Source organism: Crocodylus siamensis, chromosome 5 (assembly GCF_052110815.1).
Source record: "Crocodylus siamensis isolate JL-2025a chromosome 5, ASM5211081v1, whole genome shotgun sequence".
Taxonomy (NCBI): domain Eukaryota; kingdom Metazoa; phylum Chordata; order Crocodylia; family Crocodylidae; genus Crocodylus; species Crocodylus siamensis.
Window position 1 is genome coordinate 5,686,645 of NC_143399.1, and position 72,089 is coordinate 5,758,733.

Sequence of the window (72,089 nt, forward strand, 5' to 3'; positions counted from 1 at the left end):
ACCAAAACAGCCCAGTGGCTAATAAAGTTGCAGTGCTCAGTCAGTCTGCAGCTAAATTGAGATACTCAGAGTGCCCAGCTGGCCTGTAACAACCCTCTCTCTTTTTGCTCACACCTACCCGCTTCAGCATGGTATTATCTGCTATGCTGTCGGACACCTTCCAAGGTGATGACCTTGGTATGGGGATCAGGTACCTTTTTGATGGATACCTCTTCAACTGTCGATGGTTGACAAGTTTGTCTATCTGGATGCTGGCCACATTGATGACCAAGTCCATGCGAGACTAGCAAAAGCTAGCGTGGCCTTTGGCAGCCGCCAAAAGTCAGTCTGGGACTGACCCTCCTTTACGCCTGTGACACCTGGACCATTTACCAGCGTCATGCCAAGAAGCTAAACCACTTTCACCTGTGTTGCCTGTGAAAGATAGTAAAGATCGAGTGGCAGGACAAGATTTGGGACGCCAAGGTGCTTGGAAGATCAACTCTTCCTGGTATTCACATCCTGCAGAAACTGGCACAGCTAAGATGGGCTGACGACCGCTCTAAAATGCCTATCACTCACCTGCCAAAAGAGTCTTCTACGGAGAGCTGTCAAATGGAGTATACTTTCACGGTGCACCAAAGAAGCGGCATAAGGACACCCTAAAGATGTCCCTAAGGAGTTTCAGTATCAACCCAGAGTTGTGGGAGCAAATCACTTACAAATGTCCATCCTGGAGGTCCCAAATCCAGAATGGGGTATCGGCCTTTGAACAGCAATGCAGGGCAGAAGCAATGAAGAAAGGCACAGCCAGGAAAATGAAAACCTCCCATATCCAGTCCTCAACGCTTTCCAGCCCCTGCTGCAGCAGATTGTTCAAAGCAAAGACTTATAAATCACCTACGTGCTCATGTGTCCGAGCCTCCACCGTCCTTCGTTCTCTTCCCTTTATTTCTCCTTTCCCTTCTTTCTCCTTTTCTCTTTTCTCCTTCCCTTTTTCTTTCCCCCTTTTTTTGTCTCTTCTTCCCTCCCATCCACCTCACTGGATGCAGTCGTCTTTGCCTGTGAGAGATGAACAACACCCACCCTCTCTGCAGGTGACTGCCCTGTTACAGAAGGGGCCGTAAAATATATATTAAGTACATTATACCTACTTATGTGGTCCCTTTACACAAGGGAGGAATTTCATCCCTCCTCTTTATCTATAGATTTCAAATGCTGCCAAGTCTTTTGGGGACATCAGGCTCCATGCCGAAGGATTTTAGCAGTCCTTGTTTGCTTTCCATTTCAAGCCTAAAAGGCAGAACCACAGTACATTTCACTCGTATTTCTCAGTGAGCCTGTGGACATGTATATATACTATTTTAATTTAGCTAACCAAGCCCCATTTCTGTTGAAAGATTTCAGTCGTGCCGCATTGCGAATGGAAACATGCCTTGCTTATGTGTTGTAGGATGAATAGTCTCTTAAGTGACCCTTCAATGGTTCCCATGACAGTATGTTAAACAATCAGAGGGACAATAAACCATTGGTTTAGATGAGGAAACCTATCACAGATCAATAGAATTTAATGAAAAAAGTCACTAATTTTTACTCGAGGGTAAGCCCTGATGATGTGACTGGAAACTGCAGAGTGACTGGCTTTGACTTTCAGATCCCATTCATCATGCTGACAAGGATCTTACCCCATTTCTTCCCTCTCCCCCAGCAGTTAGGTTTGGCTAGCGGGCACCTTTCTAACTTGTACTTGTATTTGTCTTACTGAAAAGCCAGGCTTGTGTCTGTTGACAAAGTCTAACAGATAAAATGCAGACACTAGTCCCCACCTAAGAATAAACACCCTGGATTGACACTGGGCTCACCCTAACAGATGGGTCCGCTTTCATGATGGTGGATGCTTTGTTTCATAATGGGGATTACCCATTGCAAGAGTATGAAAAGCTCTTCAAAAGAGGCGCTGGGTGTCTCTTGCTGACGATCTGAACCATATAGAGTGTAAGCATCGCTTTATTTGCATAGCTCCTCTCTGGAGGTGTAAAAGTGGCCTGTATTCAACCCTGTTTCCCAGCTCGGCTTGCCAGCTTCCTGCAGGGTTTCTAAAATTTCTTTCCATTGTCTACACAGGCTCTGAGGATTTGCAGGGGTTACCTGCTAAGTCAAGTCACCTGGGGATATTTGCACTACCCAAATCATCCCAGCAAAATGTAAATCCCCTGCTCTTGCCTGGGCAGCAAAGTTCTTTTGCGGCTTCTTTTGAAGAACAAAATATCAACAAAAGGGCAAGGTAGGAAAGGCATTTGCCATCATACAGTGCCAGGCCTCACTTCAAAAAAAAAAAAAAAAAAAAAAAAAAAGCACCTTTGTGGGTCTTCTATTAGGACCACAGGGGACGGTTTTTCGAATCGCAAGGCCATCATTCAGTGAGTTTCCAGCTCAAATATACCTTGTGTTCACCAACAAGTTGACCAGCCCTACAGCAAAAACCTTAGGGAAAGTGTAACCTTCATAACCTTTCCTAGACTGAACAAGATTTAGCCCCAGAAACCTCTATTGTCCCTTATAATCCCCAGAAAGACATGGGGATGCTGCATTTTTGATGGGCTAGCCCATCTGTTAATGGCAGCAGAGCTTCAGTGGAGTCAGGCTATGAGAGCCCCACTCTGTTCCCAACCTGTCCTCAGGCTGAGCTCTGCATTGCCTTCCCTCGTGGACCTGCCAGGCCAGGAAAGGGAAAGTTATGCACCCATCTGGCTTCCCCCCGACTCAACACCCTTCTGTCCTCTTCCCACCCCCAGCCCATCCTCATTCTCTTGCCCCCATGGGCTTAAGGCTCCTTGTGCCATCAGGGGGCAATTCTCCCTGCTAGGCCATTTTAGAATCATAGAGGGCAAGCCCTGTATTACTCCATCCCTCACTAAGTCCTTTTTCAGATATGTGGGGAGCCGGAGGAAAAGCAAGGGCAATGTTGGACCCCTGCTAAACCAGATGGGGCAACTGACAACTGACGCCCAGGAAAAAGCCAACCTATTAAATAGGTACTTTGCGTCAGTCTTTCATCAGTCACATGGGATGCCCATGCCTGCTATGGGACAGGGAAATCTGGGTGATGGGGATCCCCTACCCTCCATCAATGCTGACCTCGTGAAGGAACACCTTGAGAAGCTGGAGACCTTCAAGTCAGCTGGCCCTGACAACCTGCACCCCAGGGTACTCAAGGAGCTGGCGAGCGTCATAGCCCAGCCCCTGGCACGGATCTTTGAAAACTCCTGGCGCTCTGGTGTAGTGCCCGAAGACTGGAAGAAGGCCAATGTGGTGCCGATCTTCAAGAAAGGGAGGAGAGTGGATCCGGCTAACTACAGGCCCATTAGCCTGACTTCTATCCTGGGGAAGTTCTTAGAAAAGTTTATTAAGGAGGCCATCCTTGAGGGACTGGCCCAGGCTAACATCCTAAGGGACAGCCAGCACGGGTTTGTTGCGGGTAGGTCTTGTTTGACCAATCTCATTTCCTTCTATGACCAGGTGACCTATCACCTGGACAAGGGAGAAGAGATTGATGTCATATATCTTGACTTCAAAAAAGCTTTTGATCTGGTATCCCATGACCACCTCTTGGCCAAACTGCCCAGTTGTGGTCTTGGCTCCACCACGATCCGCTGACTGGGAAATTGGCTTCGTGGTCGGACCCAGAGGGTTGTGATTGATGGCAGTCACTCATCGTGGTGCCCTGTGACCAGTGGGGTCCCTCAAGGCTCTGTCCTGGGACCCATCCTGTTCAACATCTTCATTAACGATGTGGACATTGGAGTCAGGAGTGGACTGGCCAAGTTCGCCGATGACACCAAACTTTGGGGCAAAGCATCCACGCCAGAAGATAGGCGGGTGATCCAGGCTGACCTGGACAAGCTCAGCAAATGGGCAGACGAGAACCTCATGGTGTTTAACACCGATAAATGCAAGGTTCTCCACCTTGGGAGGAAAAACCTGCAGCACCCTTATAGGCTCGGCAGTGCTACGTTGGATAGCACTACAGAAGAAAAAGACTTGGGGGTCATCATTGACCACAAGATGAACATGAGCCTCCAATGAGATGCTGCGGCTAGTAAAGTGACCAAAATGCTGGCGTGCATCCATAGATGCTTCTCGAGCAAATCCCGGGACATCATTTTCCCCTTGTACTCAGCCTTGGTGAGGCCGCAGCTGGAGTACTGCCTCCAGTTTTGGGCTCCACAATTCAAAAAGGATGTGAAGAAGCTTGAGAGAGTCCAGAGGAGAGCCACGCGCGTGATCAGAGGTCAGGAAAACAGATCTTACTTATGAGAGCCATGGGACTCTTTAGCCTGGAAAAGCGCAGGCTCAGGGGTGATCTGATGGCCACCTATAAATTTATCAGGGGTGACCACCAGGATCTGGGGGAACGTTTGTTCACCAGAGCGCCCCAAGGGATGACGAGGTCGAATGGTCACAAACTCCTGCAAGACCGTTTCAGGCTGGACATAAGGAAGAATTTCTTTACTGTCCGAGCCCCCAAGGTCTGGAACAGTCCAGCGGAGGTGGTTCAAGCACCTACATTGAACACCTTCAAGAGTAAATTGGATGCTTATCTTGCTGGGATCCTATGACCCTAGCTGACTTCCTGCCCTTTGGGCAGGGGGCTGGACTCGATGATCTCCCAAGGTCCCTTCCAGCCCTAATGTCTATGGAATCTATGAAATCTATGAAAGTCCAAACACACCACTACCACCACCAAAAGAAGGGCAAGAGACCCTGTGCTCCATGTCGTCATGGTCTCTAGGGTTGTTTGGAGAAATGTGAGTGGAAGAGCCCATGGTGCTCTCCCGAAGGAAAGAGATCTACATCAAGGGAGAGAAGAAAATAGATGGGGGAAAAGGCTTACCAATACGTGGGTTGGCTGCGTCTGTATCTCTGAAGTAATGGGCTCGCCTCTTTTCCCTGCATTGTCTCTTGGAAGTGGAAATATGCTGTGCTTCATTTCCCTGACAATTGCACATCTCTTCCCATAGACCTGAGTTTACTTCTGTAAGGTCAAGGAAGGATCTCAGCTGATTAATCTCCATAGAAACAATGAACACAAGCATCAGCAATCAATGATTTTACTCCAATACTTGATGAGATTGCAAATGCTGGGGCCATAAAGGGACCAGAGCTCCCAGGTGGAAGGGCAAAGATTGTCCTTATTGACATTTGATGTAGAAGGTGTTGAGACACAAATAGAAAACATTTTTCATCAGATTTTATTCTACCTCTTAGGTTTCAAAGTATCTGAATGAGTCCCTGAAAAGCCATTGAGGCACTCCTTCTGTCACATACCTTCAACTTCTTCTACTGACTTTGTCTTAAGGACAAGAAGGGACCCACCACCCTTTCATGTCAATGTTTTCAGGGAAATAAGCAGGTTTCACAACTACCAGGTGGAAGAGCAGTTGCAACTGTGTAGTTTTGCTAAGAGGTTAGATGACAGATTTATATGGGATGGTTTGGATATGGATGAGAAGCTGAGAAAAGACACAAATGGGACCATTAGGCTATAGAGGAGGATGAACTGCAAAGGATGTTGGGGATGGGAGGCAGTAAAAAATGGCACCAGCAATCCCTCTGTTTAGCAAAACCACATCTTGCTTGGCTGCAGCCCTCCATCAAGTTCAGTGCCATGGAGAAAAGAAATAGGATTGCAGCTGGCAGAGAACTATATCTCTTTTACCTTGGACCAAATCTCCTCAGGCTCAAGCATTCTGTAATAGTTAGGAGGCATGTCTGAATTTGGGGTAGGCCAGCCAGGATTTGATGAGCTGAACAGTATAATGCAGGATCCCTCTGTCAAGAGGTGAGCACCTCCTGGGTAAATCATCAGACTTCTGGTTGTAATGCTCTGCTAACACACTTAACTGGTTCTTTTTCACTTGGCAGCTCAGGGACCTTTGAGGTTGCCGGGCTTTAGTTTTAAGACGTATATTTTAACTGCTCACTAATATAGACTAAAAGTTTTGCTGGAAAGAAAAACACTGGAATCTATTATTTACCTTGTTAATTGAGTCAGACGGCCAAGCCAAATGCAGGCACTGAGAGTACAAATCTAAATCATTTTTATGAGCAAAGATAGTCAGTTGGGGGATTTTCCCTTTATAACACCACAGTCGAATATGGTATCACGCTTCCTAAATTGACATAATCTCAAGATTATAGTTCTCTGTGGAGACACTTGAGTTGGTTTGTAATTACTCCAGCTTTCCACACCTCAGGTGATGATAGAGAGAAATGAATAGGAAAGACAAATTCATAGGCTGTAAGGGCCTGGAAGGGACCATGCCGATCATTGGGTCGAGCCCCCACCCCCCACCCCCCGCTCTAGACAGGAAGACAACTGTGGTTAGGTGACCCCAGCAAGGTGACTGTCCAGTCTCCACTCTTGCTTATTGAACTATGGGAAAAAGATTTCCAGAAGCAAAGTGAGGTGCTCAGACAGTCAGGGATGGGGTGGGTGAGAGAGGGAGAGAGATCAGCACATATAACACCAGGTAGCTGTAAAAAAAAATGAGCTAAGATTGAAGCTTAAACAATATTAACAGTGTGTCAAGGTACTGACAGGTGTGTGAAGCTCGTGTGTCTTGTGCCTTGTGGCAACTACCTGTGTGTCCCTTCTTACCCCACGGTCATCATGTCTCCATGTGTATTTACATGCTCCTAAACTTTATGTGCCTTTGCACATTAAGGTGGTTTAGGCACATGTCTACACATGGACATGCTAATGAACACTAAGGCACATTAAATTTAGGCAAAAATAGCTAAGTCGCATTAGTGCATGTGCAGACTCTCTAATGCGCGTATCCATTTGACACATACTGCGTTAATGCGAATTAGTACATCTAAACGGGTGCTATTGCAACTTAGCTATTTACACCTAAAGTTGATACCTGCTTTATGCTGGTATGAAATTTAGGCTCACATAGCCTTAAATTGCCATTTAAAAAGTGCATTAAGGGCGTGCACGTGTAGACATGCGCCCTTAGTGAGCTTTAAAAATGGCAGTTTTAGGCTAAGCCACTTTAAAAAAATGCATGTGTAAACATGACCAGTAAGTAGAAACTAAACTGTAGCAGATAACACGGAGTGCTTGGCTACTGTAGTTTAGCTGCCACTTACCACGGGTTAAGTGTGTGCATGGGCAGTTGACCTCGCACAGAGCAGCCAAGATGCAGTAAAACCCTATCCTCTTTTACACTGAGGTAAATTTTTCATATGTCCATACCCTAATATGGGAGAACAAGCATTCAGAGAGGGAGCTGTTGTGTTTCAGGCCAAGAGAAGAAGGCAGATAAGTGTAATGCTATTTGTAGTTAGGTCAAATGGGCGAGGAGCTCACCTAAGGACATGGCTATAACAACAGAGGTAGGGCAACAGGCAAGGTGCAGAATACCATCTATTTGGATGCCCTGTTCAGTATCTTTTGTTTTCCCTTCATATCACAATGTATTCATGAGCTCTCTGCTATGCAGCAGCAGTATTATGACACTACAGTTGCACCTTCCTTGAAGTTCAGAATAATAAAAATGCCAGGGACTAATCTAGCAGCTTATTCGGTGTGTAATACAGCTGAACAAATTGTAACATTGAAGGATAAATATTGATTTGTGTTACCTCCAATTTAAAAAAAAAAAATTGCCCTTTATAAATGAAAGAACAAAATCTCTCGTTGCTAGGGAGTTACAGGGAGAACAGTCTTAATGAAGGAAAGCTTCTTGCTGACTGACTGGCTGTTCCCACAGCTCATCTCCTGCAAATTACATCATTAGAGAGTATTGTACTGAAGAGGAAAAAAGAAGAATAGAAGGCAGCTTTCCAATGTGCCTTTTTTATTTTTGTGGCTTGGAAACCTTTTTTGGATTTCAAACTAGGTTTTTTTAAAAAAAAAAAAAACCTGACAGGGCAGAATAGAAATCAAAGCATTGCTTCTTGCAGGGTTTCCGGTTAAAATGGTCAAACAGCTATTAGCGCCCCATGCAAACTCTGCACTAGAGGCAGAGGATAGCATGAGATAAGCAGCCTTAGCCCCCATCACCTCCAACGTGAAACCACATAGGAAGTTAGCTTATGGATGCAGCCTTGATGGTTCCGAAATGCTCAGGCTTTGTTGTCTCATTCTCATGCTGGAGGTGGATGTGAGAAGCTGTAGGGGAGGTTGTAAGCCGCAGCGCCACTGTTTTTAGCTTTACTTTCACATGAACGAAAATAGACAGCAGAACAGGACTAAACAAACAGCCTGTTTCCAATTAGCAGGAGGCTCCTGTTTGTTGTTTTACCGCAATCATTCCTGTTTAGTTAGCAGTCTGCATGGTCATCATGCAACTGCATTATCTCAGAGCTGGAAAAGATGGAAGAGCAGAAGGCTGGGGAAGAGCTAACAGGCCAATTTTGCTCTCAATAGCTTCATTTGCCGCATGCGCTCTTCTGAGCCTCCTCCTCAAGAGTCTATGGCAACACGGCATGACAGATTTACTAACTTATCACCTTTTCTAAGTGAGAATGTGTGTGGATTTAGATTAAATCTCAATGGAGTGTGTCTACACGTGCACTTTAATGCACATTAAAATAGGCTAATGCACAACAAAGCGTCACTAAAGGAATTTGTACATGTGCTTGTGTCACAGCGCCGGGTGCTTTTAAAAGTGCCCGGCGCTGTGCACATACAGTTGTTTAAGTGATGAAATGCGCATCAGCACTGATAAAATGGCAGCAGTGCACCTTGAAGGTGGTTTAGTTCAAAAGCGACTGCTGCCATTTTCTGTGCGCTGCCGCACATTTCGCCAGCTATACAGCTGCATGCAATGCAGCGTGGTGAGCATCAGCTCACATGCGGAGCAGATTTGATTAGACGAGTCTGCTCCAACCCAATGGATCTCCTGCATGTCACAGTATCAAAAAGGCATGTGTATAAATGTCTAAAACAATGCACATTTTCCTAGTACCTCAAAATGGACAGTACTTTTACATGTGCTCTGGAGGTGAGGAGGGGTGGCTCCCTAATTAGAGTGGCTCCAAGAGCCTCTCTAATTAAAACACCATGGTGCCTTGTGTATCAGCATCCCTGTGTCTCAAAATGGTGGCGGGGGCAATTGAACTAAAGCTCATTTGACGAGCTTTACTCCAAGTGCCCCCGCTGCCATTTTGAAGCACAGGGACACTGATGCACAAGTCATGGGAGGCTGATGTAGTGTGGTAATTACCTCGCTTTAGCAGACTGAATTCATAAAGTCTGCTTCGATGCTCTGTGATTACAGTGCATCAGAGCAGCCTCCGCGCTCGTGTACAGGCACTGGGAGGTACTAGCTTTAATGCACTTAATTAAAGCACATTAATGCACGTGTAAATGTCCCTAGTTAAAAAGAACGGCCAATACTAAGAACAGCATGACAATGAAGGAAGCTTTCCTGGGAAGTTGTACAATCCCTTTCACTGGAAGTTTTCACGAAGAAGTTGGATGAGCATTTGTCGGGGACGGTATAGGAACAGTGTATCCTGCACTCACTGGACTAGATCACCAGGGGGCGGAACCTGATGATCTGTACGGTCCCTTCCAACCCCTAATATCTATGAAACTATGAAACCCTTGAGCTCTTTTCTAACCCTAGCATCCTACCTCTAGCTACTTACGTTAAAGTATTCCCTTTAGGAAAATAATGTGATTAGAGAAAGACATGTATTGAAGAAGCTAAGCCATTTCATGTAAATATTTTCTAAATACAACCTTCCCATTGTCTTCATTTTGGAATCTAGTATATTCTTTAGAAAAAAGGAAGATGGGAAGAAAAGGAAACAGTGTTTCTAAAATGACTTAAATGTTTTATTTAACTGAAACAACTTTTTTTAGTTTTTCATTTTGATGAAAGGACCAAAAACACCCCTCAAACAAACAAAAACAATCAGTCTATTTGGGTCGACTACAAATATTTTTTTCTTTTATTTTGGCCAGAAACTCAACTGAATTTTTTTCCCCACAGTTTAGTTGCAATGACCTGTGATTCTGCTTCTACTGGATAGAAACTCGGACCTACCCGAATGCACATGAATGGCATATTACCTTCTGATGCTTTTACTTTGCATAGGTTATAATCTATTAATACAAAAGATGATCCAAGACCTTCTTTATCCCTGGTGGTGAGTTGTGCATTTTGGCAGTAGAGGGTTTTATTCCCTGATCTCTGAATACAAGTTGTGCAGCCATGGGGGGTGGAATACCTGGGGAAAATATGTGTGGCTGGAGAACTGCAGTAGGAGTTAGGGAGACTGGAGGCTGTTCCCAACTGCCTTTGATTTGCTTTGTGACCTTGGGTGAGTCACTTCACATCTCTGTGCCTCGGTTTCCTCCTCTGGAATACCAGAAAGAATAGTACTTTCCTGATGGGCTTCCAGCACTGTATACCAGCCAAGTATTATTAAACAAGCAGCTTTTGGTTTTGCTCAGGTTTAAGGAAAGCTAGTAAGTTGGCCAGTTCGTGAAGCTACTCCATCACTCACCGCTGTTGCAGAACACGCTGCTCAGAGTGCTACCAGAGTTGGCTTTTTCTTCCTGGTTCACACCTTTTTAATGATCCACTGCTCCTTTTATTATAAATGCTTGAATGGGATCACTCAAAGAAGAAAAGCTACAAGGAAATTGCTGGCTTGTTCAAATTACATCACTATAGTAAAATGCCATCATTGAAAAGTTTACCCCTCACCTTTCTTTTGTATGGTCCGCGCTATTACAAATCTTTCGCAGGCAGTAGTCATAGTGCAGCAAGTGTCAAATGTGCTAGTAGCACTGAGGACATCTCCTACTTTTCCATAGTGTATCAAATTAACTCTTCTTGTCCTGAAACTTGGGCTTCACTCATCTGTGCTGAAGACCCAAGGTTCATCAGAAAAGTAGGGTTACATCTCCCCCTGAGCAATAAATGCCCATGGGAATATTCTTAGTTTTCAGTGCAAAGACAACACTATGAAACATTAGATCCAAACAATCTGCTTGAATCTGGGGATCGTGTGTGGTGGGTTGCTTTCCATCTTTCTAGATCTTTTCTAGAGCAGGAAGAGTGACAGTGAAAGGCAAATTCAGAGATGATAACGATAAGGTGAGTGGCATCTCTGTGAGCTTGGTGTTTATTGTGACGACACGTGGCTTCCGATTTGACATGTTATCTCACTTGCAACGTTCACTTGGTACACCCCCTGTCCTCCTATACCAACTTAGATTAATGGTAATGCTGACTCCATATAATTTATCTGTTCATTAGAGTATACCTGAGTTCAGCCCAGTCTACCCTGTCTGGTCTTCAGTTTCTCCACCCCTGATTAATGCTCTAACATCCCTGAGCATTTTTTTTCCTTAGTAAAAAGAATTCTGGATATTTCAAACAACTTTTCCAGTGAATCAGCTCTTATTCCAAAGGGTGACATTTGATTATCCCATCTCATCCTGGATATACCACTAGCATTCGGGAAACTGAGTCTTCGACCAGATGGCCGTCTGCGACTGTGAGGTCCATGGACTGACTATATGCATGATCCATTTTCTCCTCTGAACCATGCCCTCATTTGCTGGTCCAGACTTGTTTGATTTCTTCCAGATTTCCTCCCCACAAGCTCTGTGTGTTATATTTGCCTGTGTCATCTCTACCACTCAGCTGGGAAGTGCTTAGGGGGGTGTAATGACCATAATGAACACAATTAAGGAAGAAGCAGCAGCAGACAGAGCCATAAACATGATTTTTTTTTTTTGTTTAAATCTATGCCACAGCCAAAGAGTGCAGCAGAAACTGCTGCATGATCTCATCCATCCATGTCCATAACAGGGTAGCAATAGTTACCCTTCGGGTGTAGTAGCTGTTCACAACCCTGGCTCTGGATCTGAAAACGGGGTCACTTGCAATGCCAAGCAACTCCTCCTGCGATGGCTTCTCCAACAATGAGGCTTTGAAACATTTCCTCCCTGAGGGGCAGGAAATGTCCGTTTTAGAGCAGCGAACAAATCCTCTGTTAGTGGAACATTTAAATGATAAGCTTATCACACATGGGCTGTTTCATGGTCTGTTATCTTGTCTCTCAGCCTTGGTTCTCCAGTCTTCATGATCAATGTTTCTTTCTGCCCTTTATTTCTAGACCATCCTTGGGAGGGGAACAGGAGAGGGATGTTGGAAGGCAAGGAGGAGAACAGCTCAGCTCAGGAAAAATAGTGTGTTCCTCCTATTTTGTGTGTGCTAGCATACGGTCATTGATGCACAGTACCAGTCTAGTGAAGACAAGTTTGTCATTTTAACCTAGGTTTAGAAAATTAAAACAAAAAATGTGGGGAGAGCAGAGTTAACTTGACCTACTAGTACTTGTTAAAACTCTCTCTTCATTAGGACTGTACCTCAGGTTCATTAAAATGCATTAAAAAAGACAAGAATGCATTAGAAAAGTCACCTTTTTACTAAAGCTAAGGGCTTGAATGAAATGAATTCTTCTGGATTCTCCTTTTGCTCATATTCTGGGGAAGGTCAACACCTTTCCTTGTGAGCTGAGGTCATTGCGACCCCACAGGCCAAGGCTCTGAGAAAAATGACAAACAGCAAAAAGCATGTTTACAACTTTATTAGGGAGTATTAGAATAAGTACAGTTAAGTGCAAGGATTTAGAGGATATGCAGTCCTGTGCACAGTGGCTCACATGGTGCGGAGACAGTGGAAGCTGGCATGTCTACACGTGCACTTTGATGTGCATTAGCCTATTTTAATGTGCATTAAGGGCATTTGTACACATGCTTGTGCCGCAGTCTGAGGAAGTAGATGGTCATGTAGCCTACATTTGCCCGGGTTAGTGGGGGTGGGGAGAAAACATGATAGCACATTGCGATAGAAAGGATGCAGAGCCCCACGCGTGGTATCAAAATCAGTACAAAATTACAAGTCGGTAAGACCCACTCGTATACAGGTTTTAGGATGCAGTGTACAATTGCTGGGATGGGACAGTAGTCCTTATCATCCACACATAGATGTCAAAGAGGTTCGGGCCACTCACAGAGAACTCCAGGGTAAAAGGTATTGTTCACATCTGTACAACCACTAAGGAAAAAACTACCTGATTCCCATGAGCATCTTTGGCCATGGTGGGTCTTGTGTGACTTTCCTTGCACACAGAAGATGACAAAAAAAACCCCAAACCACAAAGGGGATTGGCAGGCAATAGAGGAAAACAGAGTTTTTTATTTAAACTCTCCCCATATCGTTGTCTTTGTCCAGTTTAACCTTTTGCTGTTATGAAATTAGAGTAATTGAAGCAGATAAGAAGCAAATTCAATTAAGGTGGGATTTAAAAAAAAAGAGAGAGAGAAGTCCAGGAAGCTCTCTGCAATCTTGTTATTCCCTTTGAAGCTCTGACTCATCTTCTTCCTCCTATTAAAACATAATGCACATGTGGTGAGCTTGCTAGGATTAGCCACGCAGTGGGGAACCTCACCTAAGCCTATTTGATCTCCATTTCTTTTCTCCAAGTCACAGACCCCTGCCTCAGCATTCAGACGAGAGTGCATGTTGAGGGTGGGGGCAGGGGACTGGGAATTGCAGTGTAGGATTTAGGTCAGCATCTGTCTCTGGACTTCACAAGACAGGGCTTTTCGCTAAGACTAGCACAGAAAAACACACCTGGATGTGTTAGTCACCGCGAAGTGTCACCTCAGGGAGACAGAGCCCTGCTCAGTGTGATCAAAGGAGGACCAAAGGCTCACATATCAGAGCAGATAAACTGGTCCTAAGTAAGGAATAGGGCAAGGGAGAGGGAACCCTTCAGTCCTATCACTGGGGTCCTTAGCTCATGCTTGCAGGCCACACTAGTTTTAATGTATGTAGTGTTAATTGGGGCCATCTCTGAGTTTTCCTGTAGGTAACTGAATCTTCTCAAGCGAACTTGGGGCAAGAGAGGGGAGGATCCGGTTGTGACTTTGTTGGTAGTCATTAATGCTTCCAGGGAGCTTTGGATTTTCCTTTCAGTCACTTAATTTCATCAGGACTGCAGCTAAGTCTTCCCTCTGCTGTCTGTGGTATGATCTTAGAATAGTTTAGCACAAGTAAACTGCCTACAATAAGCAGGGCAGTTATTTCCTCCTCTATATCAAACCCTTTGTAGCTGGATTATCAGAATACTGCAAGGAGGGGGTTTTCCTTATCATGCATCCCCTATCATGCATGCAAGAATGACCTTGACCTTATGGCTAATTGGGACATGCTATGCTGTAAGCAGGGGAGCCCTTTCCAGAAGGTGACTCATATCCCTGGCACCCCATTCGGCCGTAGCATATAGCAGCCACATGTACGGAAATCAGTGGGACTCTCGTCTGTTTTTGGTAGGGTTGAATTTAGCTTCAGATCTATTCCTGGAGGTTTTATGAGCTAGCTGTATGTTTTCTTCTCGTGTTCATGAGACCTCTAGTTCTTGTGCACGTACCAAATGATTTGACTGAGGTATACACAGCAGGTCACAGCTAGACTTCTGTGCCATTGTCATTATTTGCTCTGCAAAAGGTGTTGATGTTGACATTGAGACGAGGGTGCAGGTTGGTTTGCAGAGAGCATCAGCCCCTGAGTGTTCATGTGAATACAGCTGGTTTCACACCTCCACCTCCATTTAGCTCTACTGGGCCAATCCTGGCCACCTGCACAAGCCTTCTTCTAAACACAAAGTTAATCCATCTGAGCACTGGAATTAACAATTACAATCCTCCCGTCACTAGTCACTGCTTGCATTTGACTAACCATCTGCAACAGGAGAGGCAGGTATTTGCAACTGTTCCAAAAACCAATTTTTTTTTTTTTTTCCAGTTCAGGGAAGGCTTCCTTTGCTTCAGCTTCTCTGGATTTTTTGTTAATGTATTGATCTTTTTTTTTTCCCTCTGCTCAAAACTGTTGCAGTGCCTGGGAGAGAGATCTCTGTTTTTAGTTACAGCAACAACGACAAACTAAGTCACCAGGAAAAAGCATGGGTGTCTCTTGAATAACAGCCTTCGTTGACTTCTGCTGCTCAGGATAGCTGTCTGCAATGGCAGTTGTAAAGGTCTGGTTCACCAAAGCCATCAGGAATGATTCTCCTACCTGCATAGGATTCAACTGGGTTGGCAAAGGCATACTCAAGGAGATGTGCAATGTTCATAAGCACATGCTTCCCTTACAGAACAAAGCCAAAAACCAACAGTTGATAGGTATGCAAAATGAACTGAAACTTAATGGAAGGACTGCCTTCTAAGTCTATCTGGGAGTCATGTTCTCACAGTGCACTTCTAATACATTAGGGGAGGTGGTCATGTATAGGTCACTTCCCTTGCCCGCCTGAAGACCTTTATCCTGAGTTACATCAGCGTTTGCCATTAACTCCAGAAATCCAATACTCAGGTGTAGGTGGTGAGCATCACACGAATGTGCACCAACTAAACAAAAACTAGGTTCCAGATGCCTCTCTTCTCCTCCCCTTTGCCAAAGTTTGGGGGATTTCAGCTGCGGACACAACTTTTTTGGAGGTTCAGGTCCCGAAATAATAGGCTGATCTGGAAAATTGGATCCAAGCACACTTCTGGTTAGTAGACTATTGTGCTCATTATTTGGCTTCTGCAGGGTAGTTGTCATAAGTCATTTATGTCCTGTAGGCTGCTGGTGACCTGGTCTATTAATGGCTACTGAACAGAATGGTTGGAGATATCATCTTTGGCATCTCTAAACCAATAATGGTGGATACCAGGGATGGTACAGATCATTCTAGATATATCCTGTTCAATGCTCTCTTTCTATAGCATCCACTTTTGCCACTGTCACGAACAGGATACGGGGATAGATGGACCATTGGTCTGATCTAGTATGGCACTTCTGTTTTTATGTACTCATGTTATGATCTGCCATCTGATATTGTGTCATAGCCTCACTGCATAGGACATGTCCTATGCCATGAGTTGACGGGTGCCTATAGCACTCAGGATCCCCATGCAGTCTCCCATCTAAAAACTAGACAGGCCTGCGATGATTTAGTGTCTGAGATCAAAGAAGATTGGGCATATTCAGCCTGCTGTGTCTGTTAGCTACTGTGTCTGTTCTTTAATTTGAAAGCCTTTTTGAACAGGAAACTCAACAAATGACAACTAAACTTTCAAGACAATTAAGAATGAAGAATGAATTATGTTAACATCTGTAAAACTTTCAGCATCCACGAATAGTTTCAAAATAGCTGGTGGATGTCCAAATGCCCAGAAGGAACTTGGCAATTGAAGTCCTAAAGGACTGAACTCTGCACATAAGTACATAGATTCACAGACTGATTTAAAGCTATTCTGACAGCTCTAGTTCATTTGATCTGAGCTATGACAAACCCAGAAGACAGACAGATCTGGGTAACCAGGGATGTAGTATCACTAATTCCTAGTAACCAGATGCCACAACAAGGCAAGGCACCATTATCCCAGGCATGGTGAGACTGTACAGCAAGAAACAGTCCTGGTGTCAATGAGCTTATCCTGTAGTAGAGAGGCACAGGGGAGGTTGAGAAATATTATAGCCATTTAAAAAATGGGGAACTGAAGAAAAAAAGGGGATTTAAAGTCATGTCTGCACAGTGGTAGCATATTCCAGTGGCAGTGTCCTTGAGCAGGTCATGACTGCCCACTCCCACAGACATGCTCCAAACCCAGAAGCCACTTGAGGGTCATCCTTGCACCCACTTTCCATGACGCTGGAAACTGAGGTCCCCAAGCAGCCTTTGCAGGGCATTTTGAGCCCACTCAATAGCACCCTGTTCAGGACAGTAGCATCCTGTTCAAGATGTAGACACAATGTAGACAAGCCCAGGGTCATGCGAGAAGTCTACAAAAAACTTGGAGATTGAACTGAAATGCTGTGGGTACTCCCCTTAAGGATGCAAATGCTTTAATCACAAGCCCCTCTTTCCTCTCTCCTTCTGAAATGTTGTTCATATGTTCGTGGATCCTGTTCCATGGACACGTGTTTGCACAATACTCCATTGGATCATTCTAAAATTAGGCTGAATGGTGACTTGGAGATGGCGGGGGTGAAGGAAGGGAGTTTATTTTTCTTTCTGCTACTTCATCTCACTTCAATAGGAGCAGTTGAAAATGTCAAGGATAAATGAAAACAACTGTTGGGCCTGGGTCCAAGTGGTTAACAAAGAACCCCAAACTAGTTTATATCTTTCTTTTAAGTTCTACAAATAAAAGGTGCTGGCAAAAAAGAATAGCATTTTTCTTGGTAGAAATCATTTGTTGAACTCACTAGTTTATGAAAAAGATATTTTTTTCCCCCTCCCCAAAAATATTTTGTGATATTAGGTTTTCGCTGCAAGGCTCTCAGATTCTTTCAGATGGAGCATCAATTTGAGAGCCTGTCCATTTATGGTCACTGAAGAGCTCTGTGCTGGTTTTTGCAAAATCAGCAATTTGACTCTGCAGCCTGGGCCAGGTGCCAAGTCAGGTAACTGCTTTCAGCCTCCCATTGCACTCCAATTGGGTGGTGAATTCCCTGCCCTTGCAGCATGTTTGTGCGGTCGTAGAACTGGACTGTAATGCAACTCAGAGGTAGATACATGCAGCTTTCCATGTGAATGTAACAGAGAGAAACTTCATCTTATATGTATGTTATTTTCTTGCATAAAATGAGAACCCCAGACACCTTAGAAAATTAAGTAATGATAGTAAGAGGAAGAGGAAAATCCAAAGGGAGAAACCAAGCAGAAAAGAAGCTCAGATGACCTATGAAAACCATGCTCAGATGACCTATGAAACAAATTTAATAATGTATAGAACAGTGATTTGCAACCAGGATGCCTCTGAGATCCTTTTAGGAATGCTGTAGAGTGCCATGCAACGTTAGCACTGTTAGGGCACGTCTACACATTCATTAATGTGGCATAATTATGATGCATTAAGTTTAGTACCTCTACTTAGAGGTACTAACGTACTGCACTGTAATCAATGCTGATGACCATTTGTGCCAGCGCATGCTTTTTTGTGGCACTAATGCACAGTAGACTGACTCAACTGTGCATTAGTGCATTAGCTTGGATTTTGCCAGCCATGCTAATGCACAGTAGAATTAGTCTACTGCGCCTTTAGCATCTTGTGTAGACATGCCCTTAGGTGTACAAATATGAGTCACAAAATAAATCCAGAAGCAGGAATGCATTGCATTAAAAACCATTCTGCCTTGTTGTGGTCTTTCTGAGTTCTTTGTAACAGAAAAATTGCTCTATTATTTTTTCTGTAGTCAAAAAATGAGTGAAACCTAAGAGTTCCTGTTTTCTCAGGGGTGCTTCAAGTCTGTTGGGGGTTCCTCACTTCTAAACAGGAACCACTGGTGTAGAGGTACATGTATAGAGATGACAGCAATTGGTGCAAAAATAGAATAGACTAGAATAAAAATATGGAATTGCTGAAGAGGAAGCTTGCGCGTCATCAGGAACAATGGAGAAGAGTGGCACAGAGGCTACATTGGATAGAAGTAGAAAGAAAAGAGCTCCCTGGTGGAAAGTCATGTAAATCCACAGCGATGGATTTTCAGAACAAAAAGGATGACAGTGAATGGCATTCTGATTTGTTTGACCAAGGTGATAATGTGGCCATGCTATTCCTACACGTGTGAGAAGAGGAGACAATGGCAATGTCTTGCCTAAGTCTGCAGCTGCCCTAAGCAGGGCTTGTTGTGCTATTTTTACAGTTGCCTGACCCTTTTCATTGTAAGATCCTGTTATCCAGCATTTAGTACTTCGCCAAGCTTTAAGCAACTTGGGCTGAAATGTTGCATGTTGGGTGGCAGCCTGAAGCCTACCATTTTTATTTGTTGTCATTGTGTTTTTTGGAAATTTTCAACCGATAGGTTTTGAATGTTTCCCAGATTGAGGAATGTGGTTGGTGGAGAAATCCACTGTTTTGATCAGGTTAAAAAAGCTCTATTGCCTCCATCCTTCACAGCAGCAAATGGAAATGCATCAGGTGGCACACAATGCCTGGGGTGGGCGGGGTATGCCTTTTATCCAAATGCATGCATTATATGCCTTTGAAACCCCTCCATGTAATCATGCAGACATTTAGATTTTAGCTGCTAAATTCCTATAAGATCCTGTATGCACTGAGTATGTTAAACAGGATATTCCCTGCAAATATGGAGTTGTTGCAGGCTGTGCTGGTCTAAATCCAGGCATCTCAATTGAGACCAAAGAGCCTATCTGGCCTGTGCTGTCAGTGGCATCCCTTACTCTCCAGCAACATGCAGGAGGAAGCAGCCCAAGGAATCCAGTTTCAACAAGTCGGCGTCTTCCACTGGAAAAAATATCTTGTAAAGAAAACTTTTGGCCAGTGCTTAGGGACAAATAGTTGAACTAGGAGGAAAAAGTTTTGGCTAGCTGTAGAAGGAGACTGAAGTCATGCAACTAAGGGTAGTCCAGCTCCCAAAAGGGAACCCAAGATTGTTTGGTTTCCTCTGCTGTCAGCAGATATTTTTGAAACCCTTTAGCATAGGGCCCCATTCCCTTTCAGCACTGGTCCACATAGAGGATGACCATCGAGGGTATACCAGCATCATCAGTTCCTTCAGTATCTCAGATGAGAGAGGTCTATGCAGTGGATCTAAAGTCTTCAGTTCTGTGGATGACCCATCTGGGTACTGATATGATGCCACACGATTAAATTACTAATTTCAGATAGGGCTTGTCAGCCACCAATGGGTTCATCAGGCATCTGGCTAGACATCTTACATGAACACAATGATCCAAAGGATCCATGGTTGCTATCCCAAGACACTATTGTTTCAAGTGTTTGTTTTAGCTTACCATGGGAAAAAAAAATCCATCATCCCCCAAAAAATCAAAGGTCTTGACTCTTCTGTGCCTTTATATTCCGCCAAAGTCAAAGAAATTAAAAAAAAAAACCACAACAAGTGGGTTCAGAATCGGGCCCTCGCTACTTGTTTAGGATTTTCCAACGGCAACAGAAGGGAAACACAAAACTAGATGCCTTAGGCATGCTCAGCAGTGATTGCAAAGAGCCCACCTTCATGCAAATTGTATTTCATCAGCTAATTAAGAAGGGTTCCCCCCCCCCCCACTTTAATTAATATCTTGTCTCTTCCTTCCGAGATACTTAATCAGGGAGTGAAATCATACTAGAAATATTGCCCTGAAGTGTACATTGGCATTTTATATCTCAACAAATCTTACATATATTTTTTTAATAGCAGTAATTATAAACTACTCTGCCAACTTATGGAGCTGCTTTACATTTCTGGCTTGCTGCCACCTTTTTTTTTTCTTCCCAGAGCCTCATGAATAGCAAGTCTTGTGTACAGTAGATCTGTGCTCCATTTAAGCAATATCCCCAAAGAAATTGGTCTTCTCCAGTAGTTAATCACAACTTTGTTAGGCACTGCCGGGGGCAATTGACAAAACCCATTCGTTAACTAAAAACTGTAATCAGTGGTTTATATATCGGCAATGTATACTTTCAGTAAGGCCACATTATAATAGATGGAAAATCGGTTATTTCCTGAGCGTCAACAACCAATTTTCCACAAGTTAGACTCAGGATGGATATCCCAGGGGTATATAGGGAACTAGATTAATTGATGTCAGCTTGAAGTGTAGGAAAGATACCAGAAAGACACACATGAGAAGCCAGCAGCTTTCACTACAAAATGAAAGTAAGCCACTGTGTAATATTTTAATTGCTCCTTGGAATTTAAGTGAACCTCACAAGCGAGGAAATCGTTACATTTTGACATATATTGATGCACTAATATTGAGATGACCTGTTGACCGTGAAAAGGAATAACCACTGGAGCCATTTACCTTGGGACTTGGTTCATTAATCATCATCTGAAGTCTTCCAATCAAAACTGGTTATGCTCCTCAGGGAAAGGATGCAGAGATTCCCAGGTGAGGTCCTTATAGCCAGTATGGTGGAAGTAAGCGGGTCGTGATGATCCTAAAATTTAAGACCCTGTGAATATTTTAGAGGTCGATCATGCAAGTTATATTTCCACCAGGGGTCCTTACATTCGTTATTGAGGCAAGGCTGACTCCATTTTGCTGGAGTAAACTGAAAAGGGCTCAGATCTGTTGCACTTGCACAGATGTGCACTGAAATAGGGTGTGTCAATGCAGATTAATACAGAGTCACTTACCCAGGCTTTTACCCTGTAGTAAATGCTGTAGGAAGGAGCAAGCACAGGGCTAGCACTTCCAAGCTGGCATCCAGAAGAGATGCAAGTATAATGCTACACCACTGCACGGTGGTACAGCCGGTTTGCACAGAGCAGACTTACCCCCGGGGTGAACTGACTGACCAGACACGTGACCAGTACACCGGGATATAGATACTCCTCATTTTCCAAAGGGTAATTTGACCTCTAAGTGGAACTGTAAATCAATAGATTGCATGCTCCCTCCCCTTTTACTATGGATCAAAATTGATTTAACTCACAACGCATGCGATACATGTCTGCATGCTAAGTATCTCTGATTGCTTTGGTGTTTCTACTCTTGAATGTTTAAGCATTCAAGGTACTACTCCAGTTTAATAAAAATGAATGCTAGGAAGATCTAACCTATTGGTTGTTTCAGGATTGCTTCTTCCTCTTCTCAGAGCTCCTCATTAAGGAACATTTTTCACCCACAGTCTTTTTTGCCCTTTTTCTTTTTGTCAAATGTACAGCTGGGGAATGTTACAACTGGTAAAATGCAAACCCGCAGGCATGAGCATAATCGGAACAATTCACTCTCTTCGTGATCTGGGTTTGCTTTGTTTTGAAGTTTTCCTTCTGATCTAAGGGCTGCAAACCCAGATCACAGATGCAAATGATTACATGCCCTATCAGTGGATGGTGCAGGAAATGTTGCAAGATCCAGTTTTCAATTCTTTAATGGAGGGCGGGGGAATCTGACGGAGTTAACAGTTTCTTTCTATATTTCCCTTCTTCATGTCTTAAGTTGATAGGATGGGTATTACATCAAGCCTTTCTAAAAATCATGGCAAATGGTGAAATCAGGGAAAGAATGGCACTGTGATTGTCTGGCCTGCGGAATCGTTGCTGCTCAAGAGCATGATTGCAATTCCTTGTGACGTGGTTGTGAAAAGGTGGATGAACGGGAAGGAAGGCGTGCGGTTGCAGATGTACTTTCCAACTTATCTCAGGCATGCAAAGGCATAACGTTAAAACTTTCGAAGACGTTGTTTTAAAAGGGAGCTTAAGCTTTATGAGTCCCCTTGGATTCCTGCACATATCTGCAGCTGCAAAAGATAGTTCAAGCTATTTGTTGAAGGGCAGGGAGTTCAAACAGGACAGAGGAAGTCACAATTCATGACCGCTGTTCCTGGCAACGCCACAGCTTCTCTGCTGGGCTCGGCCGAATTGGTACAGTTCTCTGTGTCTCGGTTTCCTGCACAGTGGAAAGTGGATGATAACGCTGGAGTATTTAGAGGTGGAATGAATGGAGAACTGACTTCCAAACAGTCATGCGCCATGTAGTCGTCACACTAAAACCTCCACCTTCGGTTCTTGCTTGTCCCCCTACTTTTGCTGCTAAAGGATTCTCCATAACAGAGTACATAGGAGCAAAAATTGTCCATGAATGACTTCTGTGATTAGCGTGACTGGTGCATCTCATACCTTAGATTTCACGAGACATCGAGAAGTCTGAACACTTGCCCCAAGCTGATGTGATCTACCCAAACTCCCTGCGTCTGCCAAGCAGAGCAGTTGTTTAACAAAAACAAGACTCTGCATACAATTTCTTGTGCGTCTTTCTTCCACTGGGGCAGAGATATTGCCATACTGTCAGCGTCACCCCTTTGCCTTCCAGTACTGGTAAGATCCAGGAGCACTTTGAAAGTACAAAAAGTTCACCAAACTTTATTTTTATCTTTTGCTTAGTTCTTAACTGATCTGATGCAGTCCTCCCTACTGACCAGCTATAATCCTTGGGAGATGCAAAGATAGAGAGGCTCATGGAATATGTTAAAGGAGTGCAGACTCTGATAATTAGGGCTTTTTTTTATTTTTTTGAAGATGAATAAAATCGCACAGAAGTAACAAGAATGCAAAGCCAAGATCCTTCAGCAGCACGACTGTCGGACTGGAGGGGCTGGGCAGCTGGGATATGCATGTGTATACAAAATATATCTGCAAACCTGGCCATGATTTAATGCTAGGCTTAAAAATGCTTTAAAGACTTCTAAGCACAGGAAGAAATATGCCGCTAGTAAAGCTTCCGTGTTATCAGCACAACTAAATAATGACGTGTAATGTGTCATGTGTAAAGAATATATTAATGCTTGCATAAATATTTTCTTAATGTCTGCTCGGCCGATGTCTCCTTGGCAAATAACCAATGGCTAGTAAATAATGCTCACATTTCTGTTTATTTAAGGTCTATTTTCTCTGTTGTATTTTACATCGGCAATCATTTGGGGTTGGGGGGGAGGTGAGCCGGAGCCTTGTAAAACGTTTGTTTTCCTTACAGATTTCAGGAGGAATAAACTGTTTATATCTTGGTGTTTCGCTGCCATGGCAGTAGATTATTTTCTGGGAGCATAAAACCGTTTCAACTTCAGCCAAGCGGTAGCTTTGGAGGTTGGAGGGGGAAGATGGGAAACCGAAAGAATGCAGCAAAGGAGACAAATGCCGCTGCTTTCCCTGGGAAGCCCTACAAGTCGGTTTCCTTATTCCATAGGCACTGCTCAACACTAGGTTACCCCCCTGGGCTGGCGCTCTCATGCCCACATTACTTCTGTTTATTCCTCCTGCCTGTGGTCTGATGAAGTTGAGCTTGCCAGGTGAGCTACCCCACTGCCAAATTGGATTCAAAGGCCCATTCACCTCCGGAGCAAATTTGCACCCTGGCAAATGAAATGCGATGGGCCCAGTCCTGCTCCCGGCCTCTCCAGTGTGAATCTCAAGCAACTGTATGGGATCAGTGTAATTGCCCTTCTTGGTGCCAGCCCCCAAACTTGTCCCCTCTGCCTACAGACCTGAAGTGCAGTTGCTTTGAAGGTCTTGTGGGACCATTTGAGTTGAGGGACGCATGGCTAACTACTTTCACGTGCATGCTCCTCCACCCAGCAGTAGCTCTTACCATATACTGACACTCCCACCCCTATCCAGAGCATAGTTGGAGCAGATTTTTGCAGTGTACAGGGTGGCAGCAGTCTTTTTGGGAGGGACTTTTGTGGATTGACAGAATTTGAGGTATACGTTCTCCAGGAGGGACCAAAGCAGAAGGCCGAGTCCCAGATGCGAGCCAAGTTAGGTTGGTGTTTCTTCCCTCCCGGTAGGCTGCCAGTCTCAACTTACATTATTTTTTTTTCCATTGAGGACAATAATACAAAGAAAGAATTAAAGTCAAATCTCCGTGAGAAGAACCAAACACACAGCAGTGTTGTTTAAGGTACCTCTGTGCTCCCCGTATGCCTCTCAAGTTTTGGTGCTTTTTGCCCTTGCTCATTCCACCCGTGTTTCATTCTTTTGTTTAGCTTGGAAGATGTTTCAATTCCTCCCCCCACAACCCATTCACTCCATGGTCTTGTAAAAGCTCAAACCAGGAGTTGTCAAAGCCAGTGCGAATCTTTCCACTGTTTCTGGCTCCAACTGAACGGCAAAAATACCCTTTTTCCTGGGTTTGCCGATGCACAGCTCATGCTTTGTAGGCACCGGGGCCTTCAACCCCCACAAATCACATCATTTCCCTGGATAATCAAAGTACCCAATGGTGATCTAATGTGGGTTATTTTTGCTGGAACAGAAGTTAAATCAAACTGTTTTACAGCATGCCGCCTTATATAATGCCCTCGTTTCTTCAGATGGGAAAGTCCATATCAATATCCTCATTTTGCTCATATCTAGATGATGTTATGGCTTCAAAAGCAATGTCTCAAACTTTTTGGAAGGCCGTGGGGAGAGGTTATTCTTGTTTTATTCTATTTTAGCCGCCCGCCGTGAAGTTGATTTCAGCTGTGAATGAGGTAGTCTGGGTTCACAGTAGGGAGAACATCTAAAAAGTATATTTCTTGTAAAAGTTCTACAAGGTCTATTGCCAAACGAAATGGAAAGAAGAAAAAAAATAAAGTAATGACTCAACTTGAAACCTGAAAAAAAAAAAAGTTAATATCCACTTTAGACCTCAGCTCTCCCCCCACTTCTCTGGCAACACTATTTGCCAAGTAATTAGAAGTTATTTTTCAATATTTTGCCACAATTTAAATGCACTTACACTATTTTGCAGCAAAAGCAAGTGGTAAAAGGAGAGCTTGTCAGTTATCTCAAGGCTTTACTTTCCTTGCTTTTTTATTGATTCTTCCACAAACTAAAGAGCCAGTAATGCAGATGTGAGTCCCAGTGAAGCAGAGACATTGTAAAAATGTTTGTGTAACACTAGGCTTGTATCCTGATATACAGCCTGAGAAATAGACATAAGCATCTGGAAGATGATAGATTAATGATGCTTCATAAGAGATAATCGAACACTGTTTGCAAACTAGGGGGATGCTTCTTCAAGCTGGATTGAGTGGTAGATCAGCAGATAAAATAATTTCCAGGTGATTGAGACAGAACTGTCATTTCAGCACATCAAGTCAGGGTAGGATGCTGACCTTTACACTAGCATAATTTGGTTGAAGGCAGCAGGCTCTGTGGATGTAACTGAGAGTGAAATGTTTTAAGGTGAGACTGGATCTCTTCCTAAACAATATGCTCTGTTTTAACTGCAAGTTACTAGACAGGATTCAAGAAGCACTGAGTAAAATGTTATTATGGGTGTCATAAAGGGTGTCAGACTAAATGGGTATAATGATTGACACTTGTCTTAAACATCTGCAAAAGCAAAATTCAGTCTCATTGCCCCACAGAATCATAGACCAGGAGGGCTGGAAGGGACCTCGGGAGGTCAAATCTTGTCCAACCCCCTGCTCAAAGCAGGACTGGCCCCAACTAGACCATGCCAGCTAAGGCTTTGTCTACCTGGGTCTTAAAAACCTCTGAATGGAGATTTCAGACTCTCTCTGGGTAACCTGTTCCAGTGCTTTACTACCCTCCTAGTGTGAATTTTTTTCTTAATACCTAAGCTAAACTTCCCTTTCTGTGACTTGAGCCCATTGCTGCTTGTTTTCTCATCTGCCATCACTGAGAACAACCCAGCTCCATCCTCTTTGGAAACACCCTGCAACTAGTTGAAGGCTGCTATTAAAATCCCCCTCAGTCTTCTCTTCCACAGACTAAATAAGCCCAGTTCCCTCAGTCTTTCCTCATAAGTCATATGCTCCAGCCCCTGAAAGATTTTTGTTGCCTTCTTCTGGACAATCTCCAATTTGTCCAGATGCTTTCTGTAGGACAGACCCAAAACTGGACACAAGACTCCAGATGTGGCCGCACAAGTGTTGAAGTGAGGGGAACAATCGCTTCCCTTGATCTTCTGGCAACGCTCCTACCGGTGCAGCCCAGTACGCTGTTGGCCTTCTTGGCAACAAGGGCACACTGCTGGCTCATATTCAGCTTACTGTCCCCTGTCACCCCCAGGTCCTTCTCTGCAGATCTGCTGCCCAGCCAGTTGGCCCCCAGTCTGTCCCAGTGCATGGGATTGTTCCCTCCTAAGTGCAGGCCTTTGCCCTTGTCCTTACTGAACCTCATGAGATTTCTTTTGGCCCAATCCTCCGAAGTCGAGGTCTTTCTGAATCCTAGCCCTACCCTCTAGTGTATCTACTGCTCCCCCCAGCTTGGTGTCATCTGTACACTTGCTGAGCATGCACTTCGTCGACGACCTGGAAGATGGGATGAAGATATTGAACAAAACCTACCCCTGGGGCACTCCACTTGATACCGGCTGCTGACTAGACATTGAACCGTTGACTGCTACCCTCTGATGATGCAGCCAGTTTCTATCCACCTTGCAGTCCACCAGTTTCCATCCACCTCTTACTGAACTCCGCAAGTCGTGTCTGAACCCGGGAGCATAGCAAGCTCTTTCAGCGTACTTCCTTAGGTTGCTTGGAAGAGCGTATCAAGATGGGAGACCGTATCAAAAGCCTTTCTAAAGTCAATGTGTATCACATCCACCCTCTCCCCGCATCCATACAACCAGTCATCTGCCCTTAGTGAATCCATGCCGACTGTGCCTAAATCACCTCCTCTTCCTCCAAGTGCTTAGACATGGTTTCCTTAACGAACCCCATCTCCAGTTACTTGGGGTTCCTCTAAATCAGGGATCTGAACCTCAGATGTGAATTAAGCAATCAAAACTTCCTAGCTCCTGTTTGTGCTGCATGAACCATCACGCAGCACTGGCTGCCCTGCCATGCCCCAGCCCTGGTCCAGTGAATGGCCTGATAGAGATTGTCTTGGGGCTGCTCTCCCCAAGACATTACCCAACATCTGCCTCACGTCTACACCCTCACCAAAAGGCCTTAACTCCTAGAGGCAGCCACATCTTTTCTTCAGCCCTGGGAGCTCTGCAAATTTGGCTCCTTACTTGCTTCATAGATTTCATAGACATTAGGGCTGGAAGGGACCTCGGGAGATCATCGAGTCCAGCCCCCTGCCCAAAGGGCAGGAAGTCAGCTGGGGTCATAGGATCCCAGCAAGATAAGCATCCAATTTACTCTTGAAGGTGTTCAATGTAGGTGCTTGAACCACCTCCGCTGGCAAACTGTTCCAGACCTCGGGGGCTCGGACAGTAAAGAAATTCTTCCTTATGTCCAGCCGGAAACGGTCTTGCAGGAGTTTGTGACCGTTCCACCTCGTCATCCCTTGGGGCGCTCTGGTGAACAGATGTTCCCCCAGATCCTGGTGGTCACCCCTGATAAACTTATAGGTGGCCATCAGATCACCCCTGAGCCAACACTTTTCCAGGCTAAAGAGTCCCATGGCTCTCAGCCTGTCATCGTAAGGTCTGTTTTCCTGACCTCTGATCATGCACGTGGCTCTCCTCTGGACTCTCTCAAGCTTCTCCACATCCTTTTTGAATTGTGGAGCCCAAAACTGGAGGCAGTACTCCAGCTGCGGCCTCACCAAGGCCGAGTACAAGGGGAGAATGACGTCCCGGGATTTGCTCGAGAAGCATCTATGGATGCACGCCAGCGTTTTGGTCGCTTTACTAGCTGCAGCATCACACTGGAGGCTCATGTTCATCTTGTGGTCAATGATGACCCCCGAGTCTCTTTCTTCTGTAGCGCTATCCAACGTAGCACTGCTGAGCCTATAAGGATGCTGCAGGTTTTCCCTCCCAAGGTGGAGAACCTTGCATTTTTTGGTGTTAAACACCAACAGGTTCTCATCTGCCCATTTGCTGAGCTTGTCCAGGTCAGCCTGGATCACCCGCCTATCTTCTGGCGTGGATGCTTTGCCCCAAAGTTTGGTGTCATCGGTGAACTTGGCCAGTCCACTCCTGACTCCAATGTCCACATCATTAATGAAGATGTTGAACAGTATGGGTCCCAGGACAGAGCCTTGAGGGACCCCACTGGTCACAGGGCACCATGATGAGTGACTGCCATCAATCACAACCCTCTGGGTCCGACCACGAAGCCAATTTCCCAGCCAGCGGATCGTGGTGGAGCCAAGGCCACAACTGGGCAGTTTGGCCAAGAGGTGATCATGGGATACCAGATCAAAAGCCTTTTTGAAGTCAAGATATATGACATCAATCTCTTCTCCCTTGTCCAGGTGATAGGTCACCTGGTCATAGAAGGAAATGAGATTGGTCAAACAAGACCTACCCACAACAAACCCGTGCTGGCTATCCCGTAGGATGTTAGCCTGGGCCAGTCCATCAAGGATGGCCTCCTTAATAAACTTTTCTAAGATCTTCCCCAGGATAGAAGTCAGGCTAATGGGCCTGTAGTTAGCCGGATCCACTCTCCTCTCTTTCTTGAAGATCGGCACCACATTGGCCTTCTTCCAGTCTTTGGGCACTACACCAGAGCGCCAGGACCTCTTGAAGACCCGTGCCAGGGGCTGGGCTATGACGCTCGCCAGCTCCTTGAGTACCCTGGGGTACAGGTTGTCAGGGCCGGCTGACTTGAAGGCATCCAGCTTCTCAAGGTGCTCCTTCATGAGGTCAGCATTGATGGAGGGTAGGGGATCCCCCTCACCCAGATTTCCCTGTCCCATAGCAGGCATGGGCATCCCATGTGACTGGTGAAAGAGTGATGCAAAGTACCTATTTAATAGGTTGGCTTTTTCCTGGGCGTCAGTTGTCAGTTGCCCCATCTGGTTTAGCAGGGGTCCAACATTGCCCTTGCTTTTCCTCCGGCTCCCCACATATCTGAAAAAGGACTTTTTGTTGTCCTTGATGTAACTTGAAGCTAGTTGGAGTTCAGTTGCAGCCTTGGCTTTCCTGGTTTGGTCCCTGCAGGACCGGACCAGCGTGGAGTAATCCTCCTTGGAGGTGAATCCCGTCCTCCATCCTTTGTAGGCTTTCCTTTTTAACCACAGTAGGTCCGCTAGGTCCCTGGAGAGCCAGGGGGGCTGCTGTGCCTTCTTGCTGCCTTTCCTCCATGTTGGAATAGATTTACCTTGTGCATTGAGGATCGCTTCCTTGAGAAGCAACCACTCTTCTTGAACTCCCAACTCCCTGGGGTCATGGTCCCTGAGGGCCTGACCGACTAGCCTCTTGAGCTTGTCAAAGTCGGCTTTTCTGAAGTCAAGGACTTCTGTGTTGCTGCCTGACTTGCCAGCTTTACGGCGGATGGTTAAAGTGATCAGCTCGTGGTCGCTGTCACCCAGCTTCCCATCAATCACTAGGTCGCCGATTAGGTCGTCCCCCGTCAGCCAGCTGCTGACCTCTAGACCTGTTGGCAGGCCCAGTGAGCCTGCCATGTGCACTAGCAAACTCAGGTGTGGGACAAAGCCCTCTGAAACCAGTGCAAAAACTCCCAGTGACTGACAGCCTTTAGAACCGGCATTAAACAGGGTTTTTTCCCCCCACCACATTCTGGCAAGAGGATGAACCGATAAGATTAAAGCAACCAACTGTCCTAGATTTTTTGGGGACAGCCCCAAATTTCAGATTTCTATTCCAGTGACCCCCAAGGACTGCCCAAAAACAAGACTTCTGTCCAGATTTTGAAAATGGAGTCCTGTATCTTGATGCTGCCTTGAACTTTAACATGCATAGGTAAATAATATTAAATATTATGATATTAGTATGTCATAGTAAAGTTGCAAACTTGGCACTCTATCTAAAACCCTCAGGGTGGCCTATTCAGTTTCCTTCTGTTATTTAAAACTTGATTTCAAAAAAAAAAAAAGAATATTATCCCATAGTAAGGATGATGAGAGGTATCGGCCAGATAAGTCTGGTTATAGGCTTTCCCAAATGACTGAAATGATCGGTTGGGTAGAGTCCTGGCTCGTTAAACAGTGGGACAGTGACATATTTATTAAATGTCCCTTGAAAGGGAGCAGAAACAAGAGGCATTTGTCTCTAGGATAGGCAGCAGGTGGCGCTCGGGTGTATAGAAGAATTTGCCTGGCAGAAACAAGGGAGAGAAGCTGTGGATAAAACTGCACAGCCACAGATCACCCGATCGCTGAGCAGTAACGAGCATGATGGAAACGAGCCCCGTGTCAGCGCATCCTTCGCTGAGCTACGCAAGCGCTGAGCGGAGGCAGTTGCCATGGTGAAGTGTGATGAAGCGACACCGGGAGGGTAGCACTCGGAGCAATGACAGAAGAAAACTCTCCCGCAGTTAGGGGTTGCATGTCATATACAACATGTATTAACGCTTGCCTGCGGCATGACTCAATATTCAGAAGCCAGCCCCCAAAATGATTAAAAATGATCAGCTTGACTTTAGCATCTTGAGATTTTTCGTCTTTTTTTTAATTATTATTATCTTGTAAATCATAAATGCCGGCTTCCTTTTTATTTGCTTTCCGGTTTCGGAGCCTGGGCGGCTTTTCTCCACATCTGTGAAAGCGACACGCGCTTTGCTGTGAAAGGGCAGCTGACATTCTCCTGCAGGCTCCTGGACAGGTGGGCATCATAGATGAAGAAATAAATATGGCAAGTTTCTCATTTAAATCACGGAAGCTGGGAGTACTGTGTCTTCTTTGGCAATCCCTTGCAGTTGAGAGGATGACTGTCTTCCATGATTATCTTATCTGTGTGTCTGAAGATGGCTGATAAGGCCTATCCAGGATCGACAAACTTTACTGCAACTTGGACACGTGTTTACAGGCGGGGCGGTGGGCACTGGATTCTTGATTCAGTCCTCAATACGCTATTCCTACCACTCCCACTTTTCCATCTCCAGTTGTTGTTGTGAGGTTTCAAAGTACTGAGATCCCTGCAGCAGACTCCTACCCAGGCCCATGTCGTATGAAGGAAGTGCGTCCCATGAGTTGACATCCATGTTGCATTTTTTAAGTTGGCCTTGAGGTTTTCATAGATTTCATAGACGTTAGGGCTGGAAGGGACCTCGGAAGATCATTGAGTCCAGCCCCAAGGTTGTTAATATATGCCCCAGAGATCCTAGGAAAAGGACCCCATCCACTGCTACAGAGGAAGGCAAAAAACCCCACAGCTTGTGCCAATCTGATCATGGGATAAAATGCCTTGCTGAACCCAACAAGGACTGCACCATCAAACCCTTGCTACACTTATCGATGACAACTTCATCCTTTGGACTGAAAAGCTGCAATCTCTGATTTGATTTCCATCTGGAATTCAAGATGCAGCACCCCTCCATGAGATGATCTCGGGAATACTCCAACACCAACATTCACTTTTTAGACACGATGGTCACTATCCTGAATGGTACCATGCAGACCACCATATACAAGAAACCCATGGACCAACATGCATATCTGCACAAAACATGCAATCACCCTAAGCACACCAAGAAAGGTGTATATACAGCCAAGTCCTCCGACACCACCCGATTTGCACCAAGGGGAACACCTCTGATCATCACCTCACAAATCTCAAAAAGGCTTTCACTCGACAAGGACACTTCTCCAGAGATGCATCACACATTTGAAAGAGCCACCTGGATACCACATGCAGAATTGGTGCAGCACAGGAGAAAAACCCCCATGAATCGCACACCACTAGTTACGACGTATCACCCCTCCCTGGGACCTACTATGATAATATCCCTCTATGATATTTGTGTAAGGAGGAGCTGGGCAAGTTGGATTAAGGACACTTTAAAGACAAATGCAAAGTTTCCTGAAAGGAAGCCTCATCAGGTTCATGACAAACAATTCCCTTTAATCATCTGAAATGTGAACAAAAACATCTGAATGAAGGGGAGGACTGCATTTTTTTTTACTGGCCTCAAATTAAAAAGAAACTGAAAAATAACACACTTTGGGGGACTTTTTTCAGGCTTACTAATTACACCACTGTGTGAGAAACCAAGCCAATGCATCAATACTAATCCCTCATCTACAGCTGGAAGTTAGAAGTACCTGTCTGCCACGGAGGGTCATTACCCCTTGGAACAGCTTCCCACAGGACATGGTAGGTTGTACGTACCCTGGAGCCATTACAGGATGGCTTACCATGAAAAGGATGGTTTTGTTCACAGTAGTGTTACTTACCCTCTCCCCCACACCAGGGTCTTTGCCATAGCAGATGAAGCCCCATCACAGGAGTCTAGAAGTCCCATCCCAAGGCCCAACAGTGTATCTGGGGGAACAGGGACATGAATGATGCTCCCCCTCTCCCGAAGGTTTTGCCATGGGAGATACAGCCACACTGGTCAGTGTAATTCCCCATCACCACCACTCCAGTGCTGAAAGAGTTTGCTATGCTGCTGAGTTCAGACATGACTTATGGAGCTCAAGTAAAAGCAATATTCGTTGTAATTCTAGGGTCTGCACTATTCCTTCAGACTAAATGAACCCAGAAGTCCTTTTTGGCCACAAAAATCTGGGCTATCAGAGCTGGCTATCTCATGCCACTGCTACACTCATTCAAACAAAATGGTACCAATCTTAATTTGATTGATCTGTTGTCCGAATGCATTGTTTGCTGCCTTGAGGAGGCCAACTCATGCAATGGGTCTTCAAGTTGGTCTCATGATGTTCTCTTGGAAGGATTTTGCAAGCCTGTTATTTCAAGCTTATGGTTTTGCACACATAAAAAGGGGGACAGGTTAACAGCGTATCAATGGCACTGTCCAAGCACAAATATTTAGCAATGCTGTCACTACCCACCATTCCTCCACCCCACTAGGAGATATATGAGATGCTGACCTGTGCTCTAACTTTCTGCAGTGGGGTCTTTCCTTGTATTGGTAAGCAAGTGCTGTGCACAGTTGTATCCAGAGCAAATTTGGGCCTTCAAGTAAATAAATGATGCACAATTGCATTCCATTGTAATTTTTTTAAATTGCATTGTAAATAATTAAATCCACCTTCTGGCTACAAGGGCAGTCAGGCATCAGAGTGGGCTACCTACAGAAGAGAAAACTTGGCAATACTCAAAAGCAGGTTGGACATGGATACTTGGATGGGTGGGTTTAGTCAGGGATAACCCTGCCTTAAGCAGAGGGCCGGACTAGATGATCTTGTGAGGTCCCTTCCAGCCCTCGTCGCCTATAAATCATCATAATGGAGATACAAAATCAGGTGCACTGTGATGCTCCTTCTTAATGTAAAACCTGGGTGTTTCCTTAGCAAATGAAATGAATGAGCAAATTCCATTCCAGCTGCACCTCTCCCTCTGCTTTCTTTTGAGCATTGCCAGGATCCCTCTTTTTACTTCCCTCGCTGACAGGGCCTTGTAAAAGGAGAGCTGCAATTGCAGAAGACGCTCCAAGAGCCTGCTGACAGGTGATTAACAGCTACAGGATGTCGTGTGCCTGACCACACTTTCAACCACTAGAGCAGTTAAATTATCAGCAGAGCAATTTTGTGGTTAACTAACTTTTTTTTTTTTCTCTCTAAACAAGCCCGCTAATGAAGTTCCCAGACTTGGCACCCTCTTGTGCTTCTGAGCCAGGCTAAGAGTGTCAAAAGATGTTGTCGCTCTTATTCCTCCTTTAGAAAAATGGTACTGATGAAAACAGAGGCCGTAAAGAAAGCTGGACACAGAATAACAATCCAAGCTTTAATCAAGGGAGTGAATTTTAATTGACTCGTGCCTTTGGGACACATTTTCCCAAGGCTGAAAAATGGTCTCGGACTGTGCTTGAAATTTTTAATGCCCGATTTCTTGTGCCAATATTTGTCTGGGGCTTGGCGTCATATCCAGGAGTGTGTGAGTTCTTTGCTTGGGCATAGGCTTCTATTTCAGTTTGTGCGTGGATGAATATAATGAAAATTATATTCCAGAATATAATGAGCTATGGGAAGAGGGGTTTCAGACGTGGATGAGGTCTTAAAATTGGCAGGAGTATGGCATAAGTAGTGGGTAGAAGGCCTTGAAGACACTGGGTCTCATTCAAAGTGCAAGCTCCTACTGTGGTAGAAGCTGGAGCTGCATGGACAGAAGAGAAGACATGTAGGAGTCCGGTGCTCAGGGAACCTGACGGGTCAAGTTTGAAATGACCCCTGTCTATCCAGACAGAAGGACTTCTTCTTAGTGAACCAGGAGCCCCAGGGCTCCTTACTCCTGTCTTATTTCCCCAGCTCTCTAATCTGGAGCTCTTCAACATCCCTGATGTCTTGGGATGTCACTTACATTACGCCCAAAGTTTCCCACTTTGCTTGTGCTACATTTGTCATGGCCACGTTGGAATGAACATTTATGGCTGAAAATGATTGGGCTCAAAATTACACGGTTTACAGTGTAATTATAGTTACACTGAAGGAAAACCCCTTAAGTCGTCCCAAAGCACAACTGGCTAATGTATCCTTTGGGGGAGAAGAAACACAACTGCTTTGTTATACGTGGGACACAGGGTGGGCCGGATTGCTGAGGTGGTACAGCAAATGCCATTAGCCATCTTCTCTATTGTATACCTTGCAAGTGCCATTAGCTATTATATATCAGCAAATGCCATTAGCCATCCTCTCTATTATATACCTTGCAAGGGCATCGTGCTAATATATTCTGGATCAGATTTAGAGCTGGGAAGAAATGTTCCCCATGTCAGATTGGCGGGGGTTTTCTTTACCTTTCTCTGTAGCCTGGGTCATGGTTCACCTGCTGGAACCATCTGGGCATCTCTAACTTAATCAAAGCCCTGACATGGGCTGAAAACACCCTTAGCCCCTCCTGTTCCCTGCCTGTGGTGCACACATTAGTTTCCTGAGAAGTGAAATCCTTCAGTCTGACTAAAGTCTTTGGACTCAAGGTGGGGGTCTCTCTGGGTGAGATGCAATGGCATCCACTAATCAGGAGGTCAGATGAGATGACGGTCTCCTGCTGGCCTTAATCTCTGTGCAAGCATGCATGACTGTTATGGAAGGACCTGGTCATGCATTGCACCCCACATGAGTCTTCCTCCTCTATTGCTTCCGGCTTTGTTTCTCTGTGACAGTGGTTCCTAAAGAAAAATGTGAAGATTTTGTAATATCTCCTGAAGGCAGAAATCTGTAATGATGCATTGCTTAGGAATTTAGCTAATATGAAAAAAAAAGGACTTATTTTTTACTGTAGCTTCCCTGGAAATGTCTAGAACACACTAATATTTAACATTACTTGTTTGTCTTTTCCCCTTCTGTCTTCATGTCAAGAGGTTATACTATTTGAGCTTTTTGGATTTACACTGCAGTGACTGCCACAGGTTGTGTCAGGAGATCGGTGCAGGGGTTCTGGATTTTGGGGGCCTGCACCTCTGGCTGCTGACAGGCAAAACTCATGACATGGGTGCTTGTGCAACTCTGTCTGTCTTGTGGGGAACTCCTGCAGGCCTGGCTGCTAAGCTGCTGTGTTGCCAGGTACCAATCAATCATGATTCACTCAGGGACCCGCTCAACACACAGTGCCTAGCTAATGTAGCCAGTAAATTAGCAACAATTAACACATACAAAACCCCACGCTAAGGAGAGGAAAGAATCAATGCAAACTATCAGCTGCCCCAAGACAGACAGACAGTTGCACAAGCACCCATGTCACGAGTTTTGCCTGTCAGCAGTCAAAGGTGCAGGCCCCCAAAAGCCAGAACCCCTGCACCGATCTCCTCAACAGCTGGCAGGCTTCATGGCCGCAGCAGGGGCTACCATCCCTGCAGCTTTCGCTCTGCTGCGCCTTAACGCACGCAGCGTCACCTGTGTCACGGGTTTTGCTTGTCTGCAGCTTGAGGTGCGGTTGCCCCCAAACCCTTGCACTTACCTCCTTGAAACTTGGCAGGTTTTGTGGCCTGAACAGAGGCCACCTTCCCTGCAGTTTTCAGCCCACTGCACCTTAAGAAATACGGGGTCATCTGTGTCACGAATTTTGCCTGTCAGCAGCTTGAGGTGCGGTTCCCCCCAAACCCCTGCACCAATCTTCTTGAAACTTGGCGGGCTTTGTGGCCTTACCAGGGGGCATCACTGCTGCAGTTTTCACGCCACTGTGATGTAATACATAGACATGACATGAGTTTTGCTTTAAAAAATGTGGGGTGCAGTTCCCCCAAGCCCCTAAACCAATCCTCTGAAACTTGGCAGGCTTTATGCTCTCAACAGAGGCTACCACCCCTGCAAGTTTCAGCCAAATAAGACAAAAAACAACCAAGTTATAGATATTTCATTGATTCCCTATTATACCCTATGGCCCGATCTCCGAAGTGGCTCGGCCAGATCGAAACGGGAACCCGGTCCAGAGCTCTGGATCGGATCGCAGCCATCCGAAGCCGGTGTATCCAAAGCTGGATCAAATAGCTGCCTACTGCACACACACTGGCACAGGGCTACTGATCAAGTGTCCTACCTCAAAACAGCCTGCTTTCCTCGTCTGGTCTCCATTAGGGCTGTGGGAAGCTTCGGTAGCTGATTGAGTTCAGAGGAGATTCACAGTTTCTTAGTTTCATAGTTTGTAGGGTCGGAAGGGACCTGAGCAGATCATCAAGTCCGACCTCGTGCCATGGCAAGAAAGAGTACTGGGTCAAACGACCCCAGCAAGGTGATTGTCTAGCCTTGTCTTAAAGACCCCCAGGGTAGGGGCCTGCGCCACTTCGCTTGGAAGTTGGTTCCAGATCCTAGCCGCCCTGACCGTGAAGTCGCTCCTCCTGATGTCTAATCTGAATCTCCCCTCTGCCAGCTTGTGACCGTTATTTCTAGTCACTCCTGGCAGTGCTCGGGGGAACAGGGACTCCCCCAGTGCCTGCTGGTCCCCCCTGACTAGTCTGTAACGGGCCACAAGATCCCCCCTCAGCCTCCTCTTGTGGAGGCTGAACAGGTTCAGGTCCCGCCACCTCTCCTCGTAGGGCCTGCCCTGCTGCCCCCTGACCATGCGAGTGGCCTCCTCTGGACCCCCTCCACGTTGCCCACACCCCTCTTGAAGTGCGGCGCCCAGACCTGGACGTAGTCCTCCCGCTGCGGCCTGACCAGTGCCGCATAGAGGGGGAGGATCACCCCCCTGGCCCTGCTTGAGATGCATCTGTGGATGCAGGACAAGGTGCGGTCGGCCTTCCTGACCACGTCCCCACACTGCCGGCCCATGTTCATCTTGGCATCAATGATGACCCCCAGATCCTTTTCTGCCTCTGCGCTGACAAGAAGGGAGTTTCCCAGCCTGTAGGTGTGGTGCCAGTTCCTCCTCCCCAGGTGCAGCACCTCACACTTGTCAGTGTTGAATCCCGTCCTGTGCTTGTCCGCCCGCCCCTGTAACCTGTCCAGATTGAGTTGCAGCCTATCCCTCCCTTCTAGTGTGCCCACTTCTCCCCACATCTTAGTGTCATCTGAGAACTTGAACAAGGTGCTTTTCACACCCTTATCCAAGTCACCGATGAAGATGTTGAACAGTGCGGGCCCGAGAACCGAGCCCTGCGGACCCCACTGCCCACATCCCTCCAGTTCGAACATGACCTGTCACCACCGGTCTCTGGGTGCGGCCCTCCCGCCATCTGACTGCGTGGGTGTCGATACCACAGTCCCACAATTTTTAATGAGAATAGGGTAAGAGACAGTGTTGAAGGCCTTCCTAAAGTACAGAAAGACTATATCCACTGCTACCCCTACATCTAAGGATTAGGTGACCTGGTCATAGAAGGCCACCAGGTCGGTCTGACAGGACCTGCCTCTAATCAACTGTCCTGGGGTGGGGAACCAAACCCCAGAGTCACGGTGGGCCGGGGTGGCAATTAGACACGGTAACAGGCCGGGTTCTATTGGCTATGGAGAACTGAGGCACGGGAAGCGTAGCGGTTTCTTAAACAAGGTGGAAATTTATTTGACTTACGCTTAGGTGCGTAGGAGAACGATGTCTTCAGTTACAGTTTACAACAACAACAACAAGAACAACAAAGGGGTCTGTTGGCCCACGAGGTTCAGTCAAAGACCTAGTCCCAGGGCTGGTCAACAGCTCATTGAGTGGATAACACAAACAACAAACTAACTGTAACACGGTGAATGATGAAAACGAGACGTGACGCCAGTCCAATATTGGTGGACGATCGAGTAGTCGTAGAGTAATGCCGAGGTCAGGATGCCAGAATGTTGAGGTGAAATCGTAGTGGGATGGTCCAAAATCGTAGTCAGCAATCAGTCAAATTGAATCAGGAACCAGGAGATCAAAATCACAATCGCTCTAACCAGCACAGAGTGCTAATCTGGGGAAGGAGACCAGTAGGCCCAAGAGCCTGACTGCCAGACAGTCCCTAGAAACACCAGCCTCTGTCTGCAGTGAAGCGATTTTCTCCCCCCAGAGGGAGGGGCCCTCAGACCTTTTATAGCAGCCCTATAGCCAATCAGGCAGCTTGGCTAAGAGAAATTTCTAGAGGTATTACCTCATTCCAGTCGTACACTGGGCATGCTCTGCACTAAGATCTGCATAGCAACTGAGTCTGCTCAGAGCTGAAAGTGGGTCAGGGCTGATTGACAGCTCCTGAGGTCATAGAAGGGGTAACTCAGGCCCTGCGTGGAATTTTCCACTCTCAATCAAACTGAGTTCATGCATTGGCAGCACCTATACTTAAAATTTTGCTCCAACAGTTGCCCCTAAGCATAATCTCCCCCGCTGGCCCCTCGTGGACGTGCGCCAGAATAATTCTCTCAAAAAGCTTACCCAGGATTGAGGTAAGACTGACTGGCCTATAGTTCCCCGGGTCCTCCTTCCTCCCTTTTTTGAAGATGGGAACCACATTGGCCCTCTTCCAGTCCTCTGGCCCCACACCAGAGCCCCACAAGTGCTCGTACAGCCGTGCCAGGGGTCCCGCAATGACCGCAGCTAATTCCCTCAGCACTCGGGGGTGGAGATCATCTGGACCAGCTGATTTAAATGCATCCAGTCCTTCCAGATGTTCCCTGACTAGTTCCTCACTGACCCGTGGCTTAGGGACCTAGACAGATCATCTAGTTCGACCCTCTGCCATGGGCAAGAAGGAGCACTGGGGGTGGCAGGGGTCATAAGACCCCAGCCAGGTGCCTATCCAGTCTCCTCTTGAAGATCTACAGGGAAGATGAGAGCACCACCTCTCTGGGCAGCCTATTCCAGGCTCTGGCCACCCCCTGCCTTTCCTCCCTGTCCTGTCCCTCCTGTACAGCCTACAGCCCTTGATATGCACTGATTTATGCTTCTCTGATTTTTCAAAAAGTCCCATGGAGCAAGGAGAACATCTAAATGTGTGGTATGTGGCACTGTAGATGTGTTTGTAGCACCACATATGGCATGGCCACGTTCGTCTGGATGCGGCTTAAGGTGCCACCTTGCACTACCTAATGCTTGTAATGTGATAAATGAAACCATCAGTAAAGAACAGACTCAAAATCTAGGAAGTTCCCATGGCTCTTTATTCATTAAATAACTTTTTGTCCAGAATTAAATTTGCTTCCCAATGAGATGAAAACCTGCTTTCAGACTACAGAAGATTTTTTGTTTTGTTTTGCAGCTCTCTCTTTTCCACCACTGCGTGTGAAACTGTAGGCTCCTTTTATTTCCTTCACTCCCAGAGCTTTGCCTGGCTTGAGCAGAGACTGTGGAAGACCTGCTGACAGGTGATTAACAGCTACAGGATGCCTGACCGCACTTGTTACCACTGCTGCACTTAAACAAATTATCAGCAGAGCAAATTTGTGGTTAACTAACTTTCTGCTATAAACAGGTCTGCTAATGAACTTGCCAAGCTTGGCACTGCCTTGTGCTTCTAAACCAAGCTGTGAGCATTTGGGGGGAAAAAAAGAAAGAAAGAAAGAAAAAGAAAGCAGTCAAGATATGGTCTCACACTTACTTCTTTTTATGCAAAATGGCCCAGAAGGAAATTGTAGCTAGGGACAAATTTGGACCCAAAGTAACAAAACGGCACGCTTTATACAAGGGAGTGGATTTTACTAGGCTTATTTTTTGCAGTGGCATTTCTCAAGCCTGCAGCTTCTAACACTGTGTTTGAAGGATTTACTATCCAGGTGTTGGGTGTTGGGTTTTGTTGCATGCAATAAGTCACATCCAGGATTCTCTGTGAGCAATTTCCCTAGACGTAAGCTTAATCTAGTGTGTCCATCATTGAAAACTTAACCTTCCCTTCACCAAAAACACCCAGGCTCACAATGAACAATTTATGTCTCTGGTTTACAATCTGCGATAGGTAGGTACCTAATAGCTGGATTTTGAACCTAAAGAAGCCTGGAGCCTGGCCTTTGGGTACAACACACATTTGCTGCACCTGATCTATGATCACACAGGTCTGTGGGGTGGGGATTTGTGGGATCCGGGGAAGCTGGCAGGTGGAGGGGGAGGGTCAATGGGGTTAATTGTCTGTCCAGGGGTGGGAAGGTCAAGGGGCTAAAAATGGCTTGGTTGTGGTGGGGTAGGAAGAGTGTAGCCCTGGGGCTAGGTTGAGCGGCTAGGCTTTCCCAGGTGTGGGACTGCACTTCAAATGTGTACAGACATTTGATAGATCAGGCTAACCTGTCTCCCGTCTAATTCAGTGCACCTCCACAGGTGAACCCATTCCCAAACTAAATCGGTGCACCTCCTCAGGTGTCATAGAGCCAAAGAGAAGCAGGGCTGGAAAGAACTCCCAGAGGTCATCTAGTTTTAGCCCAACTCCCTGCCCAAGGCAGGAACTAGGACAGAAGTTCAATAAACTGATTTAACCTAAATCACAGAATCATAGACACTGAGGGTTGGAAGGGACCTCAGAAGGCCACATCTAGTTCAAACCCCCACTCAAAGCAGGACTAGCCCCAGCTACATCATCCCAGACAAAGTTTTCTCTAGTCAGGTCTTGAAAACCTCCAAGGATGGAGATCCCACCACCTCTCTGGGTAACCTGTTCCAGTGTTTTACTACCCTCCTAGTGAGAAAATTCTTCCCAATATCTAACCTAAACTTCCCTTGCTGCAACTTGAGCCCATTGCTCCTTGTTCTGTCATTTGTCCCCACTGAGACCAGCCCAGCTCCATCCTCTTTGCAACCCCCCTGCAGGGAGCTGAAGGCTGCTATTCAATCCCCTCTCAGTCTCCTCTTCTCTAGACTAAATAAGCCTAGTTCCCTCTGTCTTTCCTCATAAGTCCTGTCCTCCAGCCCTCTCACTATTTTTGTTGCCTTCCTCTGGGCTCTTTCTAATGTGTCCACATCCTTTCTGTAGTGGGAGACCCAAAACTGGTCACAGGACTCCAGATATGGTCTCGTAAGTGCTGAATAGAGGGGAACAATCACTTCCCTTGATCTGCTGGCAACGCTCCTACCAATGCAGCCCAGGATGCCTTTTGCCTTCTTGGCAGCAAGGGCACACTGCTGGCTTATATTCACCTTATTGTCCACAGTCACCCCCAGGTCCTTTTCTGCAGAGCTGCTGCCCAGCCAGTTGGCCCCCAGTCTGCACCGGTGCATGGGATTGTTTTGTCCTAAATGCAGGACTTTGCACTTGTCTTTGTTGAACTGCATGAGATCTCTTTTCACCCAACCCTCCAATTTGTTGAGGTCTCTCTGAATCCTAGCCCTACCCTCCAGTGTATCTACTACTCCCCCCAGCTTGGTGTCATCTGTACACTTGCTGAGGGTGCACTCCATCCCATCTTCCATGTCATTAATGAAGACACCCAACAAAACCAGCCCCAGGATTGACCCCTGGGGCACTCCACTTCATACCAGCTGCCAACTAGATATCAGCCTATCCACTACTGCCATCTCACCCAGTTTTCTATCCACCTTACAGTCCACTCATCCAGCCCATACTTGCTTACCTCGCCTGCAAGAATGTTGTGGGAGACAGCATCTAAAGTGTTGCTAAAATCAATGTACCCCACATCCACAGAGCCAGTCATCTCGCCATAGAGGGCAATTAAGTTGAGCAGACATGATTTACCCCTGGTGAATCCATGCTGACTGTTCCTGATCACCTTCTTCTCCTCCAAGTGCTTAGAAATGAATTCCTTGAGGATCTGTTCCATGATTTTTCAAGGGACTGAGGTAAGGCTGACTGGTCTGTATTTTCCTGCATCTTCCTTTTTCCCTTTCTTAAATATGGTCACTGTTTGCCCTTTTCCAGTCATCCAGACTTTCAGAGATGATAACCAGTGGCTCTGCACTTGCATCAGCCAGCTCCCTCAGCACCTTCAGGTGCATCCCATCTGGCCCCATTGACATTTTCGATCTAGAGGGATGTGGGCAGTGGGGTCCCCCAGGGCTGGGTCTTTGGGGCTGCACTGTTCAACATCTTCGTCAGTGACTTGGATAAGGGGGTGAAAAGCACCCTGTTCAAATTTGCTGATGACACTAAGATGTGGGGAGAAGTGGGCATGCTAGAAGGGAGGGACAGGCTGCAACTAGATCTGGACAGGTTACAGGGGTGGGCAGATGAGAATAGGATGGGATTCAACACTGACAAGTGCAAGGTGATGCACCTGGGGAGGCTGGGGAACTCCCTTCTCGTCAGTGCAGAGGCAGAAAAGGATCTTGGAGTCGTCATTGATGCCAAGATGAACATGGGCCGGCAGTGTGGGGACACAGTCAGGAAGGCCAACCGCACCTTGTCCTGCATCCACAGCTGCATCTCAAGCAGGTCCAAGGAGGTGATGCTCCTCCTCCATACAACACAGTTCAGGCCGCAGCTGGAGTCCTGCGTCCAGTTCTGGGCGCCGCGCTTCAGGAGGGATGTGGACAGCATGGAGAGGGTCCAGAGGAGGCCACTTGCATGATCGGGGGGCAGCAGGGCAGGCCCTATGAGGAGAGGCTACAGGACCTGAACCTGTTCAGCCTCCACAAGAGAAGGCTGAGGGGGGATCTTGTCCTGGATTTGACTGTATGGACTATGCATTTTTCTTCATACTGTACTAAGATGTTAAAGAAAATAATGGACTTTTATAGCCATCGTTCACAGCCTCCATCTGCAATAGAAAGGATCAACAAAGGCAAAGGTTTTGGGACACGCAGGAGCTTAACACCTATTATAGCCCGTGAGCTATGATCTCATAACCATGAACTGTGATCTCTTAAGCAACAAAAAACCCATAAAATTTTGAAAACGTACCGATCCAGAGAAGTTGCATACAGTAGGTTCCTAATTATATCTTGGAAAGAAAAAATGGGTTTGTAACTAACCACTATGATTTCCAACTCCCCCCCCCCCCAAAAAAAAAAATGTTTTTTGTAAGCTGACCACTTTTCGAGAAGATGAATTTAATCACTATATCTCTTCCTTTGCAAACCCAACAGGTGCAGCTGGCACTGGTCAAAATAAGTGGCCATAAAGAGTCAAATGTGTAGGTCTTCATAACAGACGTTTTCTCCTTTGTGACTTGATTTGTGTGGTGAAATAGTTAAGTCATTACATGTAGAGATTTCAAGCACCTACATCCTTTCGCAGCTGAAAATAGTATCTGCTGGAATGAATTTGGCAGTTTACAAGTCTGAGCTAGTGTTTTAGGCTGTCTGCAAACTCAGACAGGTATTGATGCCTCAGTGACACCCTGGTAATGTTTTCAAGGTATTTTTCCAGCACATAGTAATTAAGAGACTCAGACTCAGCTCCTTAAAGATCTTCAGGTGCCTAACTACCTTCTAGGAGCTCGGCTTTACTTTTTATAACAAAAATTACATCAAATTTCTGGAGAATTTAGTAAAAGCTTCTCTGTGCCCTCACCAATGCTTCAGGCCCAAGAACCACACTCCCTCCACTTTGGACGATGCTAAACTATATCATTAGAAGACCAACACAATTCGCACATCTACACATTTATTAATGCACTTTTGTTAACGCACAGTAAATTTAGAACCTCCATCGTAAAGTACTAGAAAAAGGCGTATTTGCCAATTTTAATGTGTATTAGGTTTTTTTGTGACACTTCAATGTGCATTAAAATAGGCTAATGCACATAAAAGTGCACGTGTAGATAAGCCATATAATGTGTGTAAGCTCTGTTACCAACCGCCTTTGTCACCATGGGTAATTCCCTTAACATTTCTGCCTTCCTAGTCAAACAAACTCTTGAAGGTGTGTTGTGAGGCTTAATCAAGAAGTGTTTGCCTAGCACTTGGTGATACAAGGAGGGAAGACAGATACAACGGGTTATTCAGGTTCACACCTCAGCATTAAGAAGTTATTCATATGGTTGGGAGACAAGGTTGTCTGGACGTGTCTAGAAGATTTATTTTTTTTTAAATCCACCTCGCCCCTGTGTGCAGAGCCGGGGGCCCTGTGGGCTGGCATATGCATCTTCTCTGTATTTCCCTTTTTTATAGTTACTCATAAAATAAATGACATGCTTAATTGGAGGCTGTTAAATATGTTTTTGCTGCACCGCTGACCTCCATAAAGCAGGCACAGCGTTTTGAGACATAGCCCAGGTCCTTTTCGGTTCCACCTTATATTGAGGCCGTAAGTCATGCGGGGCCCGATCCTGCGCTTATTGGAGCCCTCGGCCGCACTCCCACAGCAGGCCCAAGCACAAGCGCTTCCAGGGGTTGCAGTCTAATTAACACTTCTGGTTGGATGGCAATTGGATTTCATACCCATGACGGGAGTGAAAGCTCCCTCTTGCAGTCCTGTGCAGGCGACATGGAGGGTGGCTCTGAGCATGCAGCAGTAACGAGGGCAGCTGGCGGGTGGTTGAGGACCCCAGCAGCTGGATTATTGCTGGTGTAGGCCAGCAGGATATCGCAGCTGTCTAAGGGCATAACGTGAATGAGCAAATGTTGCTGAGCTCTTTTTCTCCTCTGAAACCACCTGTTTACCCTCCCCTTGCCAACCAGAAGGCCATGACTTTGTAAACACAGATATCTTTTTGGGTGGAGACTGTCTCTCTCTGCCATCGGCAGACATGCGAGACAGGACTTAAGGAATCTCTTCCTCAGCCTTGCCTTGCCTCATGATTGGGCGACATGGGGGGTGGAGAGGGAAATCCTGCCTATTTGGTCCAAATTCACCCTGGTGAAAGCACAGAGGAATGAATTTGGTCCTTAACCTGGCTGCATTGAGTGTTCTCTGCAAGCACTCTACAGCTCATACTTCTTCGGCTGCTCCGACTGACAGTGACAGTGGGGCCAACCCTAAACCTTCAGTTAAACTCCAAAAAGATCATGAGATCACTAAAGAATCAATATTGGATATTTTACTGGTGGAGGGGGTGTGTGGGCAGATTTTGAACATTTGAGGTGTACCTGAGCCAGGCTTCTGGCCCTCATTAGAGCAGAAAAAATTCTCCCACCCACACACCATTTTTTATTTTTTGGGGGGTAATGAAAATTGCAATTTCCACTCTTCTCCTGGCACTGAGACCTTCATTCACACATGAAATCTCATGAGACTCCTGGTAAAAAATCACAAGAGCTGGCAACCCAGTGACGAGTACATAAACTCTTCCAAGGAGCTGTCCCCAAATTCTCCTCTAGTGAAAGGTTGTGCAAGTGGTTTTCTGGCATCTTTCTCCTTTCCTTTTCTTCACTAAAGATAGGTATTCCCAGAGAGACTAAAGAAACTTTCTCACGAAGCAATGCCAAGCTTCCTTCTCCCCCCACCGCCTCTGTGTTTTAGGTATTTCTGCACTCCCTGAAGGCAATGTCAAATATCTCTCCTTGGCCTTTGACAGTCATGGTTTCAGGTTCTCCTCGCCAGCTAAAACCCCTTTCCACTGCTCTGGGCAGCTTGACAGATATAACATCTCCTTTTTAAAGCAGTCAGGAAGCCAGAGTGATGGGCTGCGAGCTGTGTTTGTCTTAACTCAAGTTGCAGAGCTATCACTCACGCTGGGGAGGCCCGCGCCCCTAGCACTTTCCAAAACCACAAATGCTGGTTTTATCCTTCTTGTTTAAATGATGGAGCCTCTATTGTCAAAAACGTGTTTGAAAGCCCTCCGGATGAGTCGGAGCGCCTTACTGGAGACAACGGGTCATAGGAAATGGACTGTATGGCAGGGGAATCAAAGGATTTTTTATGGGAAGGATTCTTTATACTGCTTGAAGCACTACATCTTTTGAAGGTCATCTGCTTGGAGTTAACGATGCTTTTTATTTTTCATGTTAAGAGCCACAAAAAAATTCTGTTATCCATCTTGTCTATGGTCCAAGAAGTTTGAGAAGGCTTGCTGCTGTTGTGCATTGTGATCTAGTGTTGTAGGGCACCCAAGACTTTGATTGCTATAGCTAATGCAATCAGTTTCTTGAGACGGCACCCAGGAAGAGCAATCAGATAGGGCCGGCTTTGCTTTCGCTGACCATAAATGATCACAGCTATAACTCCTAGGATAACAGTGTGTCATGCAAGAAGGGCAAGGATTGATTTCTGGTCTGGTGGGCAAAGCACAGGCTTGCTTGCAGTGGTCCCATAATCAAAATGCCAATCTTAAATGATGTCAGGTATCCAGGTTGTAGCCGTATTGGTCTAGAAGTGAAAGGAATCAAAACTTGTGGAAGAAGGACTAGACCAACTAGATATCTGCAAACAAATTATTAATTTGCAAGCTTTCGGGCACATACACCCTTCATCAGGCATAGGAGAAAGCAAAGATTGTAAAAGTTCTCCTAGGTAGAAACGAAAATTCATATTTCATAGGAGAGTGGAAGGTGAGGTAAAGTCTCCTATTTGAAATAGTCCATTTTGTCCAGGTTGGGTACAGAGAAAGGTTGAAAATGACTTTTTAGTTTGTTTTGACTTTTTATGTACTTTTTTAAAGTAAAAAGTTTTTTTCAACCTGTCTCTGTGCCTAACCTGGAAAAAATGAACTATTCCAAACAAGAGACTTTACCACACCATCAGCTCTCCTGTGAAATATGAATTTTCATTTCTACCTAGGAGAGTTTTTACAATCTCTTCCCTCTCTGATGCCTGATGATGAAAGGTGAGTGTGCCCAAATGCTTGCAAATAAATAAAATAATTTGTTTGCAAATAGCTAGTTGGTCTAATAAAAGATATCACCTCTTGAATGAGTTTTGAATTTTAAATGATGAACGATGAGAGATTTTTCCCAGACCAACATTAAATATGGCATAAATGGATCGCCCACAATGCAGCCCAAAGAGCAGCCCCGGTTCTGAGATTTCGTAGCAGCTTCCCCAAGGGGTCTGACTTTTGGAGGAGATGAACACTTGCAGATCCAGCTGAAGTCACTGAAATTTGTGGGTGACATCAGCTGTGAAAATAGGGCATATAAAACTATTTTCCAGAAAAGTCTCATGGCTTCTTTTATAGCTTCACTCCTGGCCTCTCCAGATGCATCCTATAAAAGAAGCAGCCAATAGCCTTCCCATCTTGAAGGAGCCAACCTCACACATGTGGGGCAGAACTTCCCTTCACAGAAGACCCTTCCTTAAAGCGAGACCTAGCCTAAGACTTATTCCTTAAAGGTCCTTTTTAAGCCAATGAGCCACAGGAATTATCACACACATTTTTGTATACACTTACAGAAAAGTCCTATCAAACAGAATGACGATGACACCTATAGGCATCTAGTAGGGTTTTATATACATTTCTTTAAAAAATGGTTGTGGTAATGGTGTCATTTTTATAGCTTTATTTGATGCCCCCCCCCCCCCCATGGCATTCTATAGCTGGGGAATAATTTTATGTTAAATAATAAGATGGTTCAACAAACCCATTGTCACCTATTAGTCCTGTCAAATATTTCTATAATAATGCTGTCTTCTACCCTGAAGGATCCAATAGTGTTTGATGAGTTATGGATCAAAGTCAAGGCCCGGATACTGGAAGAGCCATACGGATGGGAGCCTAAAGTTACCCACTGGGTTCACTTTTCAGCCCTTGTTCCAGTGGCTTTCAACCTTTTTTCTTTTGCAGACCCCTAAAAAATTGTGAATGGAGGTACGGACCCCTTTGAATTTTAGGTCTGGGTATTTCCACACTTCTGATTGAGCGTAGTCATCTTTCGTGGACCCCCTAGATATAGTCAGCGGACCTCCAGGAGTCTGTGGACCACAGGTTGAAAACCATTAGGCTAAAAACAGACCAGTGGCTTAATCTGGGGTTGATCGATGTGAGATTTGACTCGCATCAAAACAGGCAGGACTGAACTCCTATGCAAGTGGTTTTATACATAAGGCTTAAATGGCAATTAACCCCCCCAGGTCAAATGTAAATTTTGATACTTAACAGCTGGTTATCGTGGGATAATGGGTGTGTCTAAGGGACAAAAGGCTCATGTCCAAATCCAAGGAGCGGTCTGTTTTTAGCCTTATCTATTTCTCACACTCTTCTCAGTTCTTGGAGCTTAATTAGTCTGCCAATGTGACACTGTTGTGAAAGATGCCCCAAAGCCTTAGCTGGAAGTTACCTTGAATGGAGGTATGCTGATTTTCACCAGCTGAGATTCCCCTTCTGTATCTCAGGAGGTATAAGGATGCTGCATCTGCCAACCTCCCAGCTCCTGATAGCGTGGGAAGTGGGAGTGCAGGAGGGAGATCCAACTCCCCACTTTCTTGAACAATACAAGGCATTACAGAGAAGTGGCATGGGTCACCACCAGGGTTTATTCACAGGAGCTCAGGAAATACTCTGTCCAGGATAGAAAATAAACCTTTTAAATTTGGTTTCTGCTGTGCAGGCAGCTTGCTGGAAACCCTGTAACAAGAGGAATGTTGGTACTTCAACATGACTGATGTTTTGAGCTTCTGGTTCAAAGACTCCCATGGTTATTTCCATGCACACTCTGGGCAGAGATGGGCGTGAGCTTCAGGAAGTCAAGGGTGGATTTGAATTTCCCAGAGCTTGGGTGGGTATGTAGATCAGGGGCTTTCATTCAGTCCATTGTGCAGCAGCAGGAACAGGCTCTGAACTTGCTCAGAGCTCAAATGCATTTGGATCCGGAGTTCTGGTTCAGATGCATGTTTAAGTTAGAAATCTGGTAGCACCTACACAGGCACTTATTTAAACCATTCAAAGCCAAGGAACCTGTATCAACAAATGGAGACTATTCTAGCACTGCTTTTTTTTTTTCACGTGTCTTGGCTGAGCTGAAACTTTTAACAGTAATAAATAATGGAATAATTAGTTTTACTTCCTACACAGGAACTCCGATCTTTGATTAATGTTGGTCTTTTTGGCAGGGCTAATAACCCTGAAATAGCTCTCCTTGGCACACCTGCCAGTAACAGACTGGATTAGCCCTAAAGTAGGCTATGAACCCTGGCTCAGCTTCAGGATAGTTTTTCTTCTTTTCCCTCCCACTCCCCAGGGGAGTTTCAGGGAAGACCTTGTGATGCACAGGGATTACAACCTGAGCTGTATTGCACTCTCTCTCAAATCGGTACAGGTAAAAGCAGGCATCGGGTTTATTCCAGGTCTGATTGTCCTGGGTTTGGCTCACATGAAAGCAGACATGGGGCAGTTGATTATACCTGCAGCTTGAGTGGCAATCAACTTAAATTAGCCCCGAATGGCCATGGGGGGAGGACAGTTATTTTGGTACTTAAAGTGGGACAATGGACTTGTAAGTCTGTAGGATCCCACAATAAAAGGTTTTGTCCCAGGAGAAATCTGAAGTCTGTTTTCAGCCTATAATACCCAGAAAGGGAAAGGATTTCTTAGGGTGATATCTTTTATTGGACCAACTATCTAAAAGCTTGCACAGAGAAGAAGTCATTGTGTAGTTTGATTTCCTTTTTCTTTCGGTTGTGGATTTTCCATTGTAAGCAACAGGTTTTGGTATCTTCCAGCAGTGTTAGAGTGATGTTGTAGCTGGGATGGTCCAGAAATTATGCAAGAGACAAGGATTTCTTAGGGTGGTATCCTTTATTGGACCACTCTTTGCCTCTTGCATAATTTCTGGACCAGCTTTGAGCAGGGGATTGAACTAGACGACCTCCTGAAGTCTCTTCCAACCTCAATTTTATATGATTCTGTGATTCTCTCATGGCTACATCACCTTTATGCTACAGAAAGGGGAAAATTGCACAAGGACTGCGATGCAAAGAAAGATCAAGGAACTGGCACATAAAGTTTTAGCAAAATTATCCCAGAGACTATTTGCATTGGCAAATGTGGGTTTTCAGTGAGGCAAACGAACTGAGAGCTATTTTGTTATTTTAGGTTATGCTTTTATGATAAGGCATTATCCTTATCCCCTATGGTTGCCTGCTCTTGCTGATCCCAAGCTGCTAGAAAACACCACCACTGCAAAGTAAGTCCCATTTCTTTCAGCAATAATCTGGGGTGATACAGGCATCATCATACATAAAGCAGATTTAACTCTGTGAATTCTGGGCAAATTCTATTTTGTCAATCCACAGCCATTATCCTTCAGTTTTACAAGCTCTTTGGGTCAGGGGAAGGAAAAGAGACAGAGGTCTTCATAGCATAACCTTCTTCAGCAATTGTCAAAGATGTTCGAAGAGCAGGATGCAGAGTGTGGGATGGATGGAAACCTCATGGATGTGGAGGAATTAACCACGCTTTGTGATCACGATGTCGAACCTTAGCCTGGAGAAGAAAAAACTGCGGAAGGATTTGATGACGTTCTTCAAATACCTGAAAAGTGATGATAGTGAGGGCAAAGATGGGCTTTCCTCTGTGTCTGTAGAGGGGAGGACTAGGAGCAATGGCCTCAAGCTTCAGCAGGGAAATTTAGGATGGAGCTTAGGAGGAACTTCCTGACTATGTGAGTGATGAGGTGCTGAAACAGAAGTTGTGGAAACTCCATGCTTGGAAACTCTCAAAAGCAGGTTGGACACTTGGCTAGGATGGTTTCATCAGGGATGGTCACTAGATGACCTTGTGAGATCCCTTCTAGCCCTACTTTCCTATGATCCTGTGAACTTATAATACCAACAGAGACATATGTCCCATTGCTGTGGTCGTTTGACCCCAGTACTCTTTCCTGCCATGGCAGGGGGTCGGACTCGATGATCTGCTCAGGGCCCTTCTGACCCTACAAACTATGAAACTATATAGCAAGGGCCGTGTGATCCAGGTTTCATTTTTAGCTTGTCCACTGAAGTTGGTCACGTCCCTTCATCTCCCATCACATCTTCTCTATCCTGCCCCATGTGATATCTCTCTTGCCTATTTAGAGCACCAGCTCTTCAGGGCAGAAATAGTCTCATCCTTTGGTACCATGCTTATCACAGTGAGGCCCTGATCCTGGCTGAGATCTCCGGACCCTGCTAATACATGCTAGCAAGGGACTCCTGGATATTGCCAGTGCAGGACAGCAGAGTTGCGGAGGCAGGTCCAACTCCATGACTTCAAACTTTCTTCCAGATCCATGCAGCAGGATTGACATTTCATGCTGGGCTGTCAATGTAAGCTGAATAGGGTCTCATCTGCATCACTCCTCTCTGTGTGTGGCTATAAGAACTGGTATGCTTTAACCACGCCAGCGAAACCACCACCTACCAAACCCTCAATCATGGTTAATTGCTATAATCAGGGCTTGCTTTCCTTTTGTCTTTCTTTCACCAGGGTGTGATTAAAGGCAGGTTCCCTTCTGCTCCCCACTCAGATTGCCCTTGCTCAGACCAACTGAAAAACCAGGTTTGGGTCTCTCTTCACACAGCAGGGAAATTTAGGATGGAGCTTGCAATCGGGAGCAGGTTGCAGCAGGAAATCGGCACAATTCCCTTCTACCAGTTCAGCCGCCCTGAGGGCTCCCGCCCTTGCACTATGGTCACACTGGCTTGCCGGTGAGATTTTGGGACAAGAAGCAGGGCATGAATGTGGACATCATGATGACTAGAAACAGTCCCATCCTACCATCCAGATAAAATAGACAGCGTTTCTTGAGTAGTGACTCTCGACCAGGGTGCCTTGAGATCCTTTCAAGGGTGCCCATGGGGTGCCACTGAACATTACAATTATTAAATGCACCAGCACGATTCACGAGATAAACCCAGAGATTTCACACAGGAATCTATAGTGTTAAAAGCGTTCTGACCTGTTGTGGCCTTTCTGTGTTTTCTGCAACAGAAGAATTGCTCTATTATTTGTCTGCAGTCAAAAAAAAAAAAAAAAAAGAGTGAAAACTAAGAGCTGGCATTTTCCAAGAGGTTCCTCAAGTCTACAGAGGTTGAAAACTGCTGCTCCAGAGCAATGAAGTATTTAGGATCTGTGTGTGGGCTGATAGAGACTGGCAGCTGCTCCCCTAGGACCGTTCTTCAGGGTAAATATTTATCACGTGCCCAGTGTATGCTCTTAGGCTTGCATTAGAGAGAAAGTGAGAGAGAAAATATCTGTAGCCATCAGCTCAGGATTTTGAAATGCTTGGTGACTGTGCACAGGCTAAAATACTGTGAAATGCTTGCAGAAGATACGATAGTTATGAACTTACAGCTCTTAGGTTTGCTTCCCCATTGCACTAGTGGGGAGCCAGGTGTCCAAGGAGAGTGGTCGCTCTTTAAGGAGACGATCCTCCAAGCCCAAAGGAAGGTAATCCCAACGAGGATCAAAGGGATCAGGAGAGCACATAAGCCTCCGTGGCTCACCAAAAGCATCCGGGAATGTCTCCTTGCTAAAAAGGAGGCTTACACCCAATGGAAAGAAGCGGTCATCACCAGGGAGGACTATTCTGTAGTTGCTCGGGGATGTAGGGGGGTAGTTAGGAAGGCCAAGGCAGAGATGGAACTGGGACTGGCTTCCCAGATTAAGGACAATAAGCAGACGGCAAAGCTAACATGTTCAACAATTTATTTGCCTCCGTCTTCCTAAGTAGGGACCAGAACAGCCACCTCCCTGCTGGGCCCCCCTCGGGCCCCGGGGGAGGCACACCTGGGCCACGGGTTAGCGAGGATTTAGTTAGGGAGCTTCTAGAGGGGTTGGACGTATTCAAGTCAGCCGGCCCGGAGGATCTCCACCCTAGAGTTGTAAAGGAACTGGCCGAGGTCATTGCAAGTCCACTGGCACGGCTTTACGAGCACTCGTGGTGCTCTGGTGAGGTACCGGAGGACTGGAAGAGGGCCACCGTGGTTCCCATCTTCAAAAAAGGCAGGAAGGAGGACCTGGGAAACTATAGGCCGGTTAGTCTTACCTCGATCCTAGGCAAGCTGTTTGAGAAAATGATGCTGGCACACACCCAGGAGGGGCCAGCAGGGGACTGCATGCTTAGGGGCAACCAACACGGGTTCATCAGTGGCAGGTCCTGTCAGACCAACCTGGTGGCCTTTTACGATCAGATCACCAGATCATTAGACGCAGGGGGAGCAGTGGACATCGTCTTCCTGGACTTCCGAAAGGCTTTTGACACTGTCTCTCACCCCGTTCTCATTAAAAACCTGGGGGGGCTGTGGTGTCGACACCCACACAGTCAATTGGGTCGCCAACTGACGGGTCCTTCTCAACCTGGAGGGACGTGGGCAGTGGGGTCCCCCAGGGCTCGGTCCTCGGGCCCGCACTGTTCAACATCTTCATCAGTGATTTGGACGAGGGGGTACAAAGCACTCTGTTCAAATTTGCTGATGACACTAAGATGTGGGGGGACGTGGGCACACTGGAAGGATGCAACAGGCTACAATCAGACCTAGACAGGTTACAAGGGTGGGCGGACGAGAATAGGATGGGCTTCAGCACAGACAAGTGCAGGGTGATGCACCTGGGGAGGAACAACCGGCACCATACCTACAGGCTGGGGAACTCCCCGCTTGTCAGCATGGAGGCGGAAAAGGATCTGGGGGTCATCATTGACTCTAAGATGAACATGGGCCGGCAGTGTGGGGATGCAGTCAGGAAGACCAACCGCACCATGTCCTACATCCACAGCTGCATCTCGAGCAGGCCCAGGGAGGTGATCCTCCCCCTCGATGCAGCACTGGTCAGGCCGCAGCTGGAGTACTGCATCCAGATCTGGGTGCCGCACTTCAGGAGGGATGTGCACAGCATGGAGAGGGTCCAGAGGAGGCCACTCGCATGGTCAGGGGGCAGCAGGGCAGGCCCTATGAGGAGAGGCGACGGGACCTGAACCTGTTCAGCCTTCACAAGAGAAGGCCGAGGGGGATCTAGTGGCCTGTTATAAACTAGTCAGAGGGGACCAGCAGGCACTGGGGGAGTCCCTGTTCCCCCGAGCACCGCCAGGAGTGACCAGGAATAATGGTCACAAGCTGGCAGAGAGTAGGTTTAGGCTAGATATCAGGAGGCGCGACTTCACGGTCAGGGCGGCTAGGGTCTGGAACCAGCTTCCAAGAGAAGTGGTGCAGGACCCTAACCTGGGGGTGTTTAAGAGGAGGTTGGATGAACATCTTGCTGGGGTCGTTTGACCCCAGTACTCTTTCCTGCCATGGCGGGGGGTCGGACTAGATGATCTGCTCAGGTCCCTTCCGACCCTAGAAACTATGAAACTATGAACTATGAAAATATAAGAGCTGTCTTCTTTGGTCCAGGCCAATCATAAGTATCTCTGCTCAAGGGCTTCTGCAGGGAAGACTCCTGAGCAGTCAACTGCACTGAAAGGTTATGGGACTGCACCAAAGGTCTCTACGGTTTCATTAGACAGCTTACTTTTGTAACTCGTCTCCACTGGTTCATCGGGCCTTGATGTTTCCAGTAGAAACCTTGCAAGAACTGATGGGAAGTGATCGCCTGCCCTTCCGAGTCATGAAGCACATCATCATGTGTGCTTTCAGCTTTTAATCCCTCACTCAAAGCAAGGCCAGAGATGTCTGCAGGAGGCCCAAGGGCTGAAGGAATTGGGACTGATCTGAACTTCCATTCTGTTGCGTCAGGTCACGGATACATGGATGAACCAGTCTGTCCGGAGACAACTGCCTTGATGTTTTTAGGCTGCTTTGAGGAAACAGAAAACAGTTTCTGGGGCTGTCGCACACCTTTCACCTGTGGTGTCTATAAAAAGAAGCACGTGCCCATTGGTCTACTGAACATGGTCCTAATTTAGCAAGGTACCAGTGCTTGTTGTTAATTACTTCGACTTCGAAGTGGTGGCTCATCAGCTTCAAGTTAGGCGCATACTCATGCACTTCATTGTGTCAGGTCCTAAATGAACACACTGTTAGAGACAGCTCGGCACAACCCTTTGGATCCCGAGCTGGCTCTTGAGAGACCTACTGTCCATTTCCTAATCTGCCAAAGACTTCCTATGTAATCCTGGACAAGTCACTCGACCTCTCTGTGTACCTCCATTCCCTATCTGTAAAATGGGTATAATAGCAGTGCTCTGCTTTGCATGGCAACTGTGAAGATGGGCATGTTAATGATGATGAGGCACTCAGATACTGAAACAGGGAGGCCTGAGATAGGTCGATACACTTATATTCTCGAGTGGGCGTAATGTGCGTGTGCAATCAGATTCAAATGATGGGGGCTGGATCCAGCATCTGAGAATCATTTTGTCTGAATATTATAATTATAAATCTTACCTAAATAAACACTGAAAGACGTTATATAAAACTCCCACACAGTGATCTGCAACCTGAAACATAAAATATACATACAGCAGAATCTGACCACTGTAAAAATATGCCAGGAGCATAAGAGTATCTTTTTATGTAACTTGGCTTGGTTCCCATTGCAGGGTCAGAGACATGACGTCCCAATAAACATTCAAGGATCACTTGGAAAGCACAGGCATGTATGAACCCCTCCTTTCTCAGCTGAGTTTGTAATGGTGAGTCAATATATATCCATACAGCCACATACTCCCGCATCATTCTTGTCCTTCTCATTCCCCTGGATAGTTTTTCTGGACGTAGCTTCATTGACTCAGTCAGTATTAAGTGAATAAGTTCCTTTTGGGTCTTCAGAAACAGCCGGCTGCTGCACTGTCCTGACAGCTCGTCTGGATCTGTTCCTATATTTTCTGTCCCACCTCCTGGGGATGTTGGCGATCACAGCGCTGATGAATCGCAATGCGTGAAAATGATTGGGTTGCTTGTTCAAGTGATTTACCATTGACCCTCTGTCTCATTCCAAATGGATACACTGGTTTTGAACATGCAGAGGGGACAAAAATATGGTCAAGAACATAATACGGCAAATGAATGTGGCCTATCCAGAGGTCCCATCGCAAGGGTGTCCCACTGAAACAGTGGGAACAGTGGGTATCCCACTGAAACAGCAAAATAAAAAAAGTAGGGGACTGTGGTGTCGACACCCACACAGTCAGATGTGTCACCAACTGGCCGGAGGGCTGCACCCAGACAGCGGTGGTGCATGGGTCATTTTCAGCCTGGAAGGACGTGGGCTGTGGGGTCCCCCAGGGCTCGGTCCTTGGGCCCACACTGCTCAACATCTTCATCAGTGACCTGGACGAGGGGGTAAAAAGCCCCTGTTCAAATTTGCTGATGACACTAAGATACGGGGGGAAGTGGGCATGCTAGACGGGAGGAATAGGCTGCAATCGGACCTAGACAGGTTACAGGGGTGGGCGGAGGAAAACAGGATGGGATTCAACACTGACAAGTGCAAGGTGCTGCACCTGGGGAGGAACAACCGGCACCATACCTACAGGCTGGGGAACTCCCTTCTCATCAGGGCAAGGCAGAAAAGGATCTTGGAGTCATCACTGATGCCAAGATGAACACGGGCCGGCAGTGTGGGGAGGCAGTCAAGAAGGCCAACCGCACCTTGGCATGCACCCACAGATGCATCTCGAGCAGGTCCAGGGAGGTGATCCTCCCCCTCCATGCGGCACTGGTCAGGCCACAGTTGGAGTACTGCGTCCAGGTCTGGGCGCCGCACTTCAGGAGGGATGTGGACAGCATGGAGAGGGCCAGAGGAGGCCACTCGCATGACCAGGGGCAGCAGGGCAGGCCCTACGAGGAGAGGCGACGGGACCTGAACCTGTTCAGCCTCCACAAGAGAAGGCTGAGGGGGATCTAGTGGCCTGTTACAAACCAGTCAGAGGGGGCCAGCAGGCACTGGGGGAGTCCCTGTTCCCCCGAGCACCGCCAGGAGTGACCAGGAATAACAGTCACAAGCTGGCAGAGGGGAGATTTAGGTTAGACATCAGGAGCTGTGACTTCACGGTCAGGGCGGCTAGGGTCTGGAACCAACGTCCAAGAGAAGTGGTGCTGGCTCCTACCCTGGGGGGCTTTAAAAGGAGGCTGGATGAACACCTTGCTGGGGTCATTTGACCCCAGTCCTCTTTCCTGCCATGGCAGGGGGTCGGACTCGATGATCTGCTCAGGTCCCTTCCAACCCTACAAACTGTGAAACTATGAAAATGGACCTTTCCCATGAACCTAGGCTTACCAAACCTCCAGGATTGGTGGTGTCTCCAGGAATTCGATCTAAATCTCCAGAAGCCTGCTCAGAATCACCTGGGAGATAAACCATCGGGCATTCAGTAAAATAAATACTAGAAGTTGAATCCAATTTATACAGTAGTCCAGTGGGTTTTTAAAATGTAATAGTCATGTGCATTTGCCTTCCCAACATAAAGTCTATGCACCATAATCTGTGATACACCCAAGCACACAGACACATTTGCTTTCCAGAAACCTCCCGGCATAGATTCAAACAGAGTCGGCAACCCTACGAACCTGTAGACTACCAAACCTTGGCTGCCAGTTGCACCGGTATCTTTGGAAAAGTGACTTCATTGTTTTCTGGGTGAGGAAATCTAGCTTGAAATCCTATGAAGTATAAACTTTCATTTCTACCCAGGAGGACTTTTATAAGCTTTTCTCCAATGCCTGATGAAGGGTGTTTGTGCCCGAAAGCTTGCAATTAAATGTGTGTGTGTGTGTGTATATATATATATATATTTTTTTTTTTTTTTATTATTATTTTTTTTTGCAAAAAATCTTCTTGGTCTAATAAAAGAGATCATCTCTACTAGGAGTCTTGGTAGCTTGAATTATTGTTTTCTGCCACCTAGTGGCTAACTGGAGTGCAGTGTCTATCTGTCTGTCTAGCTATCCTAGTGCCAGGCCAATCGACCTTTACTGATTTCGTATCGACTGCCTGCGTTTCAGACCACAGCGTGAAATCCCAGACATTGCTCTTGGCACTCATGGATGAGACATTCTCAGTTATTCTGAAGAAAGCACAACAATAATACCAATAAATCATAACTATAATTAATAAGTGGTTTAAAAAGAGATTAAACTCTTACCTATGCCCACATTACCATAAGTCCATCACCTCCCAAGGAGATAGCAAGGACTAAAAAATAGTTAAACCTTAAACAGAAGCTCCTGAATCTTCTGCTGCCTATGCCACTATCTAGCTTTGCCTATCATACCTGATAAGACCATGGCTCCTGCCAGATATATTGGGTGGTGGGAGGGGTATCTTGTTGTATGACAAGGGGTCTGAGGTGCTGAAATAATAGAAATAAGCGATCATTTATGTTTCAAACTAAATATTCGTTCAGTGAAAGGAAAGGGCATGGTGATGGGTTTCTACCTACAAAACCTTGGTACCTAGGGTTCATCTAGGCTGGTATTTTTGTGCACCGGTGTAACTACAGTGGTGTAGCTGTGTCAGTGATGCAGTAAGATAAGTCTTTAGTATACATATGTACCTACGTATAAGCTGCAACAGTGGAAATAGCTTTGATTTTTTACAGTTCAACACATTTACACCAGGGAGATTTTTCACTCACAGTGCCATATTGATGTAGCAGCAGTGATATAAAGGCACTGCCAGTGTAGACGAGTCTCTAGTTCGGGTACGATCAACGTGGATCCCGTTCCTTAAGTAGATGTAGCACGCAAGGGACGGAGGGCAGGTGACAAGAGGGAACTATTTGGAAGAGGCACCAAGAAGCGCACCTGTGTGCATGTGGCTGGAAAGCTAGCTGCAATGGCAACACGTAGGCCCATAGTTTTCTTAACTTTAGCAACACAGAGAGTGTGCTTGTGCTATTAGCCAGCACGTGGTACTTTAAGTGCCGTATTTTCTGGTATACTGCACATTGCCACATAAACTTCACACCTTGTCTCAGGATGAAGAAAAACATGTGTTTCCCAGCCACGGCTGAAAGCTGCCTGCAGAGACCCTGACTGGGGTGACCGTGGCTGTGACAGCATTAACGCTCTAGCTGTGACCCTCAAACGTGAACTCGGCCCCGTCCCTCCCTGAGGCTGGCAGAAGGAGAAGCATGGCAGCCATCTTGCAGCCACGTCTCCCTACTTCTATTCCTCCCTATGTCTATTCCCAGAAAAAAAAAATCAGCTTCCCGGCTTAAGACACACAACCCAATTTTGGAGGGTTGATTTTTTTTGGTGGGGTGTGGAGAGGTACAAATACTGTTTTCTGCCACTTAGCTGATTAGCTAGCTGTAGAGGAGTTGGTATCTATCTGCCTAGCTATCCTAGGTGCCATGGCAATCAACTTTTCATGATTTGGCACCAACTACATACGTTCAAAACCATGGCATGAAATCCCAGGCACTGCTCTCAGCACACATGGATGAGCGAGGGAAGAGAGCCCAGTGGGTAGAGTGTAATTAGCTGGAAACAGAAATTTAGCTCTGAATGTCATGATTATGTTGGCTTTGGTTAAAGACCTTGAGCGCTATTTTAACAGTTGGGCTTCAGATTTATTTTATTTATTATCTGCCAATGGGTATCCACATTTGGAACAGCCCAGGATTTGGGTCCAACCATAATTAACATGGCTACACAAACAGAGCTCCAACCCAGCCCATAAAAATCAGTCTAATGAGTCATGAGTTTTGTGGCAAGCTCAGCCTGCAGATGGGGGAGCGTTGCATTTTCTGACTGAAGAAGTCAGCCCTGTTCTGAGCTCCCTGCCATCTGGCAAAATTAAAATCAAATATAATTAGCACTTGTTAAAACGCTCTTTTCCTCTCCCCACTTACCAACAACCCTTCCCCCATCCCCTCCCCCCATGTCAATAGTTTCATTTTGCAAACTGCATTTGGCTTGGGAGGGTAAATATTAATTGCTCTCCCAGCATGATGAAAGACCGTTAGTCCAGTTCTGCTTTTAAGAAGCCCACAAATGACTGCATGAAGCCCCCATAGTGTTTTGCCCTATTTCACTCTGAACACGTGTGATCTGGTTACCAGACTTTCAAAATAAGGCTGCCAATCCAAAGTACCCCAGGGCAAGTAGAAGTCTTCCCATGCCATCTGCTTTGGCATACAATGGAATAGGCTTCATGTAGCAAAGCAGCTTCAGGAACGTGAACATGGGAGAAGACTCCTTTTTTTTACATGAAGGCTTGCACTGCTGGCCTGAATCTTGGGTGTGGTGGCATGTTCATTTATGCTGGAATATGGTAATTTCACTGATTTCAACGTTCAGTTGGTCAGAATAAGAAAGAAGTACTGATATGACTTTGCAGACAGCTTTCCAAATTTCTTCTGGTTGCATACCTGGCTGCCAGGATCTGTGCTTTCATCACTTCTAGATTGGATCACCGACATGTACCCAAGCATTCGCCAGTGGAGAAGACCACCTCCTCCTCATTAAACAAGGTAAGATATGCCTGCTTAATGATGCTAGTATTCATTCAGCGGGCTGCACTGAGCTTTGATTTTTGACCTATGAAGCCTTGATTGGCTTGAGATGCACCTTAAACACCGATTGCCCTTTTTGTGTAGCAGAAAACACCACTGAGACCAACAGAAGGGTCTGCTACCAGATCATTCTCCTTGAAGGAATCTGGATTTTGGAAAGGATTATCCATTTGCTCAAAAAGAGTCCAGATTTGTTGACCCTCAAAGTGTGATCCAGGCTCTGATGAATTTTGAAGACTCTGAAAGAAGAGGAAGAGCAAGTAAGGTCTGTTTCTTCTGGGGATGCTGATATTTACCTTTGATTACCTGATATAAACTATATGGCTGTGAAGTCCGAATCCAGATTTGTGCCCTGTTTTTCCAAGAAACATCCATAAAAGACATCTGCAACCTAGGAGAGGCATCTTCTACTTTCGCATGAATTTAAGTACATAAAAAAATACATTGTCCACAAGGTGAAGAAATGATGGTAAGTAAAATACTACCTGCATAGTCAGGCACGGTTTTTTGAGTAGATGTGACACCTTTTATTAGACCAACTGCGTGGTTATTACATCTACTCAAAAAAACATGCCTGCCTATGTCCTTACACCAACACAGCCGCAACCAAAAAAACCCATGCTACCTGCATTTCTTTTATATACACACACACATGCATGTACATATACATACATACATACATACATACATACATACATACATACATATGTGTGTATATGCATATGTGCATGTATGTATGTATGTATGTATATATGTTTCAAACTGCAATCCCTGTCTGTCTCAGGCATTTATAATTCACTTATTACCATAGCATTATGGGCCTGGCTTATAAATACACAGCCACAATGCTTAAAAGAACTGCAAATGGATAAAACCCTACAAAAAAGTGCCTAACCTAACAGGGTCAGGGGTAGATCTAGCATTCACTAGCATCAATGGGAATCCTTCCATTTGCTTAGCATGCTGTGGGCCTGACTGTAAAAGATGGGACAGTGTCAAAAGGGGACTATAAACCCAGAGAAGCAATACAGTAATTATGTGAAAAGCAAACCCTATCAGGAATGAAGGATAGTTTCACATGGTCAAAGGAGATCAGATTTAGTCAAGGAAGCCGTAGGCGTAAGTATCTTAACAGTGAGATCCATTTGACTGGAAAAGCCTCCCTACGGGAACGGGTACAAGCCGCATCTCTATCGTCTTTGGCATCAGGGTGGTCAACGTGTTACACAGTAGAGTCCAGGGAGCAATCTGTCATGAGCCGAACTGAGAGCAAAGGTGTGGGGTGAGCCAATTGACCCCTACCCGGCCTAAAGGAGCTGTAAGTCCATCTGGGTGTGTGGGTGGAGAGTGGTTCCTTTTCCTTTATCTAGGAATTCTTCAGACCCAGAGTCAGATCTTTCTTTTTTTGTATGTGGAATATGATTCCTTCCCACACTCAACCTCAGCCTGATTGTATTTGTGCTACTGAGTTTGTTGATGCTTGGTTGGGTTAGGTTATTCCATTGTTGGGAGCGCAGAGCTGGTAAATCAGAAGTGACAGGCTAGGAAGCTGAGCAGTCATATTTCTGCATGGGTCAGATGTCTAGCAGGCAAGAATTTGCAGAGTAATAGTTCCATGTCTTTTTCTGGCATCGTCCAGAGAAAACAAGCACACAAAAGGTTCATGACGTTGCCCTTCTCATTGCAGCTACCTAGTTACATCAGTTTATAGCATCTCTTTAAACAGTAGGACAGCTGGCAAGGTGGGGGGAACCCACATTTCAGTCCTTCTTATGGCAGTCAGATATAAAATTATTTCATTATTATTATTATTATCTCTGCTGTACAAAGGACTGGTTTTTTGCAGCTCTTTAGGGAAAAAATGTTAATGGTCAGCACTGCAGAACACATTAAATGCTGTTTAATGAGCTATTCCATATTTAAATTGACACGAGATGCTACGGCGCAGTAGCAACGGGCTGCTGCTACAGCAACGTAGCATCTCCGGTCACGAACCGTGATGGCAACGCTAGTGTGCAGTAGTAATGCACAGTAGCCCGTTGCTACTGTGCACTAGCATCTAAAAATAACAGTGTGGGGATGGGACTGCATGGTAATGGTGGTTACTGTGCAGTCATTTAGTATTTGGTTAAGCAGTCCACCGCACTTGTAGACGCGGCCTCAGTTTGCCTTTGTTGTCACACTCAGAGCTATGGGATGCTGGTCGACCTTCAACAGACATTTCTCATGGATGTGGTTCCCTTGCTCACATTGCCAGGTAGGGCACATTTTTTTCACACAAGCAGTCAGACACCAGGTGAAAACACGCCAGGTCATCAACTTCAGATCGGGACCATTTTTAGGCAGGCGGGTGCGTTCTCCTCTGAAGAGAGCCGAATGCGGAGGTGTGAATTGAGTTCAGGCCTGAATGCGTTCCTCCTGCTACCCTGTTGGCTTGAATCCAATCTGCTTGTGGTCAGAATTGACTGTTGTATCTCTCACCTTCATTACCAACCAACCCCCCCTCCTTAGACCCAGCCATAAAATCATGCTACACTCTCTTATACGAGGGAGGAACTAAATTAAGGAAGAAGTGATTAGAAACAGAAGGGAACGCAACTCTAATGATTTCAGCTTGGTTTCTCCAAGTTGCCGGTACCTTCCCCTTCTGATTTGCAAACCTTCTTGTATACTCCGAGTCAAACCAGTGATCCAGAAGAGCTGGGAAAGGAGACTTTTTTTTTTCCTTTCCCCTCAAAGAAATGATATTGAAAAAAGATGTGGCCCTTGCAGGCATTTGATATTCAGCTACATGTTGTTTCCATATTGCTTAGCGAATGGTGAGACCAGATGATCTCCATAAATACTACAGCCTTGTGATTTCCTCAACTACCATGCCCTCAGGGCAAAAAGGCCAGGGGATGGTGAGTGAAAACACAGAGAAGGCAACCCACTGGCAATGTTTGTAGACTGAGGAATTAGCTTTATCCAGAGCTGAGGACATGTCCCCATATGAGACATCACCTAGAAATAAGGAAACTACCCTATGCAGGGCTTTGGGACCTACAGAGAGATCTCATCCCCACCTTCCAGTGAGGAACCAGTGCATAAGACCCCAGTGTTAGGGTGAGAAGTTTGTTATATTCTTTGCCGCCAAGGCTGCAGCGTTTTGTCTCGATAAAAGCTGTTTTTGGGGAAAATGTATCATTCCTAAGCAATTCTGGTAATCCAAGTATGGAGGTCATAGATGGGAGGGGACTATGGGAGGTCTGGGTTAGATAGGATGGGATGTTGAATGTCCACCGGTCACATATGGAAGTTAATATTTTTGCTGCCTTGTCTTGCTGGCCATCACAGGGGACTCGGCAAGGTCCCCAAGGCCAACATCTGCTATCCTCACTAGTGGAGGATGTTACAACAGAGGAAAAGCTTTTCAAAGACCTCCAGAGCTTTTCCATATTCCCAGAAGTGTCACCTCCCAGGAATTTTTCACGAAAAATTCACAAGCCAGGATAAAAGTGGCAAAATTCAGCACGTGTTGTGACAGTTAAACTGTGGGTGTGTATGATACAAAACTGAAGCACATATAAAGGCTTGGTGATTGCCCTGAAGAGCATTCAGCTGATGAATCACCTAAATAAAATGACCAGGCTAATGAGACCGCACATGGCTTACTGATTACACATTCACCGATTCAATAAATGTCCCTCTTCCCTATCGCAAATGAATCCCCAGGTTCCCATCCCTCCCCAGAAACTACCAACAAGTTTTCCAAGGTGTGTATACCTCTCCCTCCAAAATTTAACCCACTCCCCCCATATAAATGAGCAGGTTGCTCATAAGCGCAGCACCTGAAGACATTGCGGATGGATTCGATGTCCAGGAAGGGGTAGACCGGCATCAAGAGGGTGTTTCATGAACTGGAGAGAGCAGCATTACTTTGTTGGAGAGGCAGGTGTGCGGGACATCCGAACAACTGCAGGTGGCAGAGCAGAAAGCACAGGAGAGTGAGAAAAGACAAATTAATTGTTCATCACCAACTAATCATCCTGGTTTAATTTAGGAGCATGATTGAGTTGCCACGTTTTACTGAAAATGTGTCTGGATCAATGAAACGGGTTACACCAGTAAAGCTTATTCATTTAAATTGAGCTTGGGTTTATTTTCTGTTTGACGTCCTTTCAGTTATTCATTTTTTTGGAACTGGAAAATATTTCTAAACCAGGTTGTGCCCCACACATTGTCCTTACTTTGAATAAAACTCTCCAGAAACCCATGAGACTGCTACTGGCTGCATATATATTGCTTCAAAACTAACCAAGAAAAAATTTATAGCTGGCTTCACCCCACTGCCCTTGCCTCCCACAGATATTTGCTAATAAAAAAAAATATTGCGCTCCATTCCTTCCCCTGTTGGACCCTAGATGCCACTTGGTAATTGTTAGAAGATATCCTCTTTATTTTGACGCCAGTTTTCTGACATGGCAGCATGTCGTGCTATAAAAGCTAACAAAAACAGCAACCCAAATACTTGGCTGCATAAATAGCACTGGTCTGGGAAGATCAGGGCTATGAATTTTGTAGAGCTATAAAATGTACTGCTGAAAAGTATAGCGGGGTCTTTGCAGAACAAGACCACAACTGCAGTTCTACTGCAAAGATATGCAAGCCTTTAAGTGTGGAAGAGGGGGCTGATGAAAGGCAAAAGGGGATTCAGGGATTGCGGCACCTTATAGGACAAGGCTTACACACCTGAGTTGTACACCTGAAGCTCCCTGGTCAGGGATGTGATGAGTTAACCCATCATTAGGTGTAATGTTTAGAGTACATGGAGTCATGGCTTGAAGAGTGGGCGGACAGCCAGGACTCCCTGTGATGCTGATTTTGGACAGATGAGGTCCAGGAGCTTGACCCTTGCTTTCTCAGTGAAGGGTGGATCATAAGCCATGTGTAGATGAAACGAGAAGCGTGTGTGCATGACACTTTAAAACAGGCTAAATGCTTTTGCACCGCTTCAACGGTGTTGGTGTTTGCACACCTCGGTAACGTATTGTGCATTTATTCCAGCTGCTGTAGGAAATTCAGTGGTGTAATGCGCCTTACATGCCTTAGGGCACAGAAAACTAAAATTCCTTCGACAGCATTTATGCATGTGCCACGAATCCTCATTTAATGAAATATATTAAAAGGGTATGCACAAACCATGCAACTCAGCATTGTTTTGGCATGCCCAAGAAATGAGAGAAATGAATGTGGGGTTATCTAGCCAGTGTCCATATTTCCTTCTAGGCACTGATCTTAATCCATAATCTGATCTTTTATCCTCTCCTCTCCCTTGACAGCAAAGCCAGCCTTGGAAGTTGTCTCCCACCTGCCCTCACACAACCTTCAGCACACTTTCTTCCACATCACATCTTCCACATGACATCCTCCCTGTCACATTGACAGGTCTTCTGCCATTCTCCTCCTGGGCTGAGTGACAGTTGAGTATAGTAGCACTTATCTACATAAAGATCATGTGTCACCTATATGCTTCATATCCTTTTTATCCTCTTAAATTACAAGTTACCTGGGTGGTGTCTTTCCATGTTTAGCTATTGCAGTATTGGCACCTGTCATGATTTTTGGCATTGTTCTTCAGGTCTGTGCTTTGGGAATGTGAAAAACTTAGCTCTTTCTGTTTTATACACACACACACGTGCACGTATAACTATATATACATATATATGTATGTGTGAGTGTGTGTGTATATATTTATGTGTGTGTGTGTATGTATGTGTGAGTGTGTGTGTATATATTTATGTGTGTGTGTGTATGTATGTGTGTGTGTGTGTATATATATATATACGTGTGTATGTGGGGGGGTGTATGTGTGTATATGTACAACAGAAAGAGCTATGTTTTTTTCACATTCCTGAAGTGTAGGCTTTAAGAACAATGACAAAAATCACGAGAATTGGCAACACTGCTATTGTATACCATGAAATACATCATAAAAATTCCTGGATGCAGATATCCCAGCCCTACTTTAAAACAGTCGGAAAGGGAAGGAATTTCTTCTTCTGAACTTATATTTCGCTAAGCTTTCAGAGGGAACACTATCACCCTGTGATCTAAGACATAAAAAATATTGGTATCGATGAAACCTTCACTAAGCATGCCAAGAAAATCAATGTCTAGTTTACCAAGGCTATCCTAAAGGAAGCATACAGTTAAGACTGAAATGCAAAATATTTGTGTCTCTGAATGTTAATCCTTCATCAGCTCACAGAACGGGGGGAAGCTGGTGTTTCCAAATAACCTTGGTGACAAAGTGGTTAAACACACACATATGTACACCCCCCTCACATGCACACATGCATGTGCATACACGTGCGCGCGTGCACACACACACTACCATAACTCAACAGATTAATTCAGGGTCCTGAGGTATTGTCTGCCATAGTCTCTGCTCCTGATCTCCTAGTGTTTAGAGAATGCATGAATAATAATAATAATAAAATCTTCCCCTTTTGGAGTACCTTATAATAAAAACAAGACTATTTTGAAAGCAAAGAACAGGAAATGTTGACAGGTTGTCCTGCTGCTTTCTAAGTAGTCCAGCTAGAAAGATTTATGTCAAAAGCAGCAGAAGATTGGAAATAAAATAATGCCCTCGATGTTATGTTCTCTGGCTCAGCCAAGCGAGGTAGCTTTTTCATTTTACCTTGTCAAAAACCCAACGTGAAAATGGGGTCAGAGAGAGAATCTTACATTACCAGAGATTTACAAATGACATGAAAAACTGAATACGTGTTGCTCATGCAAGAGAGGTTGTTCCTCCCAGTGATAAAAGCAATGCTCCCTGTGCACTGAAGGCTGCAGGTAGGAAGGCAGACAAGGGTGTGTTATACCTGGGGTGTGCTGGCTTAGTTTGATGAGGCAAATATCCTCTGGCCCCACAAGCAGGGCTTGTGCATGGGTGCTCCACAATCTGGGTGGGGCCGACAGTCCTCCAAATCAGTCTGCAGAGGACCCAGGGGTGGTTTCTTTACTGTTGCTGAAGCTAATCCCAGCACCCCACTCTCTACTGTCTCTGCTTGACCTTGAGTGTTCCCTTGGCTTATGTTTCTTTGCCTGGCAAGGGAAGCAAGCAGGTTTTATACTCTAAGATGACAGCAAGGGGTGGGAAACAAAGGCACAGCGCTATGGAGAGTAAGTTTTTAAGGACAAGGTCAGTAATGAAAGGCAACTAAAGGGCATGAGGTACATGGAGGGAGGTGGAGGGGATCTTGGAAGTGGCATGAGAAAAGCTGGCTTGGCAAGCTTCTTCAGAGCATATGTTATGTCCTGATCTATGACAGATCAATAGCAGTGGATAAGGCCATGGAAGATCTTCCACTGACTCCAATGGGCTTTGGATAAACTTTGCTATTACAAAGGCCAGTGAATTTTGGCCTGGAAAGCCCAAGTAAAATAGGGCAAAAAACTGCAGGAGTTTAGTGCATTGTTTTTAGGGCAAAACTAGAGAGGCTGGTAGTCACAAGAGCATTCAGGCAGGCTTGGATGTAGTGTACAAGCAGCATTACCGTAAAAGAGAGATGAAACATAGGCGAGGCTGTAAAACACTTGGAAAAGGCCTAAACTGGAACTGGTCTAACTCCTGTTTTAACTATTGGGAAATTCTGGTAAAAAAAAAGGGCACATCTTTGGTTATGATTAGGACTTTTCCTCCTGTAAATGATTCAGTGAAACTGCCACAACCTTGAAACAGATCTCTTCCCTTTTGTACCTGCATCCCTATAAACCTAAAGCAGGCCTTCAAAAAAGCAAGCCCAGACTGTGGTTGTTCAAAATGGGCTACGGTAACATTTGCAATAGAAATCACATATTCCCGATGCATAACTAACCAAAACGCTGTCTGCCCCTCGATGGGCACATCCACTGCGACAGGGAAGATCTATGATTTGATCTGCATGACCTTGATGTTGTTGAACTTGGCCATTTTAAATACACTCGTTTCTCAGGGGATGTGTCCATTTCTGGTGATGGTTTGTAGACTTTTAAGGCTGGAGCAAATCTCTTATGATCATCAAGTCTAACTTCCTGCATAGCACAAGACGGCAAGAATAGCGTGCGATGATTTCTGCAGCCAGACTTACACATTTTGTTTGCACTATAGCAGAAATATAGATATATATATCATCTCAGTTTCCAAACACCAGCAAACACTCTATATAAATCCGCATATATATAGATACAGATAGAGACATAGCGGCTTTTAGTGCCTGGAAGCCAAAATTATAGAGATATTTGGGCAGCTGTCTGTCCGCCTGACATTTACATGGTCTTCATCATATTTTAACCTAATGCCAGGGACAGATTTCAGCCCTCAAAATCCCAAAGCACTTTGTACATGTGGTAAACTACAAATAATATCAGCGTATTAAAGTAACGCTTGCACCATAAATATAGGCGTGAGCCCGAGCCAGAAGCCCCAGTCTGACCACACCCAACTTGGGGAGAGTCTGGGGTGGATCTCAACCCCCACTTCCTTTCTGACTTCTCACTCAGTCGAGCCAAAATCATGAATCCAAACAGCACTAAAATGTGGGGAGCGTCAGATCTGGCTCCAAACTGCAGGCCTGACCATCTCTAATTACATAGATTGTCTCATTAAATTTATTAGTTTTGAGCCCTTTCTGGTGACCTCATTATTTCTCAGCAGCGTTTGTTACGTTCAATACTTAACAGATGTCAGGGTTTGGGTAGCGTGCAGTTAGTCTACGTGGCTCTCTCCCTAGCACAGGCATAAGCCACAGTCTTTGCTAAGCTTCTGCTTTGCTTGCTCCCATAGGGATCTCATCTGATGATGCTGCATTGCTGGGAAACTCTGTGCAGTCTTTTTATGTCCAGTTTGTATGGCTTCACCTCCCAGGCATTCCCTACATACTCTTTCTCACCTCTCTCATTTCCTTCTGGACTGATGCACACACCAGAACCATATTCGCTTACCCTTCAGTGCACATTTGCAGCCGTGCCTTCTGAGTCATGCTGAGCTGTAGCGATGCCCTTTGGAGACTGGAATAACATGCCAAGTGTGCAGTTGGGTTCAGAGAACAGCTATCACGTTACCCCTCTTTTCCCTTTCATCTCTACAGATTGTGTCCTGGGGATTTGGAGCTCAAACGAGCACTGCGCTTGTTTGCAGCTTGGCGCGTGTTGGAAGAGTGAGAGGAGTTTCTGCAGGAACAAGAGAGGAAAAAAAAGAAGCCAGGATGGGATCCTGGAAGAAGAGTATGATAACCCTCCGTTAGGACTCACATGACTGTCACATCTAACGGTCATAGTACATGATACCGGGCAGTTTTGACTGGATATGTGAAAAGGCTTACTTAGGGAAAGGGATACTTTTGTGAACGCCGGCATAGTCATGCAGGGACAGACCCAGGACTGCACTGGTGCATTTGAACTTCCTTTTGTTTCCTGGTTCACCCAAACTTTAAAGTCAACTGCCGGGAAGAGGCAGCAACATTTCTATTAAGGCAGGTGCATGGAGGCAATTGGCTCATTACTGCTTACTCGATTCCTGCTAATTTCTCTCCACCCCACCAATGCTAACAACCCCCTCCCTTTTTTAATGGTCTTGATGTTCCTCAGTTCAAACTATCCTTTCCTCTGCAATTTTGCTATCTATTGACCATTCCTTGTAATATCTCTTTTCTGTTTCACAGCCCTGGAGACTATTTTTAGCTCTAACTAAAAACCTTTTCTCAGGGGTAGAAATGACCGACAGTGAAATATCAGAGGCGCTGTCAAAATACTCAGGAAGACATTTTGTTTTACAAACCTGAATAAGAGATGTGCATGGAGCTGTCATGACTATGGCACTAAAGACACAATATTATTTTTTGACTAGTTTGATGATTTTTTGCCTAGTTTGTTGTGTTTTTGTAAACCTAATATATAATCCAGAAAATTATTCATGTATGAATTGCTTTTGCTTCGATCCGAAACTAAATTACGTAGTGCTAGGCTCCTAGGATATTGGTAAAGCTTCTAGCTTTGACTGGAGAAAAATGCATCATGTTATGTGTGATGGTGCACCATCTGCACCCCCCTTTTCAAAATCCTAGATTCACCCCTTTGGTCATGCTACCCCTACAGAAGGAAAGATGGAGATAATAATATGGCTAGATTTTGGCATTTTACATCATTTGTATTACTTACATCCTATACGGGTTAAACATTTCAATGTGCCATGGAGCAACAAGGCTTTTCTGCAGCCTCGGGACCAGACTGGAGGAAGGGGAATTGTATGCACATTGCACATGAATAATCTTAAATCTGAGCTTCCTTGAATCTTTCTATTTTTGCAGAGACAGACAATTTTTCAAAAGTTTCACCCACATGCACTCAGGGTTGCATGCGGATCAAGGGGTAGGGGGGAGTGTATACAAAGCTTGCACTTCCAAATTAAATCTAAAGTTAATAATCTCTTTCTTTTTCATCTCCATTCACCCATGTCTAGCACATCAGCAGTTTGGTCTTAATTTGAAATGCTAATTCAGCATGCCTAATTCACTCAAGTCTGTTTTCTACTGGTTTGACTCCTCTTAGAATCACTTTCCAATTTACGTCAGTGTAGATGAGTATGCCCATTATTATCATGCTCCACTTCTGAAGTGTCTAAGGGGCAGAAGCGGAGGCTACAGATTTCATACTTCTCTGTGTTTCATATTGTTTTGCATACAGTCTATTATCTCACATTCAACTCCACACCCCCTCCGTTATTTTTTATTTTGGGGGGAAATAAAGACTTTTCCAGTCATGATTGAATTCTGTCTTCAGGAGATCTGACTACAGCAAGTGTGGCTATAAGAGGGTTAGTGCTAACAGGGTGGATTCTGCCCCCTCCCTCACTGAGGCTGGCACAGGGAGAGGCCTTGCAGCCATCTAGCAGCAGTGTTTCCATGCTTCACTTCCAGCAAAGGACAATCAACTTCCCTGCTCATCCCCCAATTTTGGATGGCTGATTTTTATTTTATTTTATTTTATTTTATTTTATTTATTTATTTATTGGGGGGGGGGTTCAGTCCCAAAGAGAAACCTCAGTGCCTCATGGGAGATGTAGGCCAGGCCGGGAGATGGACTGATAGCAGGGAATATAGCCAAAAGGGACTTCAAACTACAATGCCCATGAGACATTGCAGCAAAAGCACAAGCAG